This window comes from Porites lutea, chromosome 2 (genome assembly GCF_958299795.1).
Source record: "Porites lutea chromosome 2, jaPorLute2.1, whole genome shotgun sequence".
Lineage (NCBI taxonomy): Eukaryota > Metazoa > Cnidaria > Anthozoa > Scleractinia > Poritidae > Porites > Porites lutea.
In genome coordinates, this window is record NC_133202.1 from 41,248,998 (window position 1) to 41,321,086 (window position 72,089).

General features: G+C 39.3%; 4 protein-coding genes across 4 annotated transcripts; all 4 read right to left on the reverse strand.

The window, feature by feature from the left end:
• Positions 1–30,229: 30,229 nt before the first annotated feature.
• LOC140926213 (uncharacterized) lies at positions 30,230–32,500 on the reverse strand. Its single transcript, XM_073375990.1, has one exon. It carries the CDS (start codon positions 32,498–32,500, stop codon positions 30,230–30,232), a length of 2,271 nt encoding a protein of 756 aa, XP_073232091.1.
• LOC140926214 (uncharacterized) lies at positions 32,501–34,372 on the reverse strand. Its single transcript, XM_073375991.1, has one exon. It carries the CDS (start codon positions 34,370–34,372, stop codon positions 32,501–32,503), a length of 1,872 nt encoding a protein of 623 aa, XP_073232092.1.
• Positions 34,373–43,477: 9,105 nt separating this feature from the next.
• Positions 43,478–45,373, reverse strand: LOC140926215 (uncharacterized). The gene has a single exon (XM_073375992.1). It carries the CDS (start codon positions 45,371–45,373, stop codon positions 43,478–43,480), a length of 1,896 nt encoding a protein of 631 aa, XP_073232093.1.
• Positions 45,374–54,659: 9,286 nt separating this feature from the next.
• On the reverse strand, positions 54,660–55,924 carry LOC140926216 (uncharacterized). Its single transcript, XM_073375993.1, has 4 exons — positions 55,698–55,924; positions 55,190–55,445; positions 54,697–54,796; positions 54,660–54,665 (listed from the first exon to the last, which is right to left on the reverse strand). Exons 1-4 carry the CDS (start codon positions 55,831–55,833, stop codon positions 54,660–54,662), a joined length of 498 nt encoding a protein of 165 aa, XP_073232094.1. The 5' UTR covers positions 55,834–55,924.
• Positions 55,925–72,089: the final 16,165 nt, after the last annotated feature.

Here is a 72,089-nt window from a genome sequence, read left to right on the forward strand (position 1 = left end):
GAAGTCTTTGAAAGAAAAGCAGATTATTTTATGCTCACAACATCGTCCGAAAAAAACTTTAGCTTAATTGCATCAAGAAAAGAAAAAAATACAAGAAATACTGTGAAAATCACGTTCTCGTGTGGAAACTATAACATTTTACGTTTTTATCGTGCTGCTTACCTGAGACGCGGACCAAGGACCAGATTCGTGGACCAAGGACCATCGAAAACGGTCGCCTTTTTGCGAATTCCAAGCAAAATATTTATGTCTGGAACTTGAAACTTCAGGATTATCGACAGGAACATAAAACCTATCTTCAGGGAGTATTTCAGCTTGTTATGTGAAGATTCGGGTAAGATATTCAAGTTAATGACTTTTACACGCGGACCAAGGACCACATACTGTATGGCCAGCCGGTTCTCACTTTTGACAAGCGCCGAATTTTCAGTGAACATTAAAAAAGTTACCCTTCAACATAATAAAGAATTTATTATGTTTATTTTTTTATTAAATGGTTTTATAATGATGTGTAATGTTAAAAAGCGTTTGATACGAGCAGCATTTGAGTACTCCTGCAAGCGTTGTTTATGAACGACTGAAAACAAACAGCAAAGCGATTAAAATTGTAAGAGGCTACTAACAATCAATAAAAGAAATGTAATTCGGTGAAACATTTACAGAGACAACAATTTTCATTCACGAAGACAAGTTTTAAAGCGTCTCTAAAAATCCTGAGTCTTTAAGCTTAAGCTTAAAGCTTTTAGCTGGCTTCCTGGTGTTTACTGTTTTCAAAGATGAACTCGAGGCAAGAAAATCGCTCAAAGCTTTCTTTCTACAGCCAAAATTATAACTAAATACTCTTCCGAACGTTTTTTCGTTCTATATGCGGAGAGAAAATATTGACTAAAGTCTTTTTAAAGTTCTGTAAACTTATATATACTAGATCAGATCATTGTCTCAGATCTTAATACAAACGTTCATAAATTAGCCTCATAAACTGCGCTCGACTTCATGAAATTAGATATAAAAAAAAACAAACATACACTGTATACAATAATTACTTAGGCTTACCATTCGAGATGCAGCTCTTGAAAGCTATAAAGTAAGACCAGAATCGCTTGAGGGACTTTTCAACCCGCATCCAGCAAGGTAAAAACGAAAGCGATGCATCCGAAATCGGATTTCCAACTTTGGCAACCAGCGCATTTCCCGACCAAAAATTCAATAAACAAACCAGCCATGAACCAAACAAGACTGTTGATAGCAGCTGTATTTCATTTTAAGCATCCAGTGGAAAAAGACAGTAAAAAACATCACAAGTTGACAAGTTTCAGCTGTCAAACTGAAAGTAAACAAGGTTCAAGATGTTGTATAAATTTTCTGCATGAACTCACCTGTCAAATTTTGACCAATCAGAGCATAAAAATTGGACGGTCGTAGAGTGTGATCAAAGCGTGACTATGGTGAGAAAAGTGAAAAGCCTCTGTCTTCCCTGCCTGTATTTTTAAATGACTGGCTGAATTTTCGAGTCTGAGATCAGTTTGAAATCAAAATGTTAATAGCGCGGGGCCATAGTAACATTAACACAACACTTTCTGTCATCATGTCATTATTTTGCTGCCGTTCTCTTTGCCTTTGTATTTCTCTTTCGCGTTGCCTTTGTCTGTTCATTCTAGCTCTGTCTCGTTCTGCTTGCCGACGTTTTTCACTATAATTTTCTCTCCTTCTTCTCACTCTGACTCTTTCTACTTGCTTTCTTTTTTTCAAAACCAGTTGCGCGATATAATTGCGCGATGTTGCGCCATGCGATTTCCCGCCAAAAAATCTCTACTTTCCCCTACCCCAAGAGTCCATGCGGACTACTTTCCACTACCCGGAAAGTCCGTACGGACGGTCGGACGTACACTACGTCATAACCAAATTTTCTGGGATGGATAGTTTACCAAATTTTCTTACCCATGTGCTATTAGTATTTATGTTCTTGTTCACAAAGATGTAATGTTATTTAAGAAATGGTAAATGTGCAGCTTGCAACCGTGGAGTTATGGATGCACATGGGAGGTTGCTAAGAATGAAATAAGCGTAAGAGTCGCACAAGCGATAGCCGAGTGTGACTCTAGCTTCTTGAGTGCTTAGCAAACCTCCCAAGTGCATCCATAACTCCATGGTTGCAAAGGTGCAGCGTTTACCATTTCTTTTATAACATAATCAAAAGAGAAAAACATTATTTTCCGTTTGCCTTCGGTTGAGCCATCAGTCCGAGTTCATGTATGCTGCCATCTGCCCACACCTTTGAGTTTTTCTTTCGCTGAATCAACGGTTCTCCGTCTTCAGGTAAATTGCAAAATGTTGTTTGTTGTTTTTCTGAGTGGCATCTGTCTACTTGCTCTTAATATTAGGGTAAAAACTTTGAGGGAAAACTATAGCTGCAACTATAAACACCAACTAAAAAGACTCTAAAAAATAAGCTAAAACTACATAATTTATTTTTAAAATAAATGTAAAGTAGAAATGAGAAAATTTGACTGTAGTTCCTTTAGAATAACAGGTAACACTAGTTTTAAAAAGAAATTATCTAGCTTTGTATCAAAATCTGTCTGGGGAAATCCAGCCATGAAAGTCAAAGTTGCAACTGAAATTCGCTGACACACAGCCGGCGCTGAAGCTGTTGTTTTTTTACCGTTCTCTGAACGACTGTTATAAATGAACACTGAGGAACAAAATCATACACACAGAAGTTATTTTTTGAAAAATTTATTTGAAAACCCAATTGTTTCTGTACTCAAATGAAATTTGCGTATTCCGGCGTAATGTGCCTGTTTAAACTCAACTAAAATTTTTAATCGATGCAATGAAAATTTCACAACAAAGCTGTCTTATTTGAGCGTGTTTCCTAAAATATTTGCTTGAATTTAGCATCAGCTTGACCAAAAAGTCAATAACACAATGCTAATTGATCAGTTTACATTTCAAACAGACTTTCTCTATTGTAAAAAACACACAAAATGTACCTTAAATCTTCGCTCGCTCGATTTTCCTTCAGCCGATTCTAGCCGCGAGGAAAACAGTAATTAATTCATCCAGGGCAAATTTGTCGCTTGATCTTTTGTCTTTTTTCCTTCAAAACTACAGCTTAGTATTTTCTTCAACTTTCACTTTTCATCTGTGCATTTCATCGGTGTACTTTACCGTCAGGAGAGGAGATTTGTTGAATTTGCCTAAATTTTACTGCGCTAGCCAGTTTCTTGATGTGCACCCACAGGCAAATGGTAGTGGCTAACTGACCAATCAGAGTGTGCGATTTACTTTTGTTATGTTATAATACAGAATTAAGATCATTACAAGCTTGTACGTAATTTTTTGGAAGAAACTTGTTTGTGTGTTTCTGTATTAAACTTTATTCACTGCAAATAATCTACAGATATGATGTTGTTAATTTCCTTTTTCTGACACTTTATTGGGGCAAAAGTGTGGTCATGAAAGAATGAACAAAAGACAAATGATTAAAGAAATAAAATAGAAATAATTTTAATTACAAGAAAAATTAAAAAACAATTGCGGATCCCCAAAAAAGCAAGTCCCAAACGGGACCCTAGACCCATGCAAGGCACCCAGGGTTGTCCAAGGTCTTTGTTTGCCTTGCTCATGATAATGGCTCTCAATGTCCTCTTTCCAAGTTCTGTTTGAGCGCTCTACAAGTCCTTAAGTTGTTGGAGTTTGTGGACTTCCATGTTTTAACTGGATTTTATTCGCTTCTGCAAATTTCTGCCCTGTTTCATTCTTAAATTATCTTCCATTATCATAGAGTATTTGCTTAGGGTACCCCATATGTGTTGCAGTACATCTTCAGCTTTACCATTACTTCAGCGGCTTGTTTAGGATGCAGTTGGTAAGCGCTGACAACCTTAGTGTGGTGATCATTTACAGACATGACCAATGTGTGAGGATCAAAGCAGTTACATGCGCAGTTTCTGAAACCCATCAGGTGTATTGCATTAAGGCTCAGGAAAATGTCACTTTGTAGTGGTCTCTTAATAGGATTTACTCTGTCAGTCAAAGATTTTTGTTCTGAACGAAGTTTGCACAAGCCAGCAAACACAAACTTTCTGACTTATCTCAGAGTAATGTCTATCAGTTAACCATTTCTCTGTTTTTTGTCTTCCCCTGTGGGCTACTCATTTGTTAGCTTCAGTAAGAACATCAAATGGCTGAGATTTAGGGACAACTTGCTTTTAGTCTTCTGTTAAAAGCATACCATGAGAGTATGTGCACTTCTTCCAAGCAATAGTACTGTGTTCGCAGTTGGTAAGATTTGGATTCTTAATATATTCTTGCTTGCCTCTTAGATGTTCAACTGCTTTATCATAAATAAGTCTTCCAAGAAGACATTTAGTGGTGGATAATGTTTTTCTTTTGTTTTAGCTCAGATAAAATTCTTCTTTGCTCCCACAATGTTCAACATGTTGAGCCATTTTGGAAGTAGATTACCAGCCTGGAACATAAGATGGCAGAGAGGGTCTGGGAAGAATGAATAAATTATGTTGGTTGAGGGGAGTCTGGTATGAATAAGTAATTATTACAAAAAATATAGCACTAGCTTGCAAAAATGCGGGGTTGGTGTAGTGGGTAAGAAGATGGACTCCTGAGCCAGCGAGATGGTGGTCTCCAAGCTACGTTTTTTTCTCCGAGCTGACGCATGCCTGCTATTTCATTGACCCATCTCTTAGACCCCGATATCATCAGTTTTCCCTCCAAAATTGCTTGGGGTTCGATTTATTGAGCTCAAATAATTATTGTCTGGTAGTAGATCAGCCAGGTGTACAAAAAGTCTTGCTGTAATTGTAGAAACAAGCTTATACCGGACTGGAGCACAGCCAGGACCCACCACAAAAGCTTTGTTGAGGCTTGGAAATGCAGAGGACACAGATCTGGTCATGCCACCACAAGAGCCCCCAACCACTACAGGCAAGTTTGTGGAGGAGGTGGTGGGAAGAGTAGAGACAACCAAAGGACTGGTAAATGAGTTATAAGTTGAAATATATGAGGGCACAACAAGCGTACTTGAAAACTGGGATGTAGAGCAGGGAGTACCAGAGCTCAAGGATGTTGGAGACTGCGTTGAATTCGAAGCCGAGGCGAGAGGACCAGATGTCGTGGCCATGTTTGCGTTCCCTCCACTGGAATCTCGACAGGAAGATAGCAATGAAGGTAGTGATTCCGCGAGAGCCATTGAAATCGCCTGTGCTAAAGAGTTGTTGTCTGGCAGAGAAACGGGTTGACTAGGTGGTGACAATGGTGTGGAACCACAACTAGAACGTGAAGATGTGGTGACCTGAGAAGACATTGTAGACAAGCTTTTGTTTGTGGTTAGCATTCTGAAAGAATGTGTTGACTCGCACGCCTTGATGAATTGAAAGAAAACGATATAAGAAAAATGTGCTGTAGGACTGCTGCTCCCAAAAACGCTAAAAACAAAGAAAACAAGATGCTTAAGCAACTGCTCCACAGGCCTCTGCTTAAACCCCAACAAAGAACTCAAAGATTCTAGCACTGTACAAAGCTACCTTGACCATGTGTGCGTGCACTTATGGGATTGACCACTCATTTAACGGTTACCATGACAAGTTGGTTGTAACCCCTAAGAGTAGACAGTATATGCATCCAACTTCTACCAGAGGACGTGTAGAAAAAAAGAAAAAATAGGGAGAAAGTGTGTGCAGAAATCAGGCCGGAGGTGTCCTAATTCTAGAAGTAATGATTAATAACTATTGTTCATTTTCTCTATTATTGACAATTGCAGTGTATGCTTGACGGGGATGTTTGTTATTGACAAGCAGAAGACCAGGCCTAGAAGAGAATACCACAAAGTTTGAAGCTGAACACACAGATTATTGAACTTTCTTGACTTCAAGGTGTAAAGAATTTGAGCTGCTAATAACAGGAGGTAAGAGTATGTCAAGAATTAAAAGGTGAACTCTGTGCATGCAGATGTACGGGGCACAACATTGATTAATTCTAGCTAGTTTACTAGTAAAACAATCATAAATACGAAAATGATTTTTGCACATATTATTTTTTGTCCTGAAATGTTGTTTTTGTCTTTTTTTTGACAAAATAACTCCAAAAGTGAGGTTCCTAGTTTTTACATGATAAATGGGAATATTTTGATACAGAGAAATTGTAGACTTTTAGTTCCTACGATGTGAAACCACAAAGACGCTTACACTTAACACCTGAAATTGCCCTGTATTTTACATTGTTTGGAATAGAAATCTTAATGAGTAATGAATAGGTCCCTTTACAAATGATGGAATTTACATTGTTAGTCTTTTGAACTGCTTTGCTAAAATAACATGAATTGTACATTTATAACTTTTTCAGAATCTAATTATTTTTATAAGATTCAATGGATTAGTCTTTAGGCATTTTTTCCTTTAAAATGCATCCTCATGTAAAAGAACTTTGTCTCTCTACAAATAAGTATAAATTTATGAAATCCGTCAGCTCATCGAACAAAACAGTTTAAGTGAAGTCATGAATTCATGAAATCCTTCTGCTCTTAAAAAGTGGGTCAAAAATCTATGAAATATGACATCTTTCAAACAAGGTCAAAAATTCTGATTTATCATTGTTAAGCTTTAACTTGTTGGCAGTCATCCACAAATTGATGTCAGCAACGCAGTTCTCAAGACGTTGTTTTGCAGCCACTAGAGTAGCAGGGGAGGCACCGGTTACTCCGGTTCTTTGCGGGGAATTCCATTAACTTGCGGGGGGAATACATTAACGCAGATGACGTCATACATCTCATTAAGATAGGATGATGTCATAGTTTAAATTAATGCCGATGACATCATGCATGCCATTAAGATAGGATGATGTCATAGTTTATTTGTAGCTGGCAAGGAGCAAGTGAGGTCAGAATACCCTAGGACTTGACGTCATCAAAAAATGTTGACATCATAATCTATAAATAGAAAAGTGATATCATGTCTCTACTCTTTTAACCCTGATTGGATAGTAAACAATCTATTATGTGTTTAATATAAAAGCGCGCTTTCCCTTCAGCACTTCATTCTCGCCATCGCTTTGCTAAGGAAAAGTCTTACTATCACCAATATTTTTTAAAACATTTTTTCAAACATGCAAGTCGAATCGAGCGCTTCACCTCTGCTGACGGAAGATAAAGCCAGTTCCTTACCCGGTCAGTTCTGCCCGTTTCATCCCCGTTCAACGTTGGAATTGGTAGAAAAAGCGCAAGGATTTTGCTATGTGTACTGCCCTGAGAAAATTATGTTTACCCCTGCTTCGGAATGGAAAGAGGACATAGAGTGGATCGCGCATCATACACACTCTGATGTGAAAAAATATGGAGCCCGGTTGGTCTGTGATTGTTCTAACAAGCTAGCATTGAGAAAAAGTAAACAGCCTTGGAGCCAGGATCGAATGTTTCTGACATGCTACAAGAAAGAGTGTGGATTTTTCCTGTGGATAGACCAGCCAATATCGCATGGTATCAAGAATCGGCTCTCGCATTCACCTCAGCCACGGGTCACAAGATTCCAACCTTATGGGGAGATAAATTTGTATTATTCCCCCTCCTCAATGTTTTTTATTCCCCTCCTCCACCTCCGGAAACGATAGGAGGAGGGGGAAGGAAAACAATACCGAACCTAGAGGAGAGTCTTCCTAGAAGAATTTCATGATCAACCGTATCAAAGGCTGCAGAAAGATCCAATAGCAAAAGCAAAACACCGCGATGACTATCGATGGCTTTGAGGATATCATCCTGTACTCGAATAAGAGCTGTTTCACAGCTATGATTAGCTTTATAAGCAGACTGAAGTTCCTCATTTAATCCATTTGAACATAAATATTCCCAGAGTTGCGTAGCCGCTACTTTTTCTGTCGCCTTGGACACAAGCATGAGGTTCGATACCGGTCTGAAGCTTGGATAGAGCTCGGTGTCAAGGGATGTTTTTTTAAGAAGAGGAGATAAAATAGCCCTTTTCATAGGCAGAGGAACTTCACCACTATCTAAAGAGCAATTAACAATCTTTGTTATGATTGGTACCGAATCAGAAAAGCACAACTTAAGTAAGTTAGAAGGAATCGGGTCTAGAGGGCACGACTTCCTAGCCATTTTAGTAATTAATTTGCTCAGTTCGACAGCAGTAGTCGGCTTGAACTGGTTAAACTCACATTGAATACAGGGCTCTAATTTAATTTTTGGATCACTAACCCTTCGGGTTAGTAGACATATTTTTTACTAACCAAATTATAAAGTTTGGTGTCCAAGCTCACAACTAAAAAATCTTGACAATCTTGAAATCTCAAATATTGAACATTTTGTCAATAACCACTAGAACAAATTAAAAAGTAGTCGAAATTGCATGGTGACCTTAAAAAACTTTGACAATTAAGCGCCTAGTTTATTTCCCTCTCGTTTCCCTTGAAGAGACCAGCATGATTTAGGTAGTATTTAGGTATCTGCTAGAGAAGGAAATTCCCGGCAGGCGGTACAGAACATTTCCTGTTTAGTCTCGTCGAACTGAAGCCACGCAAATGTTTTCTTCCACTCCTGTCGAAATGATCGGCCCTCTTGTTTCCTCTTTTCTTCGTAACGCTTCCGGGAGCTCGAGTCTTCCATATCTTCTGTTGTCTTTGGTTCCTTTTCTTGACATTCTTCTTCTTCACCACAGTTACTTTCAGCTGGAGCCTGCCTTTTTCTAATAAATCTATCCAAAGAACTCTGCATAATTCAATGCCAAACTGCCAGTTAACCTTGCAAACAGTAATCTCGAAGTGAAGATGGTGGATCTGATATTGTAGTGTCCAGATCCCCACATTCAACACAAACTCGTCTCCAGGGCCTTAGCGCTCAAAAGGTCTGAAAAGTTCGATTCGATCGCAAAGATGGCGAGAACAAATTGTTGAGACAGAAAACAATCTCATGCAAGAAAACAACACAAAAATCGTTCCTAAAAATTAACATTTACTTGTAAAAAGGTTATTTCCATAACATAATTTAAATATTTAAGAAAATTTTTACTAACCATGTCGGGTTAGTTGGACACATGTTTAGTAACCAAACGTTGAAAATTACTAACCGTTGGTTAACAGGTTACCGTTAATTTCGAGCCCAGGAATAGAGGGATTAATCATTTTCATTCAGTTTCTACTATTTACAGTGGTGCTTTTTAACTATGTACAGGTGTTTTTTAAAAAATTATTTACATTATTTGTTGTTAATTAAGTAGTCTTTTTACATTTTAGTCGTCAGACGAGGAGGAACACAATTTGTATGTGTATCGAGCTGCATTCCTCTCCTCCTCGTCTTTCTTCCTTCTCTCCTCAAACCTCTTCTCCACTTTTCGCTCCCTTGCCTTCAATTTTCTCCTTTTTGTCCTATTGAGAGTAATATGGTCCTCGTTTCCCATCGCTTTCAACTGTCTTCTTCGTTCCTTCTTTTTCTCTTTTCTTTTCTTTCTTTTGAGCTTTACTTTCTCCCTCTTGGTTAATGACTTCTTTGCGTTTGATTGTTTGTCTTCCTCTTGTTCCAGTTGTTGGGGTCTTTGTGTCTGCGACCGCGGTTACATTCTCTCATGTCCCGTACTCGAACAAGCAGCCTCGTCCATGATGTTCAGCGATCAACATTTATGACATTTTACGTTGTGCAAAGTCTTTCAGCCCTTCAAACAAATCTCTCTTATGAAATACATTTGCCTTGAAACAAAGTCATCAAATTAATGTAATCCGTCAACTCAAAACTTGTGTCTACAGTAATATATCAGGGACTGATGTTTAGTTATCAAGTGCTAGTCTTAAGAAAATTCAAACATTCATCTTACAGCTAATTAAAACAATGAGCAGGTATTGAATGAAGTTGGGTGGCATATGCAATTTGATAGGCCTGTGCCCAAAGCTGGAAAACCATTTAAAAAACAATGGCAAACAAATCTAAATGAGTTTGCTGCATATTTATGTTTGTTTATTGAAATTCGTTTGTTATCAACAGTATTTAAGGAAATTCTTAAAGAAGTATACGAAAAAGTGCCTTAATTTCCATCATCATTTTCTTCATAGTCTTCGCCACTGTCGTAGACTTCACTGGTGGTGGTGTTTGCGGCTGCTTCTTTTGTGTGCAGGGGGCGTTCCATGTCCTTGACAATGATGTTTGAGGTTGCTCTCAAATGTTCTTCAGCTTGAACACATGCAATATTCCATTCAGTAGAAAGGCCTGCTGTAATTCCAGCACGTAAAAATTATAATCAGATTTATCAACTTTGATGTATTAATACACAATTAACACAACCCCTTGTTTCTTGACCCTGTCAAATGGCTAGCGCTTAAAAAAAATTACACAAATGTACTGATTAACATTATCAGGTTAGAGAACACTTAATGTTTGTTTTATAATTACCTCATTATTAGGAACACTGCGTTATATACAACTGTATGTAAACTCCATTGCCCAAATAATTCAAGGTTGAAAGGCGTTTCTGGGAATGCGGTGCTTGGTGGATTGTCACCGTCATTTTTGTCATCACCAGCATCATCATCAACGTCATCTCCCATTATTAACCTATAAATGTCATGCAGGGAACCAACCCCACACTGCAAACTACTAACACATAGTATTATCACCATCCTGGTATCTACGGTTTCGGAAAGGAAGGAAAATTTTTTCCTTGTTGGAAACCATCCTCTCACCATCCTTATATTCTTTTATCCACTCGTCCTCTTTACTAAGCTTTCACTACTGTCTTGGTACTGGCTTCTGGAGGTTGCATGGCTGCACTGGGGAACTGCATCAGGCTGGGAGAATAAATGAAAAAGATGAGCTTACAAGTAAATAACAAGTGCAACATTTATTCATTGAAAGCCCATAGCAATATGGACTTCTTTTAGATAATGAAGAAGGTCTGCCAATATTTTGGATGAAACCTGTCCCTTGTTTAAAGAGGAAATATGTAAAACCCTTATATAAATAACTGCAATCACACAAATTAAAGGTATCTTTTATTTTTCTTCTACGAGTTTCACAGAGGATTGTTTCCAGATCAATGCAAAATGTACATTACAGGAACAACTACATCACAAACTTCTTGATTTGCAGCAAAAAATCGACTTCACAGCTCAATTGGATTAGAGCAATTTATAACACGGTGGTCAGAGTCTAATATGAGCCCCGAGCCTAGAGGTCATGTAGACATCATCTGAGAAACAGCGTAAACAAAAACTGCTCCAGCTCATTGTTTCTTAAAACGATGGAAAGGGTTGCAATGAAGTGGCCTGTAAACCACTTTGAATTGTTTGTCTAAGATTGTTGTTGTGTGGCTGCCAAGTAAGCACTAATCTTTCCTTAACCAGGCAGGTACTGCTGTGGCACCACTTGTTTACAATGCGGTACAATACAACAAAATACAAGAATCACATGTGTGGAACTTAATAATTCTGCTAACGTAAGCTATTGTGATATGGGGTATAAAAATTTGAACAAACAAAGCTAACCTAAATTACCAACATACTGCTCAATAATTTGTGTGTGTGCAAGTAAATGTCTATACAGAATTGATATGATATGCTTCAATAAATACAGCAAAATTGGATAATTTTATGAAAAGATAATAATAATGTACAAATACTAAAGAGCCAGCAATGCAAGTAAATAATGAAGAACTTTATAAGAGACCCGTGAAATGTGTAGCAAAGTGAGTTGTTCAATAACTGGGGACAACAAGATAACTTCATAAGATTACAGTCATGTAACATCTTTAATACCAGGTACAAGTAATAGCATTTTGTAGGCAGTAACTTAAAAGAGTACAACTCTATAATAAAAACAATACTGACCTCATTTATCTTGTTCGAGAAAAATTAATGATCGCTCAGAGGTGGTGTGTTTGACCTCTTACTGGCCTGGGCAGCTCAGTGGATTAAGTACCAGTGTTAAAAGTGCAACATTTGGGTCTTAAATATGGAGAATGTGCTGCCTTTTGTCTGACAACTAAAAATGGTTTACATTACTAGTCTTCTTGAAGAAACAGCGGGCTTTGTCTCAAGAGAAGGTTCACTGCTCAGACCCATGTGGGACTGAAAGGAGCCCCCACTGTTGTTTGTATTGAGTAGGAGGCTTTGTTTGACACTGGTAGTGTGGTCAATCTTGAGCATGTGTGCATCTATGTGTGTGTTGCTGTGGCAAGTACACAACAACTTGCTTTATCAAATAAAAATGATGATCAGGTTTTCAAATAAAGTTAGTAGTATCAGTTACCAAAGGTAAAGATATGTGTTAAATGCAATAGAATCAGTCTTGCAAGGAATATCTAAGTATTTCATTGGTGACTTTATTTAGTGAGAGTTTGGCAGAATTCATTGAAAAATCCTCTCTCCATGTCCTAATATGGTGCTTTTAATCATACAACATTACTGAGTTCTGGGCTGTTTGCTTTAGTAGGCTAGTGGTTAATTGCATTTTTCAAATTGAAAATGATCTACACAGGAAATATTGTACTTGAAATGAGGTGTTTCTACCACAGTACACGTGACTATTTTTGTGGAAAAGACACTAATGTGTATGAAATGAAATTTGTTTACAAAGTGCATTTCCCACTCTCTTCTGGACATGACCAATGCATTCCTTCTTTTCCATTTTAATAAACTTCTTTTGCCCTCGTGAAATTCTTACAGTCACTGTCACCATAAAACTGAGGGTACTTTAGGTTGTATTTGTCAACAGACCTCTGAAATATGTGCTCTTCTCCCTCTGGCTCTAAGACTGGTGTTGGTCCCCAGAACTTTGCTTTACACTTAAAATGCTCAGCTCTCTCCTAGACTAAGGACTTCTTCATGAAGCGCTTTTCATGTGTCCATAGATATTGCAGTAACACAGCCATTATGTGATGAGTAACCTCTCCTTTGCCATGTAATATCACATGAATTGCCACAAATAACTTTTCCTGCTGCAGATGAAGTTGGTTGGCTTTTGAATTTACTTCATAGCTCTTCCCCTGCCTTTTCTTTGTACAAAAGGAAAAAGACTTCTTCAAACTAAAGAATAACGGTGTATTTGGTAAAACTATAGAAAATATTTGTAAAAGAGTGGATGTTAAACTTGTAACTAGTAAAGGGAGACTATAAAAATTAGCTTCAAAACCAACTTTTGTATCATCAAAAATATTCTGCAAAAATCTAGTGACTGTGCATAAGATTAAAGAAACACTAACTCTTAATAGTCCGGCATATGTGGGAATGTGCATTCTTAATCTTTCTAAGACACTAATGTACATACATACATACATACACACATACTTTATTAGTATTCCCCAGGGGGCTTTTCAATACTAAACAGCAAAGACCATTATAATAAAAAATGAATAAAATTATAAAAAGCAGTCATTAATATAATTCTCTAGCATGTGCGTTTTCACCTTTTTTTAAAATGATGTTAAAGATAACTGTTTAAAGTCTTTGTCTAAATTGTTCCAAATGTTGACTGCTTTATGGAGGAAACGTCGCTGGCCTGACTTTGTCTTGCTTGGAGGAAAATCAAGGGATTCTCTGTTTCTAGTGTTATGATAGTGAAAAGATTTTCGGAGAGACTCACACAAGTATGTGGGGGCCAGGCCCTTCATGCACCTAAACGTCATTACAGTGTCTCTGCAGTTGAGATGCTCATTTACTGGTAGCCATTTGACCTCGCGTAACGCAGGTGTCATGTGCCCAAGTTTCTTGGTTTTTGTGATGATTCTGCACACGAAATTCTGAACAGCTTGAAGCTTCTTGATGTTGGTGGCAGTTGTGTTTGACCAAACTGTAGAGCAATAGAAAGAGATCGAGATTTCGTTAGGAAGCCTGCACGGTAGTTGTTGTGTCCCGACCATAATGAACTTGGTCTTTTCAGGGTTGTTTAATAGTTGATTTCTTTAATGTATGACTTTCATTATAACTGTATTAAACAAAAGTATGGTAACAAAGCTGAATTATCATTCACTTATTAAACACAGACAGTAAGAGTTTAACGTATGAAATGAAGCTGAAGATTTGTATCAATGCTTTTGGAAAAATAAAGATAAATTTGATAATGGTGAATATCCTGAAAACTCTCCATATTTTGATAAAACAAACAAGAAAGTTATTGGTAAGTTTGAAAATGAAGGTTGTGGGATTCCTCTAGTAGAATGTATTGGCTTAAGGTCAAAAATGTGTTCCTACATAAAAGACAATAATAAAGGTGGTAAAACAGCAAAAGGAATAAAGAAAAATGTTATAAAAAAGAACGTCAAACCTGAAGACTATGCGTTAGGTAGTTATGAAATCAATAAAATCTCAGCTACTTTGATGACAAATGCTACATCCATGAAAATGGTATAAAAAGTTATGATTACAGTCATTATAGCATATAAAAATATAATACTCTTCTAATTTATTCAGTATCCATTATGTGGAGAAGATGTTAACCGTTTATTTCAATTAAAACCCTTATAAAACACTATTCTTAGCGTTATTCACATATCGGTATCTATTATGTAGGGAAGATATATAACTGACAATCATTCTACAGGATCATAAGGGGAGCATCATGGTTTTGGGTGAAGTCTTAAAATATTTTTTGTTACTATTTTGTGCCTCTCCGAACAAGGTATCTTCGTACTCTGGCTGCTGCCTTTGTTCTTGCTTTGTCTCTCTATCCAATTCTATGTTGAATCTCCTATTAAACGACTCATCTTGTTCATCTGTCTCATTGAGAAATGCACAGTCTTGTTTGTTATCAGGCTCGATCGCTTCTTCATTGTCTTGAGGAACACAACATAGTTTTTGAACTTATCTTGATCAAGTCCAAGTTGTTTGCAAAGCAAATGAAGTGACTTTGGTAGTGACATAGCAAACCTTTCCACTATTAGAAAAATGGCTCCCAAGGAATCAAAAATTGCCCGTAAAAATGCAAGGAGTGCTTCAAAGGCATTGTCAGATAGTGAGCAAAAAGGTGACCAAAGGCAAAGAAATATAAGCATCTACCAAACAATAGCTCTTATTTGAACCAGAAGGTAATGCAAGTTTCATCCCTGTCAAATCATCCCACCACTTGACATTGCTGACGGAGGAAATGTTGTTCTTGTTTGCCCTCTTTCTCGCAAATTGCGAATTGGGTCAAATTGTAGCTCAGGTGGTTATTCACCAAGAGTGCGATACTGTGCATTAGCACAAAAAGTTTCATGACTTTCATTGCTTCTTTTTTTCTTGTGATTAGGTTATTCAACAATACTTTCTTGTGGACGGGAAGAACTTTCTTTCTCTTGAAGGTGGGAAGTGGGGTCCCTACCTTGTGCTTTCCTTTCCTTGAGCATCTATCGCCATTTTTTCAAGTAATTTTTTCTGCACTCTTTCTTGTGCTATTCCATCTATTTAATGACTTTAACTTCCGTCAATGACAACGATTGAAGAAGCCAGTATTATATCATAGTAACTACAGAAAACCCAGCCAGTTCATTGACATGAGTAAGGACATTGCATGACACAATCAGACTTGATAAGGCTGTAACCACGCCAAACTGTTTGGTAAACTAAGTTTCTCAAACTCAATTAAACGATTGGGCTTGATTAACTTTGGTAGTAGTACCTAAAAATTTGTGTTCGATTTCTGAGTTTCCTGATGCTTTGCACACTAAAAGGACTCTTCAAAACCGTTGGCTATTTTAAGTGCTGGCTTAGAATGATCAATTAAGTTCTATTGACCAAATCATCTGAAATGGTAGTGCTTACTTTAAAGGCTTCTCATTACTGTGCTGTTTTCTGGGAAATGATAGCACTAATAATAATTCATAGCATGTCATACATTTTAGAGGAGGCAGTGTGGCCGAGTTGTCAGTGTGTTAGGTGTGCAGACCAGCGGTCCCCAGACAGTCCCAGGTTCGAGTCCCACTCTCAGTCATGTTTGTATAACTACAGATGTACCCTGCATGGCAGGCACAAAAAAGCGAGTTTATGAAATTCTTGCCAGTTTGGATTTGTAATTTCTTGTTGATGTCTTTATATTTGGATTATCTGTCTCTATTTCTAAGACGTGATTGAAACTGTAATCCACATATTTACAGGAGTTTCATTAATTCTGAAAGTTGGAGGGCATGTGATGGAAAGTAGTCAGGTACCCCAAATGGCCAGGGCCAGAGGCCCAAGCTTCTAGGGAGGTCTATGCTCCTCAAGAAAATTTTGAAAAATTAGACTCCCAGGATTGCATTTTGTGTATTCTGGGAGGAAATTCTTCTTTTATCATCACTCGTCATTTACCCAGTTTACAACAAAAAATTTCATTGGGCTCTTCAAGAATTTGTTTATTCTTCGTTTGTATCAAGTAACAAAAATAACAAGCGGTGAAAAACGTTTGCAATGCACTTTTTTGGGTTAAAAGTAATTTTAAGAGGATTTTATTTGGTGTTTGAGATTTCTTTTGCAAAGCATCTCCACATTTGGAATGAGCTATTAAGCTTGTGCACTGAGAGGCTTGAAGCAGTAAGTTGGATGCTGCTGGAGTGATGTGGCATAATGAATGAAATTTACAGGAAATGTCATTTTTTGTTGTACGAGTTAAACAGGCAATAAGGCTAGATTGATTTGACATGGCTTGAAGTTGTTGTTTGGTCTTAGTCAGCACTCCCAGTCTCTGCTGATGAACATGCCATCAAGCCTCCACATGATTGCAACTGAAAACTGCCTGAAAGTGAAAAAATTCGAGGCTGAATTGTGAACATTTAAAAATAAAATAAGAATAAAGCCCCGGCTCAGACTTTGAAAGGGATATCATTTGGGGGGTTGAAATATGTCAAAACAATACCAATAATATGCTTTTAACTTAAATAATCCTTTCTCTAAACGGCAAAACTAGTCAACAAAACGAAAAAAACCTGCACAAACTATAATTCATACCCCAATATATTCTAAAACGATAAATGTAATAAACTATAATTTAAGAATAATACAAGAATAAATGTAGAAATGAATAAATGTAGTAACGAGTTGATTAATATAATAAGCTATAATTTAAGAATAATACAAGAATATTTTCAGCCTAAAAGCAGTAGAAAAATAGTAATATTCAGCCTGGGCAGAGAAAACAACATTATAAGTATAAGTTAAATGTCAATTGTCAGGTCTGGTGAAAGCCTCATTTTTTTTCTTGCAGCTGCTTTAGTTTGCCAGCAAACTGTAAGCCATTTTTTGTTCTTATGGGAAACCCTGCCTCTTGACAATGTTGGGACTCGGCTACATGGTTATAAAGTCGAGGTATGTTCTCTAGGCTGGGAGAAACCAAGGTGGAGACCACGAACGCCGTAACAGTTAGCAACAGGGATTGCTCAAATGCAGTCCATATCTTAGAAACTGGCTCGAGATTTCGTGAAATTAAGTAGTCGGCATTTCGAACTCTCTTATAATGAAATGTTCCGGTCCTTTTGCGCTTTCTATTTATCTCTGAAGCAGATGAAATATCCACATTTGGTGGAATTTTGGCAGCAATAGGATTTGCACAGTTTTTTCAGTGACATGTTGCTTTACAAGGCCTACCCAATTTGAGGCAAGGACATTTGGATTTTCTTTGTCCGTCGTTACAAGCGACAAAGTTAGCATCATATTTTACTTTATCCTCTCCGCACCTGCATGACGTATTACTTGTACAGGAAAGATCCTCACTTGGATTTTGAGATTCTTCTGTCTCGAGGTAAATGAGCGTTTTGCTCTTGCATCCTTTGCACCGACAAAACCTTGTACAAGCAATTTCCTGTTTTAAGCATGGACAAGGACTCCCAGGACAACAAAACACTTTTCGGTGAAAAATGACATCAACTCATCAAACAGTCCAAGCGATCTTCCTCCTCCATCAGCAAGAATTTCGCCAAATTTATCCAACGTGCAATGGGGTAAAACCGTAGGCTTTGCAGACACACCACGCAGAATCACCCTGTCTGCGACAAGCTCGAGAATTTCCACCAGTTGTTCGTGAAAGGCAGATTTGCAGCGCCCTTTAAAGAAGAATAGAATTGTTGGTTATTTTTAATTCTGATGTCAGTCAGTTGGGTACCTAAAGATTAGTGTAAAAGATACCTTGATGAGTCATCTATTTTTTTTATGGTCTGATACAAAGAGGACAATACCATTAACTTAATCAATTCAGTGTCAAATTTATACATAAGTAGTGATACTGGCTACCTTATCACACAGCCAATCAGAATCGCGTATTTCAAACACGTGATCCTCTCGACCATTCAGAAGGCTGAATTTAATTACCGCAGAAAAGTTGCGTCATACCAAGGGGTAAAGTCCCCCAACACTCCCCCTTCATGTAATAGCACACCAAATGTCACTTTTCAACTCATTTTATTCTGACGTCATTCCTTATTTTACAAGCGGGACGTGTGTGACCTCCTAGTGATGTCACGCTCTTTAAAATATTCATTTATCGTATAGGCCTTAAAAAATTAACAAGAATGGGATGCCTTCCTAGTGCGTGACAGCGTTGAATGAATTCACGTTTGGTGGACCATTTGCTCCATCCTTTTCCGGTAGAACACCAACACAATTTTACCAGAGAAGGACAGTATACCTGACACATGTGTATCCTAATGCTGAATCTCACTGCTAAAAAGAAAACGTTCTAAAAATAGGTCACGAAGTTCAACGATTCGTTTTAGATAAGGTCTGGGGTTGTGGTTTCTCCAACCCGTTCAATGACAACTGGAACACCAACAGAGTTTAAAAAGGGAGGGTAAATGATCGTGGCATTCGTGAAGCGTTATGCCCAAGACTAATTCTGAAAAAAAAAATCAATTGGTCACAAAAATCATGAATTCATCCAACCAGTTGTCATTCAGAATTCTGCAAAGCAAATTGCAATTTGATCAATGGCCAGCTGGTTTCGCCTAGCAACCGATGATTGGTGTGTTTACATTGATTGAACAGGAAATCTGAAAAACAATCATGGCAAGCCGAAAAATCGTGAATAATTTGACTGTCGCACTTCATCAGCTATTTGTGCACAGCGTTCTAAATAAGGTTTTAGGGAAACATTGTACATTCTCTGTCCTTTACTTCCATATTTACACCAGCATAACTTTACAAGTGAAGGTCGATAAGTGTGGCTCCCATGAACGTTTACGGCAAAGAATAAAATGTGTGTCGTGGAAAAAAATTTAATAAAGATGAAAAAGGTAATAAGGGTTGTATGTCCAGTGTTTGTGCCATTTGGAACCGAAATTAACTAAATGTCTTTGTCTTGGCCAACCTAAATAGTGACTTTGACCTGTGACTGTCCATGGAATCGAGCACCACCAATCCCCCTCATTGACTAGACGAAAGAAGCCGTCTGATCATGGTACCATGTGAAACATAAAAAAACGTACATTTTGATATCTACATTTTTGGAAGCGAACAAGTTTTTCGGGATTGAAAGGGGTACTTTTCAATACTCGCCAGTGAAATATGCCATCAAGGATTACTACAAAACAAAAAACATTTTAAGTCTTAAGAGTCGGCCCTGAAAATTACACATACACAATGACGACCTTTCCCAGCCCACTATTCTTGTAAAAGTAAAAAACTATAAATTCTTCTTCTAACAAGAGAGGTGAAGTAAATCTCCTAAACCGAACTAATTTTTCGGGTTCCAGAGAAGTACTTTTCAAAACCTTCCATTCATTTATGTGTTTAAGCATGCCTACGGTAAAAGTAATACAGGGTTTCTTATGTGAACAAGATGACTATTCGGTAACAAAAGGCTAAATTATGTCTTCAAGCAAGCCTACGAGAAAAGTAATACAGGGTTTCTTATGTGAACAAGATGACTATTCGGTAACAAAAGGCTAAATGTTCTTTCCCGCGGCCAATTTCGAAAGATGAAGTAATGGCTTAACACATAATGTGTTGCTCAAAGAAAAAAAATTAGGGATAATCATTAATCGTCCAGCCGTGTAATCCATACATGGTTTTTCGATAGAGTAAGCAAGATTGACACCCTTGAGAGGTGTACACCAATTGCCAGGTATTACAACAGAAAGTTTTCCTTGATACGAGGGAAAATCGTCATCACACGGCCAACTTCTAAATACAGTATAATGCGTTAACACGTGAATGGATTCTAAAAGAAAAAAATGGTCTCTTAATAAAATATACACCAGTTGCGTGGATTGATAAAAGCTATTTTTCCTTTGATCGGACATGAATAAAATAAAAAGTAATGCGATACAATATGGCAGGTGTCTAGAAAAAAGAAAAAAGTAATTTTTTAATCCTCTAATACAAAATCGACATCTCACGTGGATTTGACAGTCTTGACATTTTAACCATAATGTGCCATCACTGCGGCTATAATCAATTATATTGTGAGCTAAAACAAGGTGGGAGTCTGCAAAATTAAAAATACGTGGACGCCCTTCTGTTGTCGTTTTCTCGAACAAAACATTCAATGATATGAAAGGTATCTACAAAAGAGTCCGTAATAAAAGTAACGTGAGGAGCGTAAAACACAAAACGGTCTGGTCTTCTGGGTTGAACAAGTTCCTTTCTTTTCACAAAGACTTTCATGGGTACTGCAAAATTAAAGTTCCAGACCCAAGTTTATTAACATCTCGCATCCCTTGCAGGGAGTTTCCATGTCAAAAATAGATCGCACATGTGCGTAACAGATACAACAGCGTAAGCGAATGGTGTCAAAGCTGTTTTTAACCTTGTACCAGGGGTAAGGAACAATGAATTGTTTATGAAAGCGGTATTGAATGCAAATGTCAAGTGAGCCTGAAAAAATTAAAAAAGGAAACTTAACGGTTACACCAAAAACAGGTTCCATATTCACGCAGACTGGATAGTCTGTGCGTAATGGTAATGTTACATCGTTTACATCTTAAATGAAGCATTCGCACGGGATAAACTGGGGGAAAAGTATGAATAACCCAGGTATTGAGTAAAGCCATTGTACCTGGAAAAAAAAAATTCAAGTCTTACTTCCAGTAAGGGTCCAGCATTATACTTCCTTCATGTAATGGTTTAAACCGCATTTTACATCCTACGGTTAAATAGCCGTCGCACCAATAACAGCCCAGGTATTTACGGGTGCTGAATAGTCTCTACTCAATACTAATGTCACATTGTTTACAATCGAAACGAAACACCCACTTAGAACAAGGGGGAGGAAACAAACGAATGCTCCATCAGTTGAGTAAAGTTATTGTACCTGACATTTGTTCCTTATGTATCGCAAAATCCATGGCTTTGGCAAACGGGTGATCTACATGGAAACTCCTGGAGATTAGTTCCAAGGTGTCCAAAGAAAATCGCCGAAACATCTCTTTTACAATTCTGTCCGTCATAGCTGGATTGTAGGGGCGGTTGTCCATGTACTCTAAAAGCTGATTTTGGGTCAGCGACTTGAGGATGTTATTCAACGCAGTCTGAAAAATAGGCCGTCTGATTAGGGCAGCAAAGGGAAAATCGTACAGCCATTGTAGTTGATCGTTTAGAGTGGCATTTTCAGCAGATAGAACGGCAAGTGAAGGTACTTGAAGATCCATGGCTTCGAATGATAAAAATGAGCCTATCACTGCTTTTTTTTTGTAGGGTCAAGTATTGCACCATCAGAATGAAACAAGTCTGGAAAAACCAGTTTTGTATTGCACCATCATTTCTAGTCAAAACGCGTGACCCCAAAAAATTATTGCACAACGACATTAGTTCATCATGCCCATACCGAGCTGTAAATTGTGGAAGAACCTGAGCCAAGAGCAGAAAGAAAAAAGAAAGGAAAGCCAAAGAAAATGGTATGCCAAACCGGAAAATAAAGAAAGGAAGACCATGCTGAACAAGAAATGGTGTCTGGAAAACAAAGAGAAACGTCAAGAGAGCTGGCGGAGGTACCGCGAAAAAAACAGAGCCAAGATAAACGAAAAGACCAAAAAATGGAGGCAGGAAAAAAGAGAGACATTCATTGCAAAGACGAGAGCCAGGTATCACGCCAAAATAATCGCACAAAAAGTAATCAGGCAAGAAAGCGACTTAAATGCAGACCATGTGAAGATCGTTATGGCTCGCTGGCCGCACGTGGCAGGAAGAGAACCCTTCAGTACTTGTACCCAAAGGAAGTAAAGTATTTGTGGATCAAGGGAGAACTAGAAAACAGTGAATAAAACAATTTTAAAATCATTTACTGTGTGTTTTTATTGAACCAACGTATTACACTCGGCCATACTACAGTGAAAGCTTAAATTAAAATGACAGCCACAATAGACCTTTTGCATGCCGCGCGGGGACTGGTCACTGGAGGTATACGTCCGCCATATTGAATAGCACAAAAAAATCATTGTTTCCTTTGTTGACCGGCTGCCAGGAATGTCAGCCAATAGTGAAGAGGTTTGCAAAACATTAACCAAAAAGTGCCTGGCGGAGTTAATCAAGGAGAAAAAATCAGATCAGAGGGCTCAGGCATTTTTTGTAGAAGATTATGTTCACGATCTTTTCGTCACATTTCAAGAGGCTGAATGTTGTGTATTGAAAGGAAAATGTTTTCGATCGATGTCTAAGTCGGAGAAGCTACACGAAATGAAAATTATCTTGGAATTTAGCAATTCAGGATCGAGCATTGTCTTTAGAAGATGTTCTTGCAAAGCCGGACAAGGACATTGTCATCATCTCTCGGCTTTGGCCTACGCAGTGGTAAGTTCTTTGAAAGAGAGTGATGTTGCTTCTGCTTTTACTTCAAAGCCCCAGCAATGGCATGTTCCAAGAGGTGCTAAAATAAACCCGCAACCCTGGATGCAGCTAAATTTTTTGGAACCATCGGTGGGAAAGGAGACAAGAAGAGATGCATCGCTCTGCCTTTACGATCCAACTTCTCCAAAGAGAAAGGATCCGGAGTGTAGGAAAGAAATGTTTAAAGAGTTTCAAGAGAAATTTAAAAAGGCATGCCCTGCTGCACCAGTTATCCATGTAAAAAACGACAGCTCAACCTCTGTTAAAACAAATTTCGGTGAACACCAAAAGGGTAGTCCTCTTAGTTATCACTTACCTTCAATTGATAGTATTGGAGCTGATCAAACAAACATCTACAGTGAGTTACCAATTCAACTTCCTGTGCTCAGTGATGGCTGGAGTGAATATGTACATGGATTTCAAAATCTAGATCTTACTTTCATTACCTTGTCACTAGAAGATGCATCAAAACTTGAATCTGGCACGAGAGAGCAGTCTGGAAGTGCAAAGTGGAAATTAAAGAGAGCCAAGCGCATCACGGCATCTCAGTTTGGTCAGGTTTTCAAAAGAAAGGCGGCTGTCACAGAAAAGTTTCTGAAGGAACTTTTTGAAGGAAAAACAATCCAAACACCAGCTATGAAATATGGTTTGACTAACGAGATTAGGGCTGCAAAAGCATATCTTGACTCTGGAAATAATACAAAACTCTACAAGAGTGGACTGGTGGTTAACCCAGCATTCTTTTGGTTGGGGGCTTCCCCAGATGGTGTTGTCTATGACCCTTCTATGGAAGAAAATCCCTTTGGGCTGTTTGAAGCAAAATGTCCATTTTGTCGTGCGGGTAAGAAAATTGTTGACGTTATTACAGAAAATAAGCAATTTTACTTAAAACAAACAGACCATGGCATTAAATTAAAAGAAAATCACAACTACTATTATCAAGTCCAAGGCCTCATGGGGGTGACTGGGATGAAATGGTGCGACTTTTGTGTTTGGACTGGTGTAGATTTCTTTCAACAAAGAATTCTGTTTGATGAAACTTTGTGGAATGATGTGCTATCCAGATTAACCAATTTCTATTGTGAAAATTTTTACGATTTTCTTACAAGAAGAGGGTGCTGACTTGTTATCAATTCAAGAAAAGCCACGTGTAGTGGAATAACCTTGTGACAACATACTAAGTGATCGTATTGACAGGGTTATAAAGTAATTTTGTGAGATGTCTGGAAAACCAGTTTTGCCCTTCTGGGCTGTTTGGTCTTTTTCTCAGTGACTCTGTATTGACATGTATGTTAAAATTTTACATTGTAAATGGTTTGAACTTATGGTATTTTACATTGAGCAGCAACTAGCTGTTTCTTGGCAGTAGTACACTTCAGGAAAATTTAGTTTTATTTCAGCTGGTTAAAGTAGATCATTAATGCAATAAAATGGCATCTTCTGAAACCCCTTTTTTGGGTGAATTTTGTTTACATATTTTGCTTCACTAATATGCTCATTGATCAGAGGCCAGATTTACAAACCTTCCTAATCTAAGATACCTCCTAAATATTGTCTGATAACAAAGAGCTATTATCATTTGACAAAACTTAGGATATGCATTAGCTTAGGAGGCTTTGTGAATTTGGCTTAAGGATATTAAAATCAAATCACTGTACAATATAGGAGCTTAACATTGTTGGTGATCTCAGAGATTTGATCCTGATATTCCAAATAGTATCACGGGAGAAATTCTTCTTTTAAAAGTCGAAATTTATAAGCAATGTAAGGCTCATTAATGTTTTTACCACCACAAAATTTTGCAGTTTCTGATGTTTGATATTTCCTTGAATGATGATGTCAGCAAAGTTTCTCTTAGGAGTCTTGTGCAATGATTGGTGTCTGAAAATTGACCAAAAGTGCACAGACTGTCCAGATTTGATTAAGCAAACCAGTCTGATTAATAGGAAATACATTTTGCAGGATTTTGAATGTCTTGATTCTGCTTATTGCCCTCTCAACATGTATTCTCACATTTGCGATTTCCTGAGTCTCTTTTACTTGATCTTCTGTAAATTGACCCTGGTTATTAAGGAAAGGAGGTATATTCAAAGTACACCCAAGAGGCTCAAGGAGGTCATTTATAACAAAACCTCTATCAGCCATTACATTGTCTCCTCTTTCAAGTAATGAGAGAATTCCAGACTGTTTAGTGATTTCCTTGTCTGATATGCCTCCAGTATACAACTGAGATACAAACGTAACACTACCTGAAGGTGCAATACCCAACAGTGCTTTAGCTGTAGTGGTACTTTTATACTGTGAGAAAACTTGAGATTGCCTCAACAAAGAGGAAGGTGTCTGGATGTTGAATTCAGTGGCATCAAGGATCACCCTTGTTGAAGGAAATTTCCTAAAGCTATCGGGCATTGTTTCTTGAATGACATGTTTCGGCAACCAGAAATTGATAGATCCCAACACAAAATAAAGCAAATTAATCCATGATGTAAATACCCTTGAAACTGTGGAACTAGAAATGTTGAATAAGTTAGCAACGTGGTGCAAAGGAAGACCGAAACGTAGTTTCACAAGGGTCAGAAAAAGTTCATCCATCTTTGATAAAGCCCTCTCTGTATAACCTGTACTCTTACTAGACATTTGTGTATTCTCAACACTATTAGACAAGGTCCCATGAACATTTGGGCTCCAGTAACTCATGTCTTCAGCATGACATAAAACATAAGTCATAAATTCTCTGTAGCTGGCTGAATTTTGGAAGCCAGTATAAAAGTGGATATTCTCATCACTACCATCAAATCGTTTAAATGAAAACAACATACTCTCAGAACTTCTTTTTATCGTTAGAAAATTAGACATCAAAACCTGTATTTCATTTTCCTTTTCTTAAAGCGTTGTCTCAAGCCGCGAGATATCACGGTCCTTCTCCTGACAGTTCTCGCATGGTTCTTTCGCTCCCGCATTTCCAAGCCCAAATGAACTTGTCCTTGACAACCGCTGTTAGACTGGTGTTGCCCAGGAAAATACTGACGGAACTGCATCGTCCTTGAGAACTGTTTTGCCACCAAGTGTTGTTCAATAATCACTTGCAGTAAAATGAAGAGAACACACTCGAGTGTGCTCTGATACAGTAAATGATTCTCCTTCATCACGACGTATTTTTACCAGCCATGCCTTCTTCATCAACTCACATTTTGGAAAACGATGAAATGACAGTTCTTTTTCCCTCGTTGACTTAGTATGGCAGAGCGGAACGCCACAACTGTTTACCATGCTGCACGCACTTTAATCCAAGATGGCGGACATATACCTCCAGTGACCAGTCCCCGCGCGGCATGCAAAAGGTCTATTAACAAGTGGATAATAGGTGTCTGGCAAATAATCTAATTTCGGACAACCATACTCTTCTAAATTAACAAACGGAATTTTTAATTGAGTTAAAAAAGTCTTTTCTAAAGTTCCTCCTTTGTAGGCGACTACGCATTGAGTCGGAGTCTTGAATTGTTCCCACAAAGAAAGGATGTCCGGGGTCATGTTTTTTTGCAGACCAATGCATCCCCTTTGAAACTCCACGGGTCTCGGCTTAAAGGTTAACCCGGTCACCATCTCACACACATACTTCACGGTTCTCCACTCTTGCTGGGTCAGACTAGACCAGACATAATCGTGTGAATAATGAATAAATCCCATCCGCTTGCCAGACTTGTCACACCATCCCAATCCTCGTACTACAAAGTCATTTTTTGAGCCAGCGAGATGGTGGTCTCCAAGCTGCGTTTTTTTCTCCGAGCTGACGCATGCCTGCTATTTCATTGACCCATTTCTTAGACCCCGATATCATCAGTTTTCCCTCCAAAATTGCTTGGGGTTCGATTTATTGAGCTCAAATAATTATTGTCTGGTAGTAGGTCAGCCAGGTGTACAAAGTCTTGCTGTAATTGTAGAAACAAGCTTATACCGGACTGGAGCACAGCCAGGACCCACCACAAAAGCTTTGTTGAGGCTTGGAAATGCAGAGGACACAGATCTGGTCATGCCACCACAAGAGCCCCCAACCACTACAGGCACGTTTGTGGAGGAGGTGGTGGGAAGAGTAGAGAAAACCGGAGGACTGGTAAATGAGTTATAAGTTGAAATATATGAGGGCACAACCAGATGTCGTGGCCATGTTTGCGTTCCCTCCACTGGAATCTCGACAGGAAGATAGCAATGAAGGTAGCGATTCCGCGAGAGCCATTGAAATCGCCTGTGCTAAAGAGTTGTTGTCTGGCAGGGAAACGGGTTGACTAGGTGGTGACACTGGTGTGGAACCACAACTAGAACGTGAAGATGCGGTGACCTGAGAAGACATTGTAGACAAGCTGTTGTTTGTGGTTAGCATTCTGAAAGAATGTGTTTACTCGCACGCCTTGATGAATTGAAAGAAAACGATATAAGAAAAATGTGCTGTAGGACTGCTGCTACCAAAAACGCTAAAAACGAAGAAAACAAGATGCTTAAGCAACTGGTCCACAGGCCTCTGCTTAAACCCCAACAAAGAACTCAAAGATTCTAGCACTGTACAAAGCTACCTTGACCATGTGTGCGTGCACTTTATGGGATTGACCACTCATTTAACGGTTACCATGACAAGTTGGTTGTAACCCCTAAGAGTAGACAGTATATGCATCCAACTTCTACCAGAGGACGTGTAGAAAAAAAGAAAAAATAGGGAGAAAGTGTGTGCAGAAGTCAGGCCGGAGGTGTCCTAATTCTAGAAGTAATGATTTATAATTATTGTTCATTTTCTCCAGTATTGACAATTGCAGTGTATGCTTGACGGGGATGTTTGTTATTGACAAGCAGAAGACCAGGCCTAGAAGAGAATACCACAAAGTTTGAAGCTGAACACACAGATTATTGAACTTTCTTGACTTCAAGGTGTAAAGAATTTGAGCTGCTAATAACAGGAGGTAAGAGTATGTCAAGAATTAAAAGGTGAACTCTGTGCATGCAGATGTACGGGGCACAACATTGATTAATTCTAGCTAGTTTACAAGTAAAACAATCATAAATACAAAAACGATTTTTGCACATATTATTTTTTGTCCTGAAATGATGTTTTTGTCTTTTTTTTGACAAAATAACTCCAAAAGTGAGGTTCCTAGTTTTTACATGATAAATGGGAATATTTTGATACAGAGAAATTGTAGACTTTTAGTTCCTACCATGTGAAACCACAAAGACGCTTACACTTAACACCTGAAATTGCCCTGTATTTTACATTGCTTGGAATAGAAATCTTAATGAGTAATGAATAGGTCCCTTTACAAATGATGGAATTTACATTGTTAGTCTTTTGAACTGCTTTGCTAAAATAACATGAATTGTACATTTATAACTTTTTCAGGATCTAATTATTTGTATAAGATTCAATGGATTAGTCTTTAGGCATTTTTCCCTTTAAAATGCATCCTCATGTAAAAGAACTTTGTCTCTCTACAAATAAGTATAAATTTATGAAATCCGTCAGCTCATCAAACAAAACAGTTTAAGTGAAGTCATGAATTCATGAAATCCTTCAGTTCTTAAAAAGTGGGTCAAAAATCTATGAAATATGACATAAAAAATTTATGAAATAATACTACATCCTTGAAACAAGTTCTTAAATTTATGAAACCCTTGAGCCCTTCAATCAAGTCATAAGTTTATGAAATATACATCTTTCAAAGAAAGTAATAATTAATGAAATTCTTCAGCTCTATAGTCTGTTTTGCAGCTGTTCTGTTCTGTTCCGCTCCTCCCCAACAAATGACTGCTCACACTGGAACCACATTCTTTTCCAACTGTTTTAATAACTCACAGAAATGAGCAATCATTTATCAGTAAACTGAAAATAAAGCCACAATCAGGGACAAAAGTAGTTGACACACTTGTTTAAAACGGGTGCTTTTAACAAACATTTAATTCATTTATTATTTCATTCCTTTTAAACGCCGTAAATCCCCCGACCCCCCGAATCAATGTTGCATGAAGTAAAAAAAAGACTTGAGGGTCCAAAATTCAACATTGATTTTGGGGGGAAGGGGTTGGGGTAGAGAGGGGAAGGGGATAAGTATATCCACTATGCAAAAAGGGGCCATTTTACGGAAGTGTGTCAACACTTTTGTCCCTCATTGTCTGAATGCAAAATTGTGCTACTGCACACAAGTTGACCCGTGCATGACACTGATTTTAACTGAAATTAAAGTAACCGATGACATAGTTATGTTATTGGTGGTGGGGGTGACATAGACTTATTCACGACTGACTTATAGGTGAAACTGCAATAAGCGTGTAAGTCTCTTGGCCTTTAATAACAACACCACAGACCAAATTCGAATTAAGATTTATTGTAGCCGACGTGCTTGGTACTAAGAGTGTGCATACAAACAGCGTGGGTTGAAACTAAAACGGTAAAAGAGCAAAAAAGTTACAAGTTGCGACTAAGGTAAATTAGAGTAAGGAAATAACAAAGCTGCAAAACGAGGACTGTGAAGTACACTTACATTGTTTCGGCCAGAGAAAACTGCTGTAAAGCGGACTGCGAATAACGCGAAGAGACTTGCAAGAAACTAAACAGAACTGCGCCAAGCGCGGACCAAAATGAGCTGCACAAACTGTACTGCAAAACTACGATATGAAAAATACGCTAGAACATGCGGAAAATAAAACTATAGAAACTTAGAAAGGCGCTAATGAAGATGAAACAGCAAAGAAAGGCTAACGAGGGCGCGAAAACTGACAGAAAAGAATAAACACCTAAATTAACGCCAAAAAAAAGACTAAACAAAAGGACGAAAAGAAGTACAAACTAATTTGCGTACGCAAAGGAAAAACAAATTACGCAAGAACGAATAATAGAAAAAATGTTACACCTGGATCTTACATACCGGCCCCATAAGTGGGGAGCACACGCGAGGCACTTAAATGAAACAATTAAAGATCTAAGTGTCTTTCTAAGAGTTCTTAATGTTCTCTTCTCCTGAATTCAGAAAATTGCACAGAAAATAACTCCAAAGGGAAAGTTCAAGCTTCTATCAGCAAGCAAAGTTTGTCAATTGGCCTCTCCAAAACTGCTCCTTTTACTTTCACTCTGGTACGGCGCACCAAACCTTTCTTGTCAGCGAAGACTTCTACCACTCTACCAAGGGGCCATGAATTGCGAGGGGAATTTTCGGCGCTCACTAGAACAATATCCCCAACGGCCAGGTTCTTGCGAATCGTCGTCCATTTCTGCCTACTTTGGAGCAGAGGCAAGTACTCCTTAGACCATCTCTTCCAAAAGATATCTGCGAGATATTGCACTTGTCTCCATCTGCGTCGAGAGAAGGAGTCTTCCTTTTGGAATAACCCAGGGGGCATCTGAGGCTCCGAGCGTAAGAGAAGCAAATGGTTTGGTGTAAGGGGCTCCGGATCATTGGGGTCACCTGAAACTGTGGTGATTGGACGACCATTAATAATGCTTTCCACTTCGCATAGGAGGGTGACTAAACCTTCGTCGTCAACAGTTTGAGTTTGAAGCAAAGCTCGAAGGACCTTGCGCGTTGTTCGAATGCAGCGCTCCCAAACACCTCCATGATGAAAGCCATAGGGGGGGTTGAAGTTCCACTTTGATACCCTTCTGAAGTAGAGCTTCGTGAATCTTGTTGTGATTCCACGCGTTGATGGATTCCCTGAGCTCCTTCTCTCCGCCGGTGAAATTGGTACCATTATCGGATCTGATCTCCTGTACCTGGCCCCTTCTTGCTATAAACCTTCTGAGCGCCATCAGGAAAGAATCAGTTTCCAAACTGTGCGCCACTTCAATGTGAACCGCGCGGATAGAAAGACACGTGAAAATGACCCCATATCTTTTCACAAGACTTCGCCCACGGCGTACCTGAAGAGGACCAAAACAATCAATGCCGACAGATGTAAAAGGTGGCTGACCTGGGGTAACACGATCCACGGGAAGGTCAGCCATTTTCTGCTCACAGAACGGGCCTTGACGCCGCTGGCAACTAAAACATTTCGAAAGAACTTTCCTGACAACAGAACTTGCGTTTACGATCCAAAACTTCTCGCGCGCAAGACTGATAACGTACTCTCTTCCAGAGTGACCGGAGATCTGGTGGTAATATTCTACTACAAGGTTGGTCACGTGATCCTTCTTTGGCAAAATAATCTGATGTTTGGCCTCAAATGCAGTGGACGCTAAACTTAACCTCCCACCGACACGTAAGACGCCGTTCACTAAGATTGGATCCAGACTTCGAAGGCTGCTGCTTTTCTTGACTTGCGTAACGTTTTCAGACTTGCTTAACAGCTCAAGCTCATCCGGAAAATTAAACTGCTGGACGTTCCTGAGGATTTCTAGCTCCGCGATTTCCAACTCTGTAACGGTAATTGGTGGTAAAGAAAGGATGGGAGTTGAATGGATCGGCTCTCTCGATTTTCCGCGTTCACTTAACCTTTGCAAGTTTCCACGGTACCGTAAAAACCATGCAACTGACTTCTTCAATCGGTGCCAGGAAGACGCGCGTTTAAAGTACTCAACCACAGGATGCTCCGAGTCGGAAACAGAAGCGTGACAAACCTTATAAACCATCTTCACTTCCGGGTCTCCGTCTTGAAGACATCCAAGCGATAAGGGGTTCCTAGGCCAATCTTCTTCTGACTTCCAGAGAAACTCCGGCCCCAGTAACCATCTTTGGCAGCTCAACAATGCATTGACAGTCAACGCTCTTGAAGTGCAATCTCCAGGATTCGCTACACCTTCCACATAGCGCCACTGATCTGGACTTGAGCCCTCTCGTAGTACGGCAACCCGATTGGCAACAAACGTGTGGAAACGCGTACTTTCATTCTTCACATAACGAAGCACTGACATGCTGTCTGACCAAAACACGGATTCGCAATTAGGAGGCGTCTCCAGCTCTTCCTTGAGCATCTTGTCTTGTCGCACAGAAACGGTTGCGGCCAAGAGCTCTAAACGAGGGACAGAAATAGCTTTCAAAGGAGCAACGCGTGATTTTCCGAACAGGAAGGAACAATGAACTCGGTCCTCACAGCTAACCAGTCGAAGGTAAGTCACTGAACCATAAGCTGCTTCTGAGGCATCAGAGAAGTGATGTAGCTGACTGGATTTAACGGGACCAAAATCCTCTGGCTTTAAACAGCGACTCACAGCAAACTCCGAGAGCTTTGGAACATCTGCTAGCCAATTTTCCCAACGTGCAGCGTACTCAGTCGGGATCTCGTCATCCCATCCTAGCTTAATGCGACAAAGATCTTGAAGGATTTCCTTCGCGGTCAGAACGAACGGTGCCAAGAATCCCAACGGATCGAAAATAGCACTCGCTAGAGACAAGATACCCGTACGCGTTGGTGGACGGGAGCTAATGTTGACTCTGAAGCGGAACGAGTCGGATTCTACACACCATTGAACTCCTAGGGCTCGCTGAACAGGCAACTCTTCCTTCCTTATGTCCATGTCCTTGATGTCCTTTGCTCGCTCCTTCTCAGGGATAGCTTGCAGAACATCACGGCTATTGCTGACCCATTTGGTTAGCTTGAAACTACCACGCGATAGTAAAGTGCATAAACTGCCAACATGCTCAATGGCTTTCTGTTCGCCAGGGAGGGACTTCAAACAATCATCAACATAAAAGTTTCTTTTAACTGTGTTAATGACATCAGGAGGGAAGCTGTGACGATTATCTTCTGCTGTCTTGCGGAGTGCGAGATTTGCGCAAGCCGGTGATGAAATGGCTCCAAACAAGTGAACGACCATCTAATATTCTTGTAATTCGCGCGCCATGTTGCCATCCTCCCACCAAAGAAAACACAGAAAGGAACCGTCAGGATCGGGAACTCTCACTTGGTGGAACATGGACTCTATGTCCGCCATAACAGCCACTCTCTCTTCACGAAACCTCAACAGGACTCCTACAAGAGAACTGGTTAGGTCCGGGCCCTTGTACAGCATGTCATTGAGAGACTTTCCCATAAATTTGGCCGAACAGTCAAACACGACGCGGATCTTTCCTGGCTTGCGAGGGTGGTAAACACCATGATGCGGTATGTACCAGGCGGTGCCCTTCGCGGGGCTCTTCTGATCAGGGGACACTTTGCGTGCATATCCTTTGGAGAGAATGTCTTCCATAAAGGCCTTATAATCTTGGTACAACTTCGGATCTCTTTCCAGCCTTTTCTTCAACCAAATGGCGCGCTGCCAGGCCTGAACCTTGTTGCTGGGTACAGGCGTTTGGCGATCCTTAAAAGGTAAAGAGATTTGATAGTGCCCATTTCTCAACTCCACCGTCTGTTCGGCGATTTGCATAAATCTACGTTCGTCTTGAGACATCTCTGTCTTGCTATCAACGGTGGGATCAGTAAAATCGCGATTGTAGAAGTCTTCACCGTGATCGACTTTAGCAACAAAAGCGGATGACCGTGAACTATGGTGACGACGGCCTAAGGGACCATTTACCGCCCAGCCGATTCGCGTTCTTGAAGCATAAGGACCACCGTCTTGACTGTGTTTGATATCAAGTGGATCGAGAGCCTTGGGAACGTCACTAGCAATCAAAAGGCCAACCTCAGCGTCGAGACGAGGCAGAAAAACTCCTTGCAAGTGGAGCCACTGATCAACGTCGTCCTGAGTTGGAATGTCGCTGCTGGACACAGGAATCTCCGGCCTGGTATAAAGGGTCGGGAGGCTAATCCACTCGTTCTCGTCCAAATCGGATACAAGAAGGTCGCGAACCAGGAAGCTGTTGGTGATGCTATTTTTCTTCTCAAGAGTAGACAGGGATATCTTAACTTGCTGACCATTAATCCCGAGCTGCTTCATGAGCGATTCAGTACAGAAACTGGAGTTGCTACCGTTATCCAAAAAGGCGTAGGTGACGACGCTCTCATCACTATCTTTAGCTCTTACTCTAACTGGTATTACGGCCATGCCTGTCCTACGACCCTCTCCTGAGGTCTCACTGTTGGCACTGGTGCTCGTTTTTACCATGTGACTACAAACTTGAGTGCTGATTACGTCTTCCGTACCCACTCCAACATCGACAGCTGGTCTCTCACGAGGGCTTGTATGTAAAACAGTAGGATGCCGTCCTTTACAGTTCGGAATCGTGCAATTTTTCCTCTGCGGGCAAAACTTTGCGACGTGATCGGTGGATAAACATCCAAAGCACAGCTTTTTGGACAACAGGAATTGAATTCTCTCTTGGTAGGGTTTCCACCGCAATGACTGACAATCCTCAAGGGCGTGGTTTCTGCTACAATAGAGACACCGATTTTTCCCTTGTGAGGGACCCTGATCGATTCCAGATCGCTGAACCTTGCGAGTCTGAGGTCTCTGCTCTCCATCGGCGCGTTGACTTGGCTCCTTTACACCGTGCGGAACCGTCTCACTGGTAGGACTTTCACTATCGCCTACATGTGCTAAAAGACTGAGATTCTTGGGATTGGATGTCTTGCCACCAGAGGACCGCTGACCAGGCGCCGATCTTACGGTATCGGATATCTTGCCAAAGACTGGGTTGGTTAGTATTCTTGCTTCGCGATCAACAAAGGCGACGAAGTCACTAAACTGTACTGGCCTTAACTGTCTGTCCATGATGTCATCAGCTAAGCGACGCCATCTTTCTCTCATGCTGTAAGGAATCTTTAGCACCAACTTTTGAATGTTTCCTGGCTGATCAAACTTAGAAATGTACTGGCTACCTGCCAATGCGTTCTTGCAACTTGCGAGAAAGACTTAAAAACGATTCAAAGCCACACCATCTTCTGCCTTTATGCTCGGCCAGTCGAGGGCCTTCATCTTGTAAGCGGATGCTATGCGATAATCGTCACCATACTTCCTTCTCAAAAGCCTACGAGCCTCATCGTAACCTTCTTCCGCTGGTAAATGATGACAGGATCTTACAAGTTCCTTAACGTCCCCTGCGGTGAACTGCTCGAGGTAATAGAGCCTATCAGTACTGCTAAATGTTCTGGATTCAACCAAATTTTCAAAGGCGCGAACGAAGGTGCGGTACTCAATAGGGTTTCCGTCAAACACAGGAACACGGGGCTGCGGAAGTTTGTTCCTATTCTGATTATGCGCTAGCAATTCCATTATTCTATTCTGCTGAAACTGAAGAGCAGTCTGTTGCCGCTGCAAACCAATCGTTTCCTTTCTCAGATCCTCGCCGACTGTACCCGCTTGATAATCAAAGTGGCCGTAAGGAACAGAATCCACGGACACTCCCTGGCCTGGGTGGTGCACCTCGCCTGGAAAAGACCTTTTCGCGCGGGGGCTGGTACGAGGGGGATCCTGATCCTGGAGCTCTGTCTCCAATTTTAAAGGCTTCACCTCCGGTAGAGAAGGGGAGGTCATTGCTGCGTAGATCCTCTCCTTAGCTGTTGTCTTGACTATTTCGGCTTCGAGGTTAAGGCATAATTCTTCCTGCTGTAAACGAAACTTTTTCTCTTCGAGTGTTTGGCGCTTTTCGAGCATAGAAATTTCAGCTTTTAACTCGGCAATTCTTGCGGCTTCTTTGGCTCTCGCGGCTGCAACTGATGAAGCACGGCCACCACGTGAACTTGCTCGACTAGAATGTTTTGAAACCTTGGAAGCAACTGAAGGAATTGGCGTACCAGCACAACTAATTGAATCCTCGGGATTCACCGCCGAATCTACTTGAAGCGATTATGCTAATAGCTTGTGTTCAATATTAATTATCCAATCGACGATCTGCTGACGGAACACATGAACCTTTCTCTCTTTGTCTTCAAGATAGCGTTGACCCTCAATAAGGGCGTTCTCATCCACAATTTCTCCCACGTAGTCGCGATGGGCCTCTTTGAATCTTTCAAAAGCGTTGTCCAAGTAAGGAAGCTTCTCTTTAACCTCCTGAAGATTATGATCATCAGTAAGCAAGCCAGAAATTTCATTGGAAATGGCGGTTACGGTAGATAGGTGACCAGACCTTGAATTTTTCTTTAAACGAAGTGTTTCCAGGTAAGACGCTTCAAAATCCAGCGAACGGTTTGGTTGTCGCACGCGTGTTCCAACTCGCCGGGCGACGGGATCTGTAAGCTGCTTGCGGCTAAAGCTCATGACGAAACGACATGTCACCAACAATTTTCAACGATGAAACTGCAATAAGCGTGTAAGTCTCTTGGCCTTTAATAACAACACCACAAACCAAATTCGAATTAAGATTTATTGTAGCCGACGTGCTTGGTACTAAGAGTGTGCATACAAACAGCGTGGGTTGAAACTAAAACGGTAAAAGAGCAAAAAAGTTACAAGTTGCGACTAAGGTAAATTAGAGTAAGGAAATAACAAAGCTGCAAAACGAGGACTGTGAAGTACACTTACATTGTTTCGGCCAGAGAAAACTGCTGTAAAGCGGACTGCGAATAACGCGAAGAGACTTGCAAGAAACTAAACAGAACTGCGCTAAGCGCGGACCAAAATGAGCTGCACAAACTGTACTGCAAAACTACGATATGAAAAATACGCTAGAACATGCGGAAAATAAAACTATAGAAACTTAGAAAGGCGCTAATGAAGATGAAACAGCAAAGAAAGGCTAACGAGGGCGCGAAAACTGACAAAAGAATAAACACCTAAATTAACGCCAAAAAAAAGACTAAACAAAAGGACGAAAAGAAGTATAAACTAATTTGCGTACGCAAAGGAAAAACAAATTACGCAAGAACGAATAATAGAAAAAATGTTACACCTGGATCTTACAATAGGGCCAATTCGAGTTACGCGATGACGTAATAAAAGGGCTGCGATATCCAGAATTAACGTCGATATGGTTTACAAGCTAAAAACTGACGCTGAAACTCGCGCCTATGTACAACTTTTGATGAATTTCAAGGGGGTGCGTACTGAAAATATTTTAAATAAAGTGGGTATTTCTCGTTCTTCACTTTATCCTATTGTTAAGGCCCAAACAATCACGGATAGGGTAAGGATTGACACGAAGTGGGGATAGTCACTGGCCGGCCACGGAAATATGGAGCGTTAGTCAGGAGCGGCCGTCACTGCGTTCAATATCGAAACTACAGAAAAGTGAAGGTAAATTCATGGCCAATTCAATAAAAAACTAAGGACAGCGTAGCAAACATTACAAGTGTACACGAAAACAATTACTTTCAATCCCACCTCTTGACACCCTGTGTGACATGATAACGCAGCGCAAGTAGCGTGACGTAAGCGCATATGTCTGTGTATTTCGACTGCATTTCTCAAGCGAAACCCTGTGTTTTTGTGTATTGTCGGCAGAGAAAATGAAAAGAAAGCTTTGAAACGTGAACTGGTATTTGACTCTCAAAGAAAACAACAGCTCAAACTGAGGAAAACACTGCTTCCTTCGTGTTACAACGGTTAACCACGTTTCGGCAAACGGAAAGTAACATTAGTCTGTTATGACCTCTTAATGTCGATATGTATTCTCGTGGTTAACCGTTGAAACTCCTTATTTGCACCACATCGCTGGAATTTTTCTCACCAAGAATAGGTATTGCGAAGCACTTTGTACATAGCGGAATCTTCTTTTGCTTTTTGTGAGGAATTAGCGCATAAAAAAGGAAAATTTTCCAGCGCACGGCCGTCATCGATCACGTGTTATCCCACTTTGCTTGTCATTAGGTGAACTTCTGGGCCAAAGTAATTGCTGTTTTGGCGATGATACAAACTGGTGTGCCTATCTTGAAAACAATTTCTTTGGCATTCTGTGAATTACTAGCTGGGAAATGAAGTAGTTGTCCGTCCAACATCAATAAACAATCATGAATAAATGGCAGGCGGTCATGTAAAATCATTACAAAAGTACATTCCTAACCTGGTCTAAGCTGTTCGACGCCTACCTTCGCTAAAGGTTTGGATCAGTTAGGTTAGAAAAGGTTTCCAAAAAATAAAAAACACACCTATATGTAGGGCACAGCACAAATGGCTGGCCCATCATTTATGAGGTTCATAACCTGTATATTGTTCACGTCCTTTCACTAATGCAAAGGTCAATGTCAAAAATATTGCATGTCCCCTCTGTTACTCTGCAGTACTTCATTCGCTTAAGTTAACCATTTACCAGAACAATTTTCATTGTACCTTAATGTTTCCATCTTTTTTCCACTATTGATAATACTTGTGAAAACATTACATCCGCAGCAACGGCATTGATCACAACACAAATCATTTCGTCTCGACCCGGCAGGGTATCAGGAACGCGCGCGGGAGTACAAGATTAAGTAATGACATACGGTTCGTACATTTTACTCTGCGAATACTACAAATCAGGACGAAACTCTATAAATTGATATTTAAAAACAAACAATTTGGCCCATAGAGTAACGTCATCACCCAAAAATTCAGCAGCGTCAAAAATCTAGCCGGAAAACACAAATACATATTTCAGACAATCAGGGACAAAAGTAGTTGACACACTTGTTTAAAACGGGTGCTTTTAACAAACATTTAATTCATTTATTATTTCATTCCTTTTAAACGCCGTAAATCCCCCGACCCCCCGAATCAATGTTGTATGAAGTAAAAAAAAGACTTGAGGGTCCAAAATTCAACATTGATTTTGGGGGGAAGGGGTTGGGGTAGACAGGGGAAGGGGATAAGTATATCCACTATGCAAAAAGGGGCCATTTTACGGAAGTGTGTCAACACTTTTGTCCCTCATTGCAGTTTTCATACAAAGAATGAGGCCCTGTGATTTCCGGTCGCATCAGAGGTGTCAGCCACCATAGGCCGGGTTCTGTTTTGCTTTCATAAAAACTAGCTAAAATTGAATCGAAGATTGAGGTTTTCTGCAGCGAAAACTGAGAAAGCGCATTTGGCCCTGAAATGGGCGACTTGAAACTGTATAATGCTTGTAAAAGCTGGATCAGTAAATTTCCCATGGGCAGAATTTTTTTGGCAAGATTAGAAACAGGTTATTGTTATCAGATCATCAACATTGACCATCAGTCCTGTCACATGTAGACACAGACTAGATAAGGTCAGAAAAAGCATGCCTTTCTAAAACGTCATTGGAACTGCAAAAAATACCAATACTGCTTTAAGCGGATGTGATAAGTAGTCAAATCGTAGCAACTTAAAGTCTGTTTTATTCAAAACAAAAACTAACGTACGTAACGAGGCAAACATAATTTAAAGGCTTTCTGGGAGACAACTTGCTCCACATGGTACAATAAAATGCAGGCTATGAGTGGATAGCATGTAAAAGGATAAGTTGGCCTGAAACAGTTCCAGAAAATATAACCAAAGCTGTGATTGGCTCAAATTGGGGAAGGAATGTGAACAGCCTGTTTGTTGGGGAGGAGCATTGTCTGACAAGACGAAAACGGCTGCGAGAAAGTGAGGGAGACTATCAGGTCTACAAATATTTCACAAATTTATGAAATATTAGATCTTATAAAATAAGATGTTACATTTATGAAATCCTTCAGCTCTACAACAAGTCACAAATTTATGAATTAATATTACTCCTTCACAATGTAGGTCAGGAATTCATGAAATCATTCAGCTCAACAAGCAAGTAGTAAATTTATGATAAATTGTAGTATATTGTGTAGTCATAAATAGTGTTAAATTTAAGACAAGTCTAATAATAATGGAATTTATATAGCGCTTATACATCGCTGTTCTAAGCGCTTTACAATGTAAAAAAGGACATAAGAATATCATTAAGCACAAGCTTACATATAACCCTACTGTACACATCTTAAAAAGGAAAGAAAAAACAAAAACAAAATCAAATATGGCAAAACTAAATGTCATATACCTTTTTAACAAGAAACGTTTTCAACTTAGGTTTCAAAAGATTAACATCAGAACAAGCTCGAATTTCAAAGGGGAGCTTGTTCCATAGTCGGGGGGGGGGGCAGCAACGGAAAACGCTTGCTGGCCATAAGTTTTCATGTTAAAATTTGGTTCTTCAAGGTGTAAATGATCCCTTGATGACCGTAATGTCCTTGCTTGATGGTAAAATTTTAAAATATCTTCAAGATATCGGGGACCAGAGCCATTCCATGTTTTAAAAGTTATTAAATTTATTTTAAAAACAATTCTCTCCTCAACAGGAAGCCAGTGAAGATCTCTTAGAGTCTTGATGATGTGATCTCGTTTTTTGAGACTGGCGATAATTCAAGCAGCTGCATTCTGAACGGACTGCAACTTAGCTATGTCCCGTTTTTGGGCACCAAAAAGAAGAGAATTACAAAAGTCCAACTTCGAGCTAACAAAACTGTGAATTAGAATTTCTGTGGTACTTGTACTGATGTATTTTCTTATTTTAGAAATATTTCGTATGTGATAGAAGGCACCCTTAACTATTGTATTAATATGAGGTGAAAGTGACATTGTGTCGTCAAAAATCACGCCAAGATTGAGAGCCTGTTGAGAGAGCCTGATGTTTTCCATGCCAACAGAAATTGTGGGCAGGGGCAACGAATGACGAAAACGGGAGTGCAGCGAGAGAAATTCTGATTTATCATTGTTAAGCGTCGTCTACTTTCACAAGCTGAGTACGGTATGTAAGGTAAGATCGTAGCCAATCCAGGGCTTTTCCTTTGATACCAAACCTAGAGGAGAGTCTTCCTAGAAGAATTTCATGATGAACCGTATCAAAGGCTGCAGAAAATCTAATAGCAAAAGCAAAACACCGCGATGACTATCGATGGCTTTGAGGATATCATCCTGTACTCGAATTAGAGCTGTTTCACAGCTATGATTAGCTTTATAAGCAGACTGAAGTTCCTCATTTAATCCATTTGAACATAAATATTCCCAGAGTTGCGTCGCCGCTACTTTTTCTGTCGCCTTGGACACAAGCATGAGGTTCGATACCGGTCTGAAGCTTGGATAGAGCTCGGTGTCAAGGGATGGTTTTTTAAGAAGAGGAGATAAAATGGCCCTTTTCATAGGCGGAGGAACTTCACGACTTTCTAAAGAGCAATTAACAATCTTTGTTATGATTGGTACCAAATGAGAAAAGCACAACTTAAGTAAGTTGGAAGGAATCGGGTCTAGAGGGCACGACTTCCTAGCCATTTTAGTAATTAATTTGCTCAGTTCGACAGCAGTAGTCAGCTTGAACTAGTTAAACTCACATTGAATACAGGGCTCGAATTTAAGTTTTGGATCACTAACCCTTCGGGTTAGTAGACATATTTTTTACTAACCAAATTATAAAGTTTGGTATCCAAGCTCACAACTAAAAAATCTTGACAATCTTGAAATCTCAAATATTGAACATTTTGTCAATAACCACTAGAACAAATTAAAAAGTAGTCGAAATTGCATGGTGACCTTAAAAAACTTTGACAATTCAGCTCCTAGTTTATTTCCCTCTTGTTTCCCTTGAAGAGACCAGCATGATTTAGGTAGTATTTAGGTATCTGCTAGAGAAGGAAATTCCCGGCAGGTGGTACAGAACATTTCCTGTTTAGTCTCGTCGAACTGAAGCCACGCAAATGTTTTCTTCCACTCCTGTCGAAATGATCGGCCCTCTTGTTTCCTCTTTTCTTCGTAACGCTTCCAGGAGCTCGAGTCTTCCATATCTTCTGTTGTCTTTGGTTCCTTTTCTTGACATTCTTCTTCTTCACCACAGTTACTTTCAGCTGGAGCCTGCCTTTTTCTAATAAATCTATCCAAAGAACTCTACATAATTCAATGCCAAACCGCCAGTTAACCTCGCAAAGAGTAATTTTCGAAGTGAAGATGGTGGATCCGATATTGTAGTGTCCAGATCCCCACATTCGACGCAAACTCGTCTCCAGGGCCTTAGCGCTCAAAAGTGTAAAGATCAGACCAGACGTTTGGATAGAAGAATGGATTTATTCTATCGTGTCTAAACCTTTAAGTACAAAACTGTAACCTGATATAAACGGTGTGATTGATTGGTTAATTAAGTAAACTACCTTTGACAACTACATAATTACATAATCATGACATCCCCCTTTTCCTATAACAGTTGAATATATGTTGTATATATATGGTATACGACCATGAGGTTTATAATATTGTATAACTATGTGTTCATACAAAGTCCTTAAATCGGATCGGTCTGATCACTTGTCGACCGGATCGTGTGTATATTGGAGCGGGTGTTGGCTCTGGCTCCTCACCGTAAGTGGAGTGCGGGTCAGTGGAGTGTTGATCTTGTTCTACGGATGTGTTTGTTGAAGGCTGAGCGATGCTGATGTCTGGAGATGGAGTAAATTCCTCTTTGGTGCGTAGTAGGTCACGCCTGTTCCTGCGAAGTCTGTGTCCGCTTTCAGTTTCGACGGTGTAGGACCGAGGTGGATATTCAAGAGGTTCAATGACTTTGCCTTTGGTAGCCCATGAGGTTCCGTTTTGGATTCTGACAGTATCGTGGGCGCTTAGGCTTGGTAGGGACTTTGCACCTTGATTGTAGTATGCTGATGAATAGTTAGGGGCTTTGACGCGGTATGGCTTTGCAGATGGTAGTAAGGTTCTTGGGTTCCGTTGCATGAGCTTGAAAGCTGGTGAAGGACCACCACCCACTGTAGGAGATGTGCGAAAATTGAGGAGCGCCAAATATGGGTCTTCACCATCTTGCAGTGTTTTTTTGATGAGATTTTTGACTGTCTGCACAGTTCGTTCAGCCATACCATTGCTTTGTGGATATGTGGGACTTGACGTGACATGTTTGAAGTCCCACTGCTTTGCAAACGTGGCGAAGCCATAGGAGGAAAATTGTGGACCATTGTCAGAAACTACAATCTTTGGTATTCCTTGACGTGCAAAAATTGATTCATGTGAGTTACAATAGTTGAACTTAAGGTATCTGCTAACAAGTAAACCTCAAAAAACTTAGAGTGGTACTCTACTACTAGTAGATACTTCTTATTCTTTAAGTTAAACAGATGAACACCAATTTTTATCCAGGGTTGATCGGGAATTTCGTGAGGGATTAAATGCTCTTTTTGTTGCTTGTTTCTATATTCTAAACAGATGCTACAATTTCCTATCATATCTGTTATTTCAGTTGACATGCCTGGCCAAAAGAGAACTTCTCTTGCTCGCGCTTTAGATTTTTCAATACCCAGGTGGCCTGCGTGTATTTTTGTACGAATTTCTTGGTGCATTGTAGTAGGAACGATGATGCGCTCGCTTCGCAGAAGCAGACCATTTGCAGCAGTGATTTCATCGTGATATTTGTAGTATGGATGTACAAGAGAATCAACATCTTTTTTCTCCTGGGGCCATCCGTTTTCTGTATACTCCCGGAGTTTCTCTAAAGCAGGATCGCGTGAGGTTTCGTGCTGAAACTCGAGAAGCTTGTCATCACTAATCGGAAGATTCGATATTACGAAATGAACATAGCGTGTCATGTCAGAGGTATCAATCTCAGGTGTTGATGTGTTACTGAGATATGCACGACTTAGCGTGTCTGTGACCACCATGTCCTTACCGGGAATGTAGTTCATTGTGAACTGGTACTTCTGTAAGCGAAGTAGGAATCGTTGAATTCGAGGAGGAGATTTGAGCACTAGTTTTTGAAAGATATCTTTCAAAGGCTTGTGGTCGTTTTCGACTAAGAAACGCTAACCGTAGAGAAAATCATTGAAACGCTCGCAGGCAAAAACTATACTGAGAATCTCCTTTTCAATTTGGGCATAGTTGGTTTCCGACGAGGTCATTGATCGACTTGCAAATGCGACTGGATACCAGTTGTCGCCATGTTTTTGCTCTAGAGTGGCACCGAGACCACTTTTGCTCGCGTCAGATGATACCTTGATTGGCAGTTTTGGGTCGAAGTACTTGAGGACCGGGGCGTTGGTTATTATCAATTTCAATTCTTGGAATGCCTGTTGCTGTTGCTGCTTTTGCGTTTGCACATCCCTCTAAACCCTCTAAGATTTCTGTCACTTCGGCTTGAAAGATTTCTGATGCGCAGTTAACGCCAAACGGAAGACGCTTAAATTTGTAGCGACCAAACGGCGTGTGAAAGGCGAGCAGTTTTGAACTTTCTTCGTCAAGCTTTAATTGCCAGTAACCCGAAGACGCATCTAATTTTGAGAAGTACTTTGCGCCGGCCATTTGAGAAAGAATATCTTCGGCAGTGGGTAGCTGGTAGTGTTGCCTCTTTATCGCTTGATTGAGATCTCGAGGGTCAAGGTACACACGCAGTTTTCCATTAGGTTTCTCAACGATCACGAGATTAGAAACCCAATCAGTGGGCCTGTCAACTTTATCTATGATGCCGAGGCGCATCATGCGGTCAAGCTCATCTTTCAATTTCTCACGCAAGGCAAAGGGAACTTTCCTAGGCGCTTGGATAACAGGGGAGAAATTCCCATCTATGGTTAGGTGATGAACTTTAGGTAAACTACCTATTTCACCAAAGCAATCGCTATACTCATTAATTAAACTAGAGTACTCACAATCTACAGTCATTACACGGTTAATGAGGTTGAGTTTCTTGCAAGTGTTCAGTCCTAGGAGTGGGACAGAATCCATTTCTGCCACAATGAAGAGAACTTTGTATTCTTGGTATCCGTTCTTCAGAGTGACGATGCACTTGCCGACGACTGGTATGTCGGTGCCATTGTAGGCGGTGAGCTTCACTTTCGCTGGATGTAGCTTAGGTTTGTGGATGAGTTTAGTGTATTCCTTTTTTGGAAGAATATTAACTTGACTGCTTGTGTCAAGTTTGTAGTTGATGTTAGTTCCATTTGATTCCAAAATGACAGACCATTCCAGTACCTCATCTTCTGGATTGTTTGAGTGTAGAGTCGTTTCGTTGACATCTTTCTCTTCCCCTAGGCTTTCCACAGTTATCGCACCGACAAAATTCTCCCATTCATCCTCTCTGAGGTCGGGGTGGCGAGTGATTTCACGAATCGGCCTGTTGCGTGCTTGTTGAGGGTTGGATCTGCGTTGCTTTTTAGGGCAGCATTGGGCGAAGTGATTTGGAGCACCACAATCGTTGCATAGCTTTCCGTATGCTGGGCAATTTCCACGATTATGTCCACGACCGCAAAATTTGCAGTTAGGAAAGTACTCTGGTGTCGCGCCTTTGTTTGTCTTGGGAATCGCCCCTTGGCCGACCATATCGACTGGAGTAGGTTTCGAGGCATGTTTGAGTTCTTCAGCATGTTTTCTCGATTCCTCAGCAGCGCGACCAAGTAAAATGGCCTTCTCCAACTTGAGATCTGTTTCTCGTAGGTAATGCTCACGAAGTTTGTTGTCAGTCGTTCCGCACACAATCCTATCAGTGATCAGGGAGTCTTTCAGGTTGGCAAAAGCGCATTCCTCAGCACGTTTCTTCAGTTCAGTAACAAAATCATCAAAAGGCTGTCCATCTTGTTGGTTGTAGGAGAAAAATTGATAACGTAGAAAGGTTGTGTTCTTTCGAGGATTGCAGTATGCTGTGAATTTGCTTAGGATCGGGCCGACTTTCATCTTGTCTTCCTCGGTCTGGAAGGTGAAGGTGTTGTAAATTTCACGAGCCCTTTTTCCAATACAAGTGAGTAGGATAGATGATTTAACTTTTTCGGATTTTCCATCACTCTCAGTGGCTGCTAGGTATAACTCAAACTCTTGTTTCCATCTTCTCCAGTTTTCTCGTACGTTTCCTTCAAAAGAGAGTGGCTCTGGAGGGTCTAATTTATCCATTTTAGAGAGATCCCACGTCTGACACCATGTAAAGATCAGACCAGACGTTTGGATAGAAGAATGGATTTATTCTATCGTGTCTAAACCTTTAAGTACAAAACTGTAACCTGATATAAACGGTGTGATTGATTGGTTAATTAAGTAAACTACCTTTGACAACTACATAATTACATAACAATCATGACAAAAAGGTCTGAAAAGTTTGATTCAATCGTAAAGATGGCAAGAACAAATTGTTGAGACAGAAAACAATCTCATGCAAGAAAACAACACAAAAATCTTTCCTAAAAATTAACATTTGCTTATAAAAAGGTTATTTCCATAACATAATTTAAATATTTAAGAAAATTTTTACTAACCATGTCGGGTTAGTTGGACACATGTTTAGTAACCAAAAGTTGAAAATTACTAACCGTTGGTTAACGGGTTACCGTTAATTTCGAGCCCTGGAATAGAGGGATTAATCATTTTCATTCAGTTTCTACTATTTACAGTGGTGCTTTTTAACTATGTACAGGTGTTTTTTAAAAAATTATTTACATTATTTGTTGTTAATTAAGTAGTCTTTTTACATTTTAGTCGTCAGACGAGGAGGATACAATTTGTATGTGTATCGAGCTGCATTCCTCTCCTCGTCTTTCTTCGTTCTCTCCTCAAGCCTCCTCCACTTTTCGCTCCTTGCCTTCAATTTTCTCCTTTTTGTCCTATTGAGAGTAATATGGTCCTCGTTTCCCATCGCTTTCAACTGTCTTCTTCGTTCCTTCTTTCTCTCTTTTCTCTTCTTTCTTTTGAGCTTTACTTTCTCTCTCTTGGTTAATGACTTCTTTGCATTTGATTGTTTGTCTTCTTCTTGTTCCAGTTGTTGGGGTCTTTGTGTCTGTGACCGTGGTTACATTCTCTCATGTCCCGTACTCGAACAAGCCGCCTCGTCCATGATGTTCAGCGATCAACATTTATGACATATTACGTTGTGCAAAGTCTTTCCGCCCTTCAAACAAATCTCTCTTATGAAATACATTTGCGTTGAAACAAAGTCATCAAATTAATGTAATCCGTCAACTCAAAACTTGTGTGTACAGTAAAAATATCAGGGACTGATGTTTAGTTATCATGTGCTAGTCTTAAGAAAATTCAAACATTCATCTTAGGGCTAATTAAAACAATTAGCAGGCATTGAATGAAGTTGGGTGGCATATGCAATTTGATAGGCCTGTGCCCAAAGCTGGAAAACCATTTAAAAAACAATGGCAAACAAATCTAAATGAGTTTGCTGCATATTTATGTTTATTTATTGAAATTCGTTTGATATCAACAGTATTTAAGGAAATTCTTAAAGAAGTATACGAAAAAGTGCCTTAATTTCCGTCATCATTTTCTTCATAGTCTTCGCCACTGTCGAAGACTTCACTGGTGGTGGTGTTTGCGGCTGCTTCTTTTGTGTGCAGGGGGCATTCCATGTCCTTGACAATGAAGTTTGAGGTTGCTCTCAAATGTTCTTCAGCTTGAACACATGCAATATTCCATTCAGTAGAAAGGCCTGCTGTAATTCCAGCACGTAAAAATTATAATCAGATTTATCAACTTTGATGTATTAATACACAATTAACACAACCCCTTGTTTCTTGACCCTGTCAAATGGCTAGCGCTTAAAAAACATTACGCAAATGTACTGATTAACATTATCAGGTTAGAGAACACTTAATGTTTGTTTTCTAGTGACCTCATTATTAGGAACACTGCTTTATATACAACTGTATGTCAACTCCATTGCCCAAATAATTCAAGGTTGAGAGGCTTTTCTTGGAATGGGGTGCTTGGTGGATTGTCACTGTCATTTTTGTCATCACCAGCATCATCATCAACGTCATCTCCCATTATTAAGCTATAAATGTTGTCCGGGGAACCAACCCCACACTGCAAGCTACGAATACATAGTCTTTTCACCATCCTGGTATCTATGGTTTTGGAAAGGAAGGAATATTTTTTCCTTGTTAGAAACCACCCTCTCACTGTAACATCATTATTTTCTTTTATCCACTCTTCCTCTTTACTTGGCCTTTCACTACTGTCTTGGTACTGGCTTGTGGAGGTTGCATGGCTGCACTGGGGAACTGCATCAGGCTGGGAGAATAAATGAGAAAGATGAGCTTACAAGTGAATAACAAGTGCAACATTTATTCATTGAAAGCCCATAGCAATATGGACTTCTTTTAGATAATGAAGAAGGTCTGCCAATATTTTGAACAAAACCTGTCCTTTGTTTAAAGATGAAATATGTAAAACCCTTATATAAATAACCTGCATTCGCATGACTTAAAGGTATGTTTTATTTTCTTCTACAAGTTTCACAGAGGATTGCTTCCGGACCAATGCAAAATGTACATTACCAGAACAACATCACAAACTTCTTGAATTGCAGCAAAAATTGACGTCACAGCTCAGGCCAATTAGAACAATTCATAACACAGTGGTCAGAGTCTAATATGAACCATGAGCCAAGAGGTCATGTTGACATCATTTGACAAACAGCTGAAACAAAAGCTGCTCCAGTTCATTGTTTCTTAAAACAATGGAAAGGGTTGCAACGAAGTGGCCTGTAAGCCACTTTAAAGTGTTTGTCTAAGGTTGTTGTTGTGTGGCTGCCAAGGAAGCACTAATCTTTCCTTAATCAGGCAGGTACTGCAGTGGCACCACTTGTTTACAATGCAGTACAATACAACAGAATACAAGAATTACATGTGTGGAACTTAATGACTCTGCTAATATAAGCTATTGTGATATGGGGAGAATAATAAAAGGGTAGCTAAGTACCCTTGTATAAAAATTGGAACAAACAAAGCTAACCTTAATTACCAAAATACTGCACAATAATTTGTGTGTGTGTGTGTAAATGTCTATGCAGATATGATATGCTTCAATAAATCCAGCAAGATTAGATAATTTTATGAAAAGATAATAATAATGTACAAATACTAAAGAACCAGCAGTGCAAGTAAATAATGAAGAACTTTATCAGAGACTCGTGAAATGTTTAGCAAAGTGAGTTATGCAATAATTTCGGACAACAAGATAACTTCATAGGATTACAGTCATATAACATCTTTACCAGGTAAAAGTAGTAGCATTTTGTAGGCAATAACTTAAAAGAGTACAACTCTATAATAAAGACAATACTGACCTCATTTATCTTGTTCGAGAAAAACTAATGATTGCTCAGAGGTAACTTATGGTGTGATTGACCTCTTACTGGCCTGGGCAGCTCAATGGGTTGAGTACCAGTCTTAAAAGCACAACATTTGGGTCTTAAATGTGGAGAATGTGCTGCCTTTGGTCTGGCAACTGCAAATGGTTTACATTACTAGTCTTCTTGAAAAAATAGCAGGCTTTGTCTCACAGAACGTTCACTGCTCAGACCCATGTGGAACTGAAAGGAACCCACAGTGTTGTTTGTATTGAGTAGGAGGCTTTCTTTGACACTGGTAGTGTGGTCAACCTTGAGCATGTGTGCATCTATGTGTGTGTTGCTGTGGCAGGTACACAACAACTTGCTTTATCAAATTAAAAATGATGATGATCAGGTTTTCAAATGAAGTTAGTAATATCAGTTACCAAAGGTAAAGATATGTGTTAAATGCAATAGAATCAGTCTTGCAAGTAAATATCTAAGTATTTCATTGGTGACTTTATTTAGTGAGAGAGTGGCAGAATTCATTGAAAAATCCTCTCTCTATGTTCTCATGCAGTGCTTTTAATCATACAACACTTCTGAGTTCTGGACTGTTTGCTTCAGTAGGCTAGTGGTTAATTGCATTTTCCAAATTGAAAATGATCTACACAGGAAATAGTGTACTTGAAATGAGGTGTTTCTACCACAGTACACGAGTGACTATTTTGTGGAAAATACACTAAATAAATGTGTATGAAATGAAATTTGTTTACAAAGTGCACTTTCCACTCTCTTCTGGACGTGACCAATGCATTCCTTCTTTCCATTTCAATAAACTTCTTTCACCCTTGTGAAATTCTTACAGTCACTGTCACCATAAAACTCAGGGCACGTTAGGTTGTATTTTTCAACAGACCTCTAAAATATATGCTCCCCCCCCTCTGGCTCTAAGACTGGTGGTCCCCAGAACTTTGCTTTACACTTAGCATGCTCAGCTGTCTCCTAGACTAAGGACTTCTTCATGAAGCTCTTTTCATCTATCCTTAGATATTGCAGTAACACAGCCATTACGTGATGAGTAACCTCTCCTTTGCCGTGTAATATCACTTGAATTGCCACAAGTAACTTTTCCTGCTGCAGATGAAGTTCGTTGGCTTTTGAATTTACTTCATAGCTCTTCCCCTGCCTTTTCTTAGTACAAAAGGAAAAAGACCTCTTCAAACTAATGAATAACAGTGTATTTGGTAAAACTATAGAAAATATTTGTAAAAGAGTGCATGTTAAAGGGCATGTAAACCCCAAAATACAAGTTTATCCCCTTATATGTAAAAAAGTATTCTAAAAACGATTTTGCTATTATTTTTTGCTAATTCGATGCTCCTAAGGTGAAAACACAGCGTTTTCTACGGCAGATTAACTTCCGGTTAACAATATGAAATTACCTGTGACGTAGCGAGTGGAACCAGTGTATTGCGCAACTTGATTATTACTATGGTGGCTCAAGCAATAAGTGAGAGTTCGGATAGTTCAGAGCAGAATTCATCAGACGAAAGTGATTTTTATGACGTAAATTTATATGACAGCGATGTAGCTGAAACTTCAGAGCCTTCTGAAGACATAGGTGCGCGTCCCTGTCGTTACGAGCCTCGCAGAGTTCAATGAGATGATGGACAACAACAACAACAAAGCCGTATTATAAGGACGAAACCGAAAGTGAAACGGATCGTCTTGTGACTTAAATTGTATTGCTTATACCTAATTGGCCTTTATTTTGGAGTAATTTTATCATGAGGCTAGGATGAACTCAAGCCATTATGAAAGGGGTCCTTACTTTTTTTAATTGTAATTTAGGTGCAAGTGTGAGATGTGTCAGCCGATGCCTTCAGTACCCGAAAGCGTAGGTTGTCATCAAATAGGGCAAGTATGGCAAAAAATTGAAGAGCAAATGGAGGTCCAAATGTCCTGTATAACAGAACATCCAGGATTTCAGTCTACTTGCTTGGATGTGTGGGTCGTTGAAATGCATATTATGCATATAGGTAACAACATGGCACAGACAGTCATAGAGGGCACAAGTATGTTTACTAGTTCTGAAATTTTCACTATATGCATAAAAAAATTATGAACAGTTTATATATGACTGCATATTCGTGGTCATATATTTATTCCAACATTTTTCCACTCATTCGTGTCTAGAAAATTTTGCTACATCGCTTATCGCCTACTTGTGCGATGGTGTTGGGGTTACCTTTGCAGAAAAGTAAGAGTGGAGCTCCCTTCCTGTGCAGTAAACAAAATACGCCAAAGATTTCCTGCGGATTTTGGCAGGTCCTACACTGGTTTAAAGCGACCAAACCTGCAATAATTATCCTATATTTTAATGAATAAGAAGTGAAAACCATCAGCAAAAAATGAGAAAAAAAAGCGAACAAACAAAGTGCGGTATCTTTTAAAAAATATAACAAGTGTACGGCGGTACGTTACTTTGACATAGTCCCCTCATATTCTTATGTCGTCCTCGGCTTCCTCAAGAGACAAATCAGTCGGTGGAACATAATCAAAATCTTTGTCATCGTCCACGCTGTGTCCTCCTAGACTTTTAACAGAGCTGCATTCTGGTGTACTAATGTTTAAAGGAGCTGTAATAAGGTCGCACTGCACTTGAAAATCTTCTCTTAAGGGTTCTAATTGTGTGCCTGCTGGATAGAGATTCTACATTAGATAATCGGTTAGGGGAAAAGAAAAAACGAGGTGAGATTATGTCTAAGCGTAATTTACCTTTACCTATAGATGTTTCATGCAGAATATCACATTGAACTACTACCTCTTTAAACCTGGGAGATGTCTCATCTTCAGAGCAAGCACTTGTTTCAGTGTCGACAGGCGTAGACTCAGAAGCTGACGTGACCGCGTTCGCAGCGACGGAGGCAGTTTATTATCGTCCAATAACTGTGAAAAAAAGTTGAATATACTTGAGGAAGGGGGAACGGTTAATACTGACCTAATGAAAAAAATCCTTATTAATTATTACATTGGCTTACTTACCTTAGAAACTGATAACTTGTGCACAGCTCTACTTGTTCGTGACCTTTTGCCAGGAGTCTGACTCGCAGTCGCCGGTATTTCTTTTCTCTACGCTCTCCATAGTCCGCTAATTGGGTCGCTGGGGCTGAATTGTGAGGACCGAATCGCTTTTCAAATTGCTTCTTTTATCTTTGAGTCTCATTTTTACCATCCCATCATCCTCGAAACATTTGTGTGCAAAATGAGCGCCACAGATTATGGAGTGTTCTGTAGGCTGTAAGAAGTCTGCACGTTTAAATTGGACAAATTTAATCCACTGGCGCCAAATTCTTTCTTCTTTTGGAAAAAAATGAGTAGAATGCCCTGTTTTGTTCGAGTTATTACAAGATTCAACGACACACCACTTTGTCAATGTCAAAACTAAAAAATATTCTTGTAGGAAACTAGCCAACACACGTGCTTGTAAAGGTCCCAAAGGTGTTTTTGACTTCCGGTGGGCAGAGATTCCACTCGTGATGTCACAACAAAGATGGCGGAATCAAAATGGCGGACGAAGTGAACTTTCAGAGGTGATTTCTCGGGTCAAAATGCACTTGTATCAAAAATAAGATAAAAGATTTATGAAGTAATTTGGGTATACATTCTACTCATATCAAACAAAATTGTTGCATTTTGGGGTTTACATGCCCTTTAAACTTGTAGCTAGTAAACACAGGAAAAATAAGAGAATTCCCAATGTTTTAAAATTGGGTTTATATTGGTTCTAACTTGGGCCAAACTTGGGTCTAGTTTGGAATTAAACTTGGGAACTATCTATTTCCCAAAGTAATACCTCAAGTTGGGAAATGGGAACAACTCCCAAGTTATTCCCAACCTGCGTTAAAATAGGGAATTGTTAAGTCCTCAATATAGACCCATATTGGACCCAAATATAGGGTCTAATGTGGGACATATTTACCCCAAGTTAAACCCCATTTAATCCCATAGTGGGGATTATCTGAACCCAGGTTTGTCCCAAAGTCAAATCCAAGTGGTCCCAAATGGGGTCAGAATTGGGAAAATTAACAAGGTCCGTTTAGCCTCATTTAGTCCCACAGTTGGGTAGATATAATCCCTAAATTGGGTCTAGTTTGGAATTAATTAAATATTTGACCCAAAGATAGGGTCTAATTTGGGATATATTTACCCCAAGTTAAACCTCATTTAGTCCCAAAGTAGGGTCTATCTGAACCCAGGTTTGTCCCAAAGTCATATCCAAGAGGTCCCAAATAGGGTCAGAATTAGGAAAATTAACAAGGTCCATTTAGCCTCATATAGTCCCATAATTGGGTCAAACTGATCCAATCTTTGTTCCAAGCACTGTTCAAGTACCCCTCAAAAGAGAGGTTTTTCAAAATCAATAAAGTCATCAGTTTCTTGGCAGGGAACAGAAACAATTTATTTAAAAAGCCTGCAAGGAGGTAAGCATAATTATTTAAGCTACATCCATTGAATTTCAATAACCATAATTGCCTGCAGCTTGTTACTTTAATTAATTTTCTAATACTACTGACAAAACTATTTGTCCTAATATCTTCAATTCAAACATATCATTTATTTATTATTACAAACAATAAATTTATAACAGGTACAATAATAAATTTATACCTTTTTTCTAAAAGAGGACTGAAATAAGAAATTAAAGGACCTGTATGCTACAGCTTTCATGATGTTCTATAGGTGCAGAGCGAAATAAAATTTGCATTTTGGATAAACACTTGCAGTATTGTGATTTATGGTAATTTATGTATAATCTGAAGGGGAAGTCCAAACACAACAACACTAACATATTAAACCCAGTGAAAGACATCCATGTCTATTGTTTGACCCTCATGCATGTTATTAAAACATCCCACCAGAAGAAAAAACAATCAAAACTCATTGTAATTTCCCAAACATCTGCTTATTTGTGGATGATATCAGAACGCTTAAGATTTGACAAGTTTGCTTCACGCTTTATCTTGACACGACCATGATTAACAAGTTTAACTGCAACTGCTTTAAAAAGGGCATCTCCTTGCAGTTGTCTGGCTAAAGACACTTTACCCCCAAGTTCTTTAATTATTTGACACAAATATTCTCTGCTTATACTTTCTACAGCTGATTGACCAGAATAGGACATTAACAATACTTTAGCACTTTTACTACTCAAGTTAATGGCTGATACTTCTTGATCAGGATTCAAAATACTGGACTGACTCTTTGCTTCTTTTGTTTCAGTTTCATCAACGTTTTTCTTTGCAAGTATTGTAGCTTTCTTTAGTAGCTGATTGAAATCATTTTTGCTTTGTTTTTTTTTGGCTTTGTTTTCTTTGCTTTTTTGAGCACTGGCTCTGATTCATGATCAGATCCATCAGAGTTTTCACTGGGAGAAGAATCCAAAATTTCTGTCTCCACCACCTTCTCCACTACTGCCATAATTACTAATTTGATCTTTGTCTTCATCTTTTTTGTTGACCTCTTTAATGTCATCATACTCTGACATTGTTGGCAGTGGAGGTTTTCCATTGTCCTTCCCTTTGATTGACATTCTTTTGTCAGGCTGAAAAATATCGGAAATATCAGTTCAGAACTGATATTTGAAATGCATGAAATCAAATTCTCTAACTAAATTAAAGACACAAAATGTATTTACCAGACACAATTTTTTAAAAAAATTAATAAGCCACTTCTTAAAAAGTTGTATGTTCCAACTGACGGACTAAGAAGAAAATGAAATAACGATACCAAGTTTTGCTTTAAATAACTTGAGAATTCCCTCAAAACTCTTGGGTGTTTATTTTATCAGTACATGTAAACAAAGGGAAAAAAAGTTTTATTGCCTTAAAAAAAATACCTAGGATCAGTACTACCAGTAACTGGGACACCACAACTGTGTTTACAAAGTTCTAATACGTACTGCATGTAAACATGTATGACATAAAATTGCCTTCAGGAGAATGGTATATTTTATTTAGCTACCTACCAAATCATAATCAATCCTTTCTCTTTTGCGAGAACGTCTCCTCTCATTGAACACACTTTGTATGTGTTTTTTAATTCCTTCAAAGCCAAAGCTTATCTCTGGGATTGAGCATTCCTCTTCAAGAGAAGCCGCGAGTTGATCTAGTTTGGCCTTCTCTTCAGCAAGGCGAAAGTTGGGAAAGTCGTTCCCTGGCCACATTTGAACTGCCGCCCTCTGAATGCGTCCCCGCCTGTCAAAACAACAGAAATAAATAACATTTTGACAACTTGTGTTTCTTCTTAATGAAGATGAACCCTTGCAGTTCAAACACCTTTAAGTTGTATTCATTTCAGAAGCTTCGACGGTCGAGAACGAAATGTAAATTCACATGCCACAAGTTGTGGATCTTACGTTTTGTGCATTTGCAGATGTATGGGCGAATTGCCAAGGGCAGCTTCGGGCACTTTGAATAAGATCTAAACAAAAGAGTCAAAGTATCTAACTAAGAATGTTTTTTCAATCTATGTCAAAAAACTGAAGCCTTAGATTCGAAGGAAAACAATACAGGACAATTTAGGCGACGTTATTAACGATACATTGATTTCTACATGAACATATCATTAAGCAAAGAATGTTTACTCACTTTGCCTTGTACAGGAGTTGTATGTCTTTTGAGAAAGTGCTAATTTCACTCAGCTTGGGCTTAGGGGAAGAGATTGAAGATAAGCTTAACTGTGAAGAGGGAGTCGATGATCTTGAGTGACGAGGCATAAGCGACTCTGTGACCTTCCTAAATTTGCAGACTTTACCGAAAGTCAACAGACCTAACTTTTCAAACGTTCTGTCGTCGTCCGACTTGCGCAGAAGTTGAATACAACTGTCTCCATCAATATCTTCAGCTGTAAGTAAAATGAAGGAAAACCAAACGAGGTAAGCATCGAGAAATGAAGAATATTGCAAATCACGAAGATCAAAATAAACTCGAAGAAAACAATCAAATGCAAAAATACTGAACAACGACAATGTTTCTGGTTGTTTTATTCGCTGTTGCTTCGTTTGGAGTCCCCAAACTTTCCACAAAGCCAAGCGAAGGGCGGGAAAACTTATTTTTTACCGAACACTCAAGGCAACTTCAAAATATAATACCTTACCTTCAAATTTGCTCGCTACTTCGTTTGAGAAATGATGAGTAATAAAACATTTCACTTCTTCAACATTCCAAGTATCCAAAGGTGTATCTAAAGGTTTATACTCCTCCTCCAAGAGCGAACTCGATCCCTCCGCCATTATGAGCACTTCACTCTACGCGCCAGAAAGAAGGACGCCTTGATCACGAGGCGAGCAGGTTTCCGATTGGTCAAAAGCTCGGTCCCAGTCTCTATCAGTCGAAAGAACCAAAATGGCGGGGGCGAAGCGAAGTTACGCAATACAATCATTTGGGTAGTCTCCAACAGACTTTCTTGGGACTTTGTCATGCATTCCTTCCTCAGGAACCTCTGCTAAACAGAGCATCTTTGGGAAGGAAAGTGTGACAAAGTCCTATGAATGTCTGCATGGCAGGTTACCACCTTCCCTGTAAAAACAAACTGAGAACATACTATCCAAATTTTCAAGTTTATTTCGTTTCTTACTTATTTGTTTTTGTTATCTCCAGAGGTAACACTGTACAGTTAAATATTAGGGAACGAAATAAAATGAAACATGCATATATAAGTTGTAATTTATTATTATTGTTGGGGTGAGCACGTACCAATTTCGACCCGTAACAAATGTGATTGCATGAGATATAATCCCAAATAAAGAAGATCTGCCTTAATTTTTATATACCCAAGTTATTCCCAATGTTATCAGCTGAAGAAGCTGATTTAGGGAATACTTTGTGAAACATGCCTTAGGAATTACAAGTGGTGTAATCTACACTAACAGGAAAACCCAACTTTGACCTAAGAACAACCAAGTGTTCTCCAAAGCAATTATTATTGGGGTCATGACGTCCTAATATTGACCCATGAAAAATGTGTTTGCATGAGATAGTCCCAAAGTAGGTGTGCCTTAATTTTTATAAACCCAACTTATTCCCAATGTTATCAGCTAAAAACGCTGAGTTTGGGACTACTTTGGGAAACATGCATTTTGATTTTGAAGTGGTGTAATCTACTCTAAATGTAAAATCCGACTTTGACCCAAGAATAACCAAGTACACCCCAAAACAGTTATTGTTGGGGTGAGCACGTCCCAATTTTGACCCACAAAAGATGTGTTTGCTCGAGATAGGCCCATGTAGGTTTGCCTTCACTTTTTATAAACTCAACTTATTCCCAATGTTATAAGCTGAAAAACCTGACTTTGGGACTACTTTGGGAAATATGTATTGGGATTTTCAAGTGATGTAATCTACTCTAAAGGTAAAACCTGACTTTGACCTAAGAATAACCAAGTACACCCCAAAATAGGTATTGTTGGGGTTAGCAACTAACAGCTAACAGGAAAACCCAACTTTGACCTAAGAACAACCAAGTGTTCTCCAAAGCAATTATTATTGGGGTCATGACGTCCCAATATTGACCCATGAAAAGTGTTTTTGCACGAGATAGACCCAAGTATGTTTGCCTTTACTTTTTATAAACCCAACTTATTCCCAATGTTATCAGATGAAAAAGCTGACTTTGGGACTACTTTGGGAAACATGCACTAGGATTTTCAAGTGGTGTAATCTACTCTACAAGTAAAACCCAACTTTGACCCAATAATAACCAAGTACACCCCAAAACAGTTATCATTGTGGTGAGCATGTCCCAATTTTGACCCAAAAATAATGTTTCTGCACCAGATAGTCCCAAAGAAGGTGTGAATAAATCGATATAAACCCAAGTTATCCCCAATGTAGTAAGCAGAAGAACCTGATTTTGGGTCTACTTTGGGAAACACACATTGGGAATTACAAGTGGTCCATTTAACTCTCAAAGTAAAACCCAACTTTGCCCCAAGAAAAACCCAACTTTAAAAGTTGGGAATTATTATTTCCCAAGTTAGAACCAAGTTTGACCCAAGTTGGGAATTGTCCAATATTCCCTGTGAAAGGGAGACTATTAAAATTAGCTTCTCAAACACCACTGGTAGCCATGCCAAGCCGACCGCTGCAACAAAAGCAAACCCACTGGCTTTTCTCCTTGTTGGTGATTAACCCACTTAAAACAATGTCCTTACGTACAATTTCTGACATTTTCATAGCCTTATCCAGTACTTGATCTGCACCTGCACCATCATCCAAGTATGTAAATATTCTGAAGCCTTTACTTATCCAGTGTTTGATAAGTGCTCTTTGAATCTTAGTAAAGAGATCAGGACCCGTGGACAAGCCAAAAGGAAGGACTTTAAAATGAAAATATCTAGCTGATCCTTGTAGAATAAAGAAAAACCAAGGAATCGGCAATGTTGCGGAAAAATCTCTATGTGGTGGTAGCCACTTTTATAATCAAATTTGAAGAACCAGTCACCCTTCAAAAACAAATCTTCAGCAGTTCGAATGTCCTCATGCTTGAACTTACATGACCGCAAGTGTTTGTTTACGTAATGCAAGTCCACAATCAGTTGAGGCTTGTGTGCAGAGTTCCTTACAACACCTAAAGGGTTGCACACCATTAGATCATCCCTTTCTACTTCAGCTATAGCACCAAAGCTAAGTAACTTGGACACCTCTTGACAAACAATCTTCATCTTCAACAACACTATAATGATTCCTAAAGAACGCTTTCTGTGGCAGCGAAATAAAAGGTAAACAATAACCATCCTCAAGCACTTCAAGCACCCACCTGCTAGCTCCAATGCTTTGCCAGACTGCAATTCTCTCCTTCAGCTTCCCTTTCACATTGGTAGTGCGGGCCAACTCAACTTTATTAACATGAACAGCGTATTCGAACTCAACACAATGAAATTCACCAGAGAAATAAACAACATTGTCATGAATGGTATGAATGGATTCACTATTGTTGGCTTCCTGAGGATGGTGTACTGTTTCGGGCCCATTCAGTTCCTTTGCCTGTAACTGAAGCTCGGCACTCATGCGAAAACAAGTTTGCTGCGAGTCACGTGACGGATAGTTGGACAGCTTTCCCACCGAAAAAGAACCACTCGATTTTTCTAGAACAACACGCCTTGGTCTTTCGTCTTGCTGGGGCAACTTTTTCGTCTTCCACTTTGCCGTCAACGTCTTCCGTTTCTCTTCCCGCAACTGCTTGCTCTCTTTGATCGCTTTTTTGATGTGCTTCTCGTCACTGGAGTTGGTTGCAAGTGGCTCTGCCGTGTAACACTCAACAGTATCCCATCCATACTTACCTGCTAAGCAGATATGTTTGTTACGTCCTAAGAGCAATTTTTCACCTTCTAAAAGCAGGTTGCCTCTTTCCCCATGATCGCTTGTGTTCCTCGCTTCGCTGATTTTTTCCAAAACATTCTGGTTCACCTTGTATTGCTTCTTGTTGCCTTCGAACTTGAATTCCTTAGCATACTTTTTTTACTGTTCAAACATATCCCGCGCCCAGCTTGGGGGTACATCTTCTGCTGGGGCTGCTGTGGAAGCCCGATCGCATTCACGTGTAGACTCATGACTTCCATGCCTCGATCAACTACGCGATCGTTCACCAGAAACAGGGCTCTTATTGTACGGCTCCAAGTGCTGAGCAGCTCGCGAACAAGTTCCAGAACTGTTAGAAACTTTGGGAATGATAAATACGCATATAAATAGCGATTACCAGCAATTACAAGACGGACAAAAACAAAAAAGTTCAGTAATGGCGGACGCAACAAAAGCAACTGCCCGTCTTCAGGCACATGACCTATACCCAGGCTCTCAGCGGTGTGTGAGAAAAACATTTTCCACTTAATTTGTTACACTCAGCCAGTGGAAAATTGCCCTTCAAAACCAACTTTTGTATCATCAAAAATATTCAGCAAAAATCTAGTGGCTGTGCATAAGATTAAAGAAACACTAACTCTTAATAGTCTGGCATATGTAGGAATGTGCATTCTTAATCTTTCTAAGACACTAATGTACATACATACATACACACATACTTTATTAGTATTCCCGAGGAGGCTTTTCAATACCAAACAGCAAAACCCCATTATAATAAAAAATGAATAAAATTATAAAAAGCAGTCATTAAAATAATTCTCTAGCATGTGCGTTTTCACCTGTTTTAAAATGATGTTAAAGATAACTGTTTAAAGTCTTTGTCTAAATTGTTCCAAATGTTGACTGCTCTATGGAGGAAACGACGCTGGCCTGACTTTGTCTTACTTGGAGGAATATCAAGGGATTCTCTGTTTGTAGTGGTGAATAGACTTGCGTCTTCACAGAGACACACACAAGTATGCACCTAAACGTCATTACAGTGTCTCTGTAGTGGAGATGCTCATTTACCGGTAACCATTTGATCTTGCATAACGCAGGTGTTATGTGCTCGAATTTCTTGGTTTTTGTGATGATTCTGCACACGAAATTCTGAACAGCTTGAAGGTTCTTGATGTTTGTGGCAGTTGTGTTTGACCAAACTGTAGAGCAATAGAACAATGTGCTTAGGACTAGAGCAGAGATGATCGTGCGTAGAGTGTCCCTATCAAAACTGTTCTTTACCCTGTTTATTTGACAAAGTTTGGTCATGCACAATGAAGTAAGTTGATGGATGTGTTGGTCATAGGTTAAGTTGTTATCTAGAATTATTCTGAGATCCTTGGCACTGGAGACAGGTGTGATCTCTTTCCCCAAGAAAGAGATTGAGATTTCGTTAGGAAGTCTGCGTGGTAGTTGTTGTGTCCTGACCGTAAGGAACTTAGTCTTTTCAGGGTTGTTTAATAGTTGATTTTTTTTAATGTATGATTTTCATCTCATCATTAAACAGAAGTATGGTAACAAAGCTAAATTATTATTCACGGACACAGATAGTTTAACGTATGAAATGAAGCTGAAGATGTGTATCAATGCTTTTGGAAAAATAAAGATAAATTTGATAATGGTGAATATCCTGAAAACTCACCGTATTTTGACAAAACAAACAAGAAAGTTATTGGTAAGTTTGAAGATGAAGGTTGTGTGATTCCTCTAGTAGAATTTATTGGCTTAAGGTGAAAAATGTGTTCCTACATAAAAGACAATAATAAAGGTCGTAAAACAGCAGAAGCAATAAAGAAATATGTAAAAAAAAAAAGAACGTCAAACATGAAGAGTATGAGTTAGGTAGTTATGAAATCAATAAAATCTCAGCTGCTTTGATGACAAATGCTACATTCATGAAAACAGTATAAAAAGTTATGATTACGGTCATTATAGCATATAAAAATATGATACTCTTTTAATTTTTTGACATTATCGGTATCCATAATGTGGAGAAGATGTTAACTGTTTATTTCAAATAAAACCCTCATAAAACACTATTCTTTGCGTTATTCACATATAGGTATCTACTATGTAGAGAGGATATATAACTGTACTTTAGGATCCTATACAATGACAATCATTCTACAGGATCATAAGGGGAGCATCGTGGTTTTGGGTGAAGTCTGAAAAACTTTTTTGTTACTCTTTTGTGCCTCTCCGAACAAGGTATCTTCAGACACTGCCTTATGCCTTTCTTCTTGCTTTGTCTCTCTATCCAATTCTATGTTGAATCTTCTATTAAACGACTCATCTTGTTCGTCTATCTCATTGAGAAATGCACAGTCTTGTTTGTTATCAGGCTCGATCGCTTCTTCATTGTCTTGAGGCACACAACATAGTTTTTGAACTTATCTTGATCAAGTCCAAGTTGTTTGCAAAGCAAATGAAGTGACTTTGGTAGTGACATAGCAAACCTTTCCACTATTGGAAAAATGGTTCCCTAGGAATCAAAAACTGCCTGTAAAAATGCAAGGAGTGCTTCAAAGGCATTGTCAGATAGCGAGCAAAAAGGTGACCAAAGGCATAGAAATATAAGCATCTACCGAACAACAGCTCTTATTTGAACCAGAAGGTAATGCAAGTTTCATCCCTGTCCAATCATCCCACCACTTGACATTGCTGAAGGAGAAAATGTTGTTCTTGTTTGCCCTCTTCCTCGCAAATTGCAAATTGGGTCAAATTGTAGCTCAGGTCGTAATTCACCAAGAGTGCGATACTGCGCATTAGCCCCAAAAGTTTCATGACTTTCATTGCTTCTTTTTTTCTTGTGATTAGGTTATTCAACAATACTTTCTTGTAGACAGGAAGACCTTTCCTTCTCTTGAAGGCAGGAAGTGGGGTCCTCACCTTGTGCTTTCCTTTCCTTGAGCATCTATCGCCATTTTTTCAAGTAATTTTTTCTGCACTCTTTCTTGTGCTTTCCCATTTATTTAATGACTTTAACTTCCGTCAATGATAACGATCGAAGAAACCAGTATTATATCATAGTAACTACAGAAAACCCGGCCAGTTCATTGACATGAGTAAGGACATTGCATGCCACAGACTTGATGACGTTGTAACCACGCGAAACTGTTTGGTAAACTAAGTTTCTCAAACTCAATAAATGATTGGGCTTGATTAACTTTGGTAGTAGTACCTAAAAGTTTGTGTTCGATTTCTGAGCTTCCTGATGCTTTGCACGCTAAAAGGACTCTTCAAAACCCTTGGCTATTTTAAGTGTTGGCTTAGAACGATCAATTAAGTTGTATTGGTTAAATTGAGTTCAGAAATCGAACTTAATTGACACCCAAACACCCAATTTTTTGGTTTGATTAGCAAACTTAGCGGTAATCGAACCAACCAAACTTAATTTTGACAAATCCTCTGAAATGGTAGTGCATACTTTTAAGGCTTCTCTTTACTGTGCTGTTTTCTGGAAAATGATAGCAGTAATAATCATTCATAGCATGTCACACATTTTAAGGGAGGCGATGTGGCCGAGTTGTCAGTGTGTTAGGTGTGCAGACCAGCGGTCCCCAGACAGTCCCAGGTTCGAGTCCCACTCTCGGTCAGGTTTGTATAACTACAGAAGTACCCTGCATGGCAGGCACAAAAAAGCGAGTTTATGAAATTCTTGCCAGTTTGGATTCGTAAGTTCTTATTGATGTCGTTATATTTGGATTATCTGTCTCTATTTCTAAGACGTGGTTGAAACTGTAATCCACACATTTACAGGGGCTTCATTAATTCTGAAAGTAGGAGGGCATATGATGGAAAGTGGTCAGGTAACCCAAATGGTGAGGGCCGGAGGCCCAAGCTTCCAGGGAGGTCTATGCTCCTCCAGAAAATTTTGAAAAAAATAGACTCCCAGGATTTCATGTTGTGTATTCTGGGAGGAAATTCTTTTATCATCACTCGTCATTTACCAAGTTTACAACAAAAAATTTCATTGTGCTCTTCAAGAATTTGTTTATTCTTCTTTTGTATCAAGTAACGAAAATAACCAGCGGTGAAAAGCGTTTCCAATGCACTGTTTTCGGTTAAAAGTAATTTTAAGAGGATTTTATTTGGCGTTTGAGATTTCTTTTGCAAAGCATGTCCTCATTTGGAATGAGCTACTAAGCTTGTCCACTGAGAGGCTTGAAGCAGTCAGTTGGATGCTGCTGGAGTGATGCGGCATGTTGAATGAAATTTACAGGAAATGTCATTATTTTTTGTTGTACGAGTGAAACAGGCAATAAGGCTAGATTGATTTGACATGGCTTGAAGTTGTTGTTTGGTCTTATTCAACTCTCCCAGTCCCTGCTAATGAACGTGCCATCAAGCCTCCACATGATGGCAACTGAAAACTGCCTGAAAGTGAAAAATCTTTAAGGGCTCCAAGCTTCACTGGGGTCTTACTTCTGTCAAAACTTCCTTAATCACGTTAATGAACCAAAAATCCTGATGAAAAATGCAATGATTGCCTGTACATGATCTGTTGCGCCAGCCCTAGGATATTCTTCCCAGTTTTGTCATGTTTGGCATCTCTGAAATTCCATACTTTCAATAGTGAAGGTCACTGCTATTACTGTCTTGTAAGAGAAACCACAGTGCTCCCAACTGGCCTGTAAAAAAGTAAACAAAAAACGCCGCCCAAGGTTAAAGTTTTTTCTAGTTACAAAAAGTTACAAAGTATGAATCCTAAGTGGCAGTTCCAAAACAACATGTGTGGAGGAGCCTACGGCCCAAGACGTAACTGAACCTAAAATATAGTAAGTATGAGACAAAGGTCTTTCCAAACCCATGCCCTTGGGAATTGCAGTGGGGCTATTTCCCCATCAACCGTGATTGTTTTGAATGCCTGTTGATGTCTCTAATTGTAGACATCTATTTGTCCATTGTCGAGAAGTTGTACATTTCAACTTGCCAGGACATCCATCTCTCTCATAACCACTGTCACGTCGAAATTTTGCCACCAGAAACGACAACATATGCACTGCATCAGGAAATGATTGTTTCCTCCCAACCTGGGGTGCTTTAAAACTGTTGGCCCAGTCGAGGGGTCATGCACACCTTGGCAAATCTCTTTAGATTAAAGTCTTCTGGACCTTCCTCTCTTGTATGATTTAATATACGCTTCAGTATATTATAGTAGTCGTTGAACCCATGATGGTAGACACCGGTTATTGGGTGCACTTTAGGAACATTCAAGTGCATACTGAAGTCTACTCCCTCTTTTTCCCTGCAATTCAGTGTCAGTATGGGAAGATAGCTACTACTGTTCTTAACTTGTCTAGAAGACTTTCTGTTTTTGGCCAGAGTAGAAAGGGCTCACCAGCTGGTCCCACCAGATTTCCTCCTTTCTTAGTAATAATATCTACAAATGTTTAATGTAATTCTTGTCAGTGATTTCAGAAAAGTGATTTTGAAATAAACCTCTTCCTCTCGCAGGGTTTAATGAAATTAATGTAGTATGCTTGTTAGAAATGAGTTTGCGGTGTTACTGTCTAGATAGGGCATATTTCCTTGAAATCTATTGGTAAATTCAATTTGCAACTATCTGAAAGATGATCATGTGCTTTCGCCTTGCTCCGAGGTCAGTCGCTGTATCCCTTCACTCTTCTAATTCCCAAGAGCACTTCTCATTTTCATCTTCAGAATGTCCTGAGTCTAACATTTAAATGCGATTATTAAGCATGTCTTTCTTTTGAGTTGCATTTAACAGAATCGTTCTAAGACCTTGTGACTGTTTTGGCAGAACAAAGTTCTGTTACGACTCAAATATAATAAACATTCTGATGGGGAGTTGATCTTAGTGTTTTTGTTAATGCTACAGTAGTGCTCAAGGAATGTTTGATAGAATATTCAAATGCAATGTCTTATTTGATCAAACATTGTGTGGCCTGTCCATTAATACAGTGTTACTCAGCTCCTTTCTCTTTGTTGAGGCTCAGTAATGTTTTTGATGTAAATTTGTATCCTTGGCCCTAATTTGAGTCAGCACACTAAATGTAGCCTCTGGAAGGCTGGAGTGCCCTTTACCTAATACCAGGTCGATAGCACTTATCGCATTTTTTGCCCACTCAGCAGACGTTTGTCCTTGGCATTTAGTGTCAAGGTAAAACCCATTTTCATCCTCAAAACTCTCCTTGCATTAACACTACTTATGGATGGAAGGAACAGGAGCCCCCTTCCCATTTGTGGATTTGGGGAATAAGCGGGCAGAAAAAAAGGCAAGCTGCAATTACTGTAAAAATATTTACTTTAACTTGCAGACGTCAAAGTCTCTTAATGTTTCCTCCTCCATAGCAATGGGCAGATTCACCATATCCTGAGCAGGCGCTTTTAGTGAAAATGGAGTGCCAGTCCTTCAAGGAGCCACAAAATTCATAAAAAGCTCACAGCCAACAGAAGCAATATTACTTTTTAAAGTAAAACAAACATTAGGAAATAGATTAGAGTAATAATTTAGCAAAGTTGTTAATTGCAGTTGGATGGGGGCCCATGGGTCTTTTTTACTGGAACGATTTCCCTCCTTGTATTAAGAAGCAACAAACCATAAATGTAGGCTTGTTTTCTTCTATTCTTTTTCCACCTTAATAAAAATAACAGATTAAAAAATTGTTTGTGTATATAACATTACCAAGATATTAACCTGGATGACTTAGCAGCCGTTAAAATCTCAAGAAGACAAAAAAGAAGCTGTTTCTAACCTCTCTGTGGTTGTCGTGCTCTTTTTTAGATCCTAAAAGAGCTGATTTTGATTCCCAGCTTTGAGTGGAGCGGTAAAAGAGCCTCTTCCATTGCGTTTAACTAATTTCATGTAACTTAAATGTGCACTTTCAGCTGACGGTGATTTTCCAAAACCCGCTTGGTTATAATGTGGGATTAAGTGTAGTTGATTGGAAGTTTCTAAATCATGTATATTCAATATAGAATTCGAGGATAAATAGTTCAGCAAGATGTTCAGCGTTTCGACCAACTTTCAAAATATTCTTAATAGTCATAAGAAGCCCATTCTTGAATGCATGTCAAAACTTCCTCATGTGAAGTTGGGTTTTCAACTATGCGGTCATTTGGCTTAATTTTGCCAGTAGTAATACAAACATTTAAATTGACGTGCTCAGTCTCGTCTGTCTCTGTAGATGATTTGATGTATTTATAGGAAATATACAATCACCAACACATCATTAACCCAGAAAACTGAACTGTGTGTTAGTATTGGAATAACGAAAAAATATTACCATGCATAATTGTCATAGTATGAAAATGAAATCTCGTATTTTATTATAAAGGTTATCAGTTAACCTTGCATTTAAAGTCCTGGTAAAAATTTAGGACAAATTTATTGTCTTCCCCACCGTTGATACTCCCAGAAATTATTTTTACATCCAAACCAACCACTTTTGTTTGAACTATAAATTTGAACTTAAATTTTTACTAACATACTGGAGGTAATTTAACATTCCTAGATATCTAAAGAAATATTACTTTTGCACCTAGAGAATAGGGTGTGAATAGGGTGGGTAGGGATAAATTTTAAACCCGGGGAGAGTAAAGTGATTTGCTCATCTGTCAGTTGTTCGTTTGACAGGGTTGTGACGTTTTCTGTGCTGTGTTGTCGTAACGCATTTTCCCTTTGATTCTCTTGTGTTCTTTTCTCTTACGGTTGAAACCCGTTTTTTGCTTTCTGAATATATCGTTTGCTTTTCCCCTTATTTCTTAAGACTCGTATAATAAGCGGGGGTAGGATTCATATCGTATATTCTCAGGAGTGGTCGTGGCTTGACTGGCTTGTGGGTTCCAGACGTTTGACACATAACATCCAGCTGATTTGCCATTCGTCGAAGGGCATCTTTAACGTTGTTCAGCTCGTTGTTGCTCATATTGATTTAGAAGTAATGTAGATGCTCCTCTAAATATCTTTGCATCAGTGGCAAGAGACGCCGCTATCTTGGTTGTGTAAAAGGAGAGACCAGGAGACGAGACCGGAGACTGGAAACAACCCCTGTGGTTGGCCTGTCACGTCAGCCTATGACATATGATACATTTTGGCGGACATTTTACGCTGTACGCACAATGAAGTCAGAATTCGCAATGGTGAACTTTTATGGCACAGCAATTATTCACGACTAATTGCGTCTCATACGTTGGTTTTTGGTTTCTCAAGTTGAACGCGCACTCAATTTTCAAGAACAAGTGATCACGGTTAAGTGTTAAGAGTTTAAGTTGAATAATTAACTTTGAACGTTGAAACGTGAAATTGAAAGTTAAGTGCTATAACTTAATGTTAGCCGCTCAAGTTGAATGTTGAGGACTCAAGTTGATTTTTGGGAGTTTAAGTTGAATAAGTAACACTGAATGTTGAAACGTGAAGTTGAATGTTGAGTGCTATAACTTAATGTTAGCTGCTCAAGTTGAATGTTGAGGACTCAAGTTGATTTTTGGCAGGGATTGAACACTATATTTCTAAGCGTTTGTGTCATTTACATGCAAAGCTCAGTGGGCAATTTTCAAGGCCCGTAAATATACATACATATGTTACCTTTATTTTTCCTCGAATTTAAGAGTAGCCTTAAGGGCGCTAATATTTCTGAGAGAAAACACAAAAAAGATATACAACAAAATGGTACTGGAAGTCAATGAAAATAAGACTTTCTACAATAATTACAAAAACTGCATACTATATATTACTCACCAATTAAAATTATTTAATATCTAGGCTATCTAATTGTTTCTTAAAGTTAGTAAAATTACTAGTATGCATTGAGTCCAGCAGTAAGTTCCATTGTCTTTTTTCATGTTCTTGCTGAAGTGGCACACAGGAGGATGTGGCATTCGGTGAGTTTTGCCATTACATTTTCCAAGGCGACTGCACTTGTTATGCCTTCTATGATGTGCAACATGTTCTTTATCTGACCCAACAATTCACATCATTTGGCATCACTGGTCCGGGTCGTAGAGCTTTTTGAGGAAGATAGTGCATTGTTACTTCATCTTCATCTTTGTTCACGGCAGAAGTCGTGAACAATATGTGGTGTCCGAATTCGCTTCTGTAACTCCTGCCACTTCTCTATCTCTGTTCCATCTTACCACACCTTCCAGCAAGAAGGCATGAAAGTGCAGATCATTTGCACTGGTACCTCAAATCAAGAAAATAGAAGTATCATAGGTACTAATGATGACATAAAGAAATAAAATTTTTTAATACTGATAATAAAAACAACAATAAGGAGAATTTATTTTTTGCATACATTTTTTTCTGGCAGCTTTTTACGATTTTTACGTACATGTTTAAAAAGTAATTATATCTAATTTCATAGAAAAAATAAACAATTAACATACCAGGAATAAAGAAGTCAAGATGGTTGTGACATGTTGAGCCTCTGGAGCAGCAATAGAGTGGAAGCTCTCTACCACCTTTCACTATTTTGCTAGTTTTGGTGTACAGCTGAACAACCTCTGGATCTTGAAGGTATGCAATGTCCTGCTCTGACTCCCATATGGTCCATATGCAGTCACAGTCAAGCAGTGGCACACCTAAGGTGTCATTTCGTTGTGGCCCAGAGAATTCCTCGGGTAAGTTAGAAATGCGCATGGTGGTCACGTGAAGTCTGTGTTTTCTGCCCTACATGGAGGGACAGCTCCTTTTTGGTAATGTGCTTCATGACATCCTCACCGACAGGTTTTGGACACTGAACCTGGCTAGTTGGGCAGCCTTGGCTCTTTTCAGAAGGCTTAGACCCTCTCATCTCCACTAAAAAATACACTGTGACAGTCGGGCCATAAATGTACCATTGAGTGGATGTGAATCTGTATTGGGAGACCAAAGGAACAGGGGTTCACACCGAAGCACCACCTGCTTGACAAAAATTGGTGCCCTGGTCATTAGGATATAAGCACCCAGCACACCATCAGGCTACCTTCCAGGGGTGCGAAACCTAGAGAATGTAAACCAAAGAAAGTCAGATGTCAAATATAACTATTTTGGTACAATGAATAGTCAACAAATACAGTGGAATGCCCAAAGGTCCCATTGTAACAGTTTGAGAAGCCATTCCGGAGTTGCACCAGGTGGAAAAAAGCATTTCCTTCGCTTCCTGTTTCTAAATTCCAATTACCCCTTAGGGGCAAAGCCAGTCTCGCCAAGTATCTTATGTTACCTAAAATAGCCAACAACACTTTGCGGCTTTTCATCTTTTCTTCGGCGTGCTGATTACACAGTAGCTCGCCGACATCACCAATGACTTCTGCTGGTGTAGATATGTATCTTGTGACCGCTTCTTTGTAAAGCACTGGCTTTGTGTTTTCTAAAACCTTTATTCTTTTTGGTTGCACTTTTGCAGTTATTGTAGCCATATCGCATAAATACGTTATCTGTGTTTCCTGATGCAATCAAGTTGCTTGCTACAGCTTTGATACAGGTATGGCAAAATACAGCATCAAGACTTTCAACGTAGTGCAGCCACGGATGGCGATCAAACCACCGCGACTGAAAGGACCTGTTCCTGTTTCCTTAGGACTTAGAAGGAAATGATAAATTTCTTGGCTGATTTGGTCTATCTCCTAGTAGAGTCAACTAGGAACCAACTGCTTTAACAGACTCAACAGCAGCATAATCCTGGCCACTTTCAAAACTCCCCTCTGGTATTTCTGCAGCGCAAGACTCTTCTACATTCTCATCCTCGACTCTCGCCTTAGTATCCTGGGGCTTTACCCAGGATAAAAGGGACTTCTGCTTGGTTTTTCCGGGTTTTTGAGAAGACGTTGTTGACCTTAGATCATGTTCCAAAGAACCAACAACACGAGCAAAGAATAAACAGACAGAAATCCGAAAATAAGGAGAGAACGAGGCGTCTAGATGTCTAGACACGTCTAGACATTTGAGACATTTTTTCACATTGTTGTCACGAATCACTTTCTGGTTTGTTTTAGTTTTTGGCTGTTTAATATTGTTGTGCATTACCCTACGTATGTTAAAAAATGAAAAGAAGTACAAATGTTATTGTTTTCAACCTCTCGAGAGATAATATTTTATTTTCAACATTTTATACAGGTCTGTTTTTACTTTTTAGGAAAAAAAACTGGGAGGGCACGGGCCCCCCCGGCCCCTCCCCTTGCTACGGCACTGACATTTACAAGTACAGATGCACAATAAGTCATAACCATCATTACAAGCCTTACTATCTTCTGACAATTTTCAATGTTTGGCATTTTACCAGGTGGTTGCCATCCATGATGCTTTGTGTGAACCCCGCTAACACAAAGTAGTTTTGAGGAAAATCAGTCTTGATTTCGAGAAAATTCGGCAATACACGGCAAACATTTTTTCTCCAACATGGTCGATCTATTCCTTGGGTAAATATTTTGATTTTGATTTCCTGCCTCCCTCTCCCACGTTGTTGCGGGACAGTGAAGGTATTCAGAGAGTTGACTAGGCCATTGTGCCCCCAAAATCCACTAAGAGGGTCTCATCACATTACCACCTTGACTCACTGTTGGCTTAATTATCCCTGACTGTCGCTCTCAAAGAGCTGCCCTTTGGTTCACTAATGTGTAGGTTTGCAAACAAAAATGGGACAGAAAAAGAATCGTCTAGCTGGAAGAGGTACACACATGTGAGCATGTTTTCCTCGCTCTTTCTCTTAAATAATGCTCTATTCAAAATTTGGGAATGAACAATCTAAATTCTTACTTAAGTGAATGAAAATGGATATCTCAGTATAATTATTGAAACATTATTTGATAAGAATCCACTTCTTTGTTTCTTTACAAAAAATTTCTTCAAGTGCATAAATCATGCATACAATAACAAGGTCTACCAATACTCTTCCTAAGCTCATGGTGTGCAGTTTATGACCAGTACAGTTCTGGACCTCACACCTTATTTTCTTATTTTTGAGAAAGATGTACTGCTTACGCCCAAGTAATGTGCGAGAAGCTTTTCATTGAGAGGAGCATTTCCTGCTAAACTGTCAATTTAAAATTACGACCAACTGTAGGGGAAGAAAATGAATTTTGATGATCCATGGAAGAAAAAGAAAGGAGGTAGCAGGTAGCACACACACGCTTTCACAGCGTGGTAAACTAATTAACTCCTGGCTGCATCGGATTACTGGGATGTCTTGTTGCACATAATTGAACTTGTAATACATTGTCCCAGGGAATGGACATGGTTCATGGGGTGCACTTAGGTCAGTCACACAGTTAAGAACTTCCAGTTATTTGACTCTTTGTGCCAACGGCATAAAATAGTGCTTTCAGATATAATAAAGGATTAAATAAACTGCAAAAACTGTGGACGAAGATCCTGCTAGTTGTAAACGTTGGATCTCTAGAAAAGAGATCAAATCAGCCAAAATATAAAGAAGCAAGAACGAGAAGTCCAAAGACTACTGCAAAGCTGATTTAAAACAACGTTCATTGTTTTTTATAACAATATTTCGGCTGGCCATACCAGCCTTCTTCAGGTATACAGATGTACTGAACTTGTGTGGCAGTAACAATATTATATAGATGGAGAATGTCGCAATAAAAGGGAGAGGTGGAAATGACGTACAACATAAAAATACTAAGGATATGGATTACAATAATTCGTCATGGCGGTTTAGGCCATGAGGTTCAAGAGTCATGGCCTTATCTATCAAATGCAACTCCCTGGCCTTACGAACTGAGTCACGTGAAGAATGAATTTTCTCTAGTGGGATTAACTGCATATCATTATGAGAATGGTTAGAGTGTGAGAGAAAGTGTTCAGAAACAGTAGTGGGTTTAGATTTAATGTTAGTTTTGTCGACTGCACGTCTGTGTTTATTAAATCTGTCCTTGAGACGTCGCTAAGTCTCACCTATGGATTGTAAATTACAACGGTTACATTGAACCATGTAGATCACATTTTGTGTTACAAGTAATGTGTGAAGTGATGGAGCGTGTTTCACCTGTAAAAGGTATAACTTGTGAGGCCGTTAGTAATGTATGGACAAGTGGCACAATTCTGTCCACAACAGAAGGAGCCTGGCGGAAAATGATTGGTGGAGCTAACGGGTAGTTGTGCTGTAACTAAAAGGTCACGAAGATTAGAGCTACGTCTGTAAGCAACAAAAGGCGTTTGCTTAAAGATGTCTCAGCAACGGTTAGAGGAGTG

Coding starts and splice junctions, on each gene's coding strand:
- LOC140926213 (XM_073375990.1), bottom strand. CDS start 32,500: ATGGTCGTTCACTTGTTTGGAGCCATTTCATCACCGGCTTGCGCAAAT.
- LOC140926215 (XM_073375992.1), bottom strand. CDS start 45,373: ATGGATAAATTAGACCCTCCAGAGCCACTCTCTTTTGAAGGAAACGTA.
- LOC140926216 (XM_073375993.1), bottom strand. CDS start 55,833: ATGGCGGAGGGATCGAGTTCGCTCTTGGAGGAGGAGTATAAACCTTTA. Junction 55,446..55,697: donor AGTAGCGAGCAAATTTGAAG/GTAAGGTATTAT, acceptor TTTTACTTACAG/CTGAAGATATTGATGGAGAC. Junction 54,797..55,189: donor CAACTCCTGTACAAGGCAAA/GTGAGTAAACAT, acceptor TTGTTTTGACAG/GCGGGGACGCATTCAGAGGG.
- LOC140926214 (XM_073375991.1), bottom strand. CDS start 34,372: ATGAGAGAAAGATGGCGTCGCTTAGCTGATGACATCATGGACAGACAG.